Source organism: Apteryx mantelli, chromosome 1 (genome assembly GCF_036417845.1).
Source record: "Apteryx mantelli isolate bAptMan1 chromosome 1, bAptMan1.hap1, whole genome shotgun sequence".
NCBI lineage: Eukaryota > Metazoa > Chordata > Aves > Apterygiformes > Apterygidae > Apteryx > Apteryx mantelli.
Genome location: NC_089978.1, coordinates 31,925,165 through 31,997,253, shown reverse-complemented (window position 1 = coordinate 31,997,253; position 72,089 = coordinate 31,925,165).

Sequence of the window (72,089 nt, the reverse complement as noted above, 5' to 3'; positions counted from 1 at the left end):
GAATTATTAACTGGGAGACGCATACTACCTTCTGCTGCTCAAAAGCAACTAGAACATGTTGTTTGTGAAATGTGAAAGAAAAATGAAAACAATTTCCTATTTGCTATCTTTGAAGTTAAGGGGGAAAAAACCCTCAGAGTATAGCTGAATTACCACATAAAGCAACTTATTTTTTTATTATTAAGTAAAGATCAAAGCAGAGGGAGAAAAGTATTCTGAGGAGTTTACTTTGATGAGTTTGGTTAAAAATCAAAACTTGGTTTGATGGGGGAGATACAGACACAAAGCACTATGTTCCACAGATTTGCTGAATATGTTAAAAAAGTGCTGAGCAGTATTAAATTAATGCAAAACTGAAGATTACACAAGGGTAAACACTGCAGCTAATGTTTGACTAGAACTGAACTGAGGACTGAGTGCCTCCACTTAATTTGCAGCCCATGCCCACGGCAATCCCCAGGAGGCTGGGAGTGGAGGAGACAGACATTTTATAGTGAGGAGCCACATTATTATTTTTAAATTTAGAAAAAAAAAGGATTTCTGGCTAAAGTTACTGTTTCTAAGCTTTGGGGAAAGAATTGAGAGAGAGCAACAAAGGAGGAATAGTGAGCGGCTGAAAGTGAAGCTGAAAGAGAGATCTGTTAAGCTAATATTCAGTAGGTGTGAATGTCACTAGTAAATACTAGATCATAAATAGAACTGAGAAATCAGCATCAGTCAAAAGTCATGCTGCAGAGAGCAATTCAGTTGGAAACGGACTTTCAGACACTGTTCAAGCATGTGTATGAAAAACAGGCTTTCCTTGAGTATTCATTTATACAACATCCAGCAATCAAACAGTTGTGGTGAGTGAACAGGATGGTGTAGGGAACATAGTGAAATACAAGGAGGCTTTCAAGTTCAAACAAATATTTGAAAATTATTTCTTCCACTCCACCCAGCTCAGATCACGACACGTTTTCCTTCCCTCGCAAGGTGGGCCATCCCCATAATGCTGCCTGGTGGCCTGATCCTGCCTTCTGGAACAATGAGCACAAGTGACTGTTCTTGCTTTGCAATTAAGAGTTTTATACAAGAGCTTCCATTTAAGAAGTGCAAGTTTGGCCCCTGACAGTCTGCTGAAATTTCTACTTGCGTTAGTGGTTTCAGAAGCAAGCACTGTAGAAAGGAAAGAGAGGAGGGCAGGACTGGCTGGTACTGCAACTGATATAAACTTATTCCTCAGATAACCTTTTTTTTTGGTCTTTGAAGCCCTAAGTGCCTTTTAAGCATGATATGCTATGTCTTCAGTAGCACAGCAGTGGATATCTTTAGATTGGGTTTTCATCATATACTTTAATTTTCTAGGCCGGGGGATGACCATAATTGCTGAACAATTCAATGTAATGGAATGGGCTAATTCAGCGCTTTTTACTGCATTTTTCCACATAATATCTAAAATCTTTTTTTCCACCATAACCCATGTTTACGAAAGCAAGTACTTAACCCGCACATTTCCTGGGCTTGAATCATTTCCTTAATAAGGCATAAAATTTTGCAAAATCACTCCCTTTACATTAACACATCATTATAAGGAGATATCAGTGTTTAGCACGTCAGAGGCATACATGAGTCTGTGCAATGTACAGCTACACCACTCAGCTTCAGAGTCCTGTATCATGGCTTTTGAACAATAATTATATAAATGCAAGAGCTTTCCTTTCCTTTTCTTTCTTTTTCTTTCTTTCTTTCTTTTTCTTTCTTTCTTTCTTTTTCTCTTTCTTTCTTTCTTTTCTTATGTTTTTAATTCAGTGTTTTCTTCTGAGCTAGTTATAGGCTGTTCTCTTGCACAGGATGAAGTATGTCAAACATGCTAGCTTTACTTTTAGTTATGGCTTGGAGTCTGATAAGTAGAAACAAAGCAGTGAGCAATGCTACAATCTGAAACTGCTATAACCGCAGTTCATAAAATAATATTAAAAGATGACAAAAGCCATAAAAATCTCTGCGTTCCCTTTCATTGCTGTGTTCTGTCAGACAGGAATCTCCTTGTCTAGGGAGACACTGGAAAGGTTGATATATTACCTCAAAAAAAAAAAAAAAAAAAAGAGTATACAAACCAGAATTTCCCTTGTCAAGGGGCTGTGAACCTATTGTACTCCCACCGAATGCTTGAACTTTCAGCACCCTGTGAGCTGGGTCTCTGTTCTGCACACAGGTAAAGCAGCTCCTGGGAGCAATTCCTCTGACATTGAAAAAAACGCTTGCATCAAGTTAAACATGCGCTCAGGACCTGGTCTTCACAGGGTTTTTTTGTTGCTATGTGAACTTTGGTTTGGGAAAAGACTTTTTACCAGAGCAGTAAGGCTGCAACAGCCTTTTGAGTAGATGGGGGTCACTGAGCTAAAAGTTGAGCTATATACAGTCTTGCAAGTTGAATGCCTGTTTGAGTCCACTGGAAGGGGATAGAGATTAAGGCTGTCCAGAGCAGGCTCCAGGGATGCGAGTTTGAGCCTTCCTCTGGCTTTGTGCTGGAGGCTGCCCTCAGACAACCTGCAGGTAAAAGGTGATCTGGTTATTCAGATGAGAAAGCCAAAGTCAACCAATTGCAATACATTCAGCTTTGCTCCCCTGTGTGATATTGGCTGCAGACACTGGTATGCCTGGTATAAGTGCCTTCTTAAGTGCCCTCCGTGCTGCTGGAATTGTACTCCTTTAAATACAAGCAAACAGCTGAAAAGACAAAGTTGATGCACTGACACAAGGCCTTAGTCTTTGCAAGCTCAAACATGTAGTATTTGTATGTGTCAAATAAGGGACAAACCTCCTTGTTTTCTAAAAAGTACCTCAGATTGTTCACTTGGTCTTTCCCTGTTGCGACTATTCCCCAGCAGCCCCAGAACAGACTTCTGAGGAATAAAAGCAGCTCTGTTGACTGATATCACTAACCCACATCAGGAAACATAGGCTGTTTGCTAGGAGAAGGTCTCACAACTCTTGAAAAAATACTAGTTTGTCAAATCTTGCTTCATATTTGATTTGTGATAGAGGTCAGGTCACTTCAGACGCTCAGATCTTCCATCTGAGTAGGCAATCCTTTCTCACATGAAGATGAGCACACCAAGAGCTAAAAAAAACCAGATTTAATGAAGAATGTGATGTTTTGCACCCTGAATGGTAGAGGGTTAATGAAAAGTAAACGCACGAGGGCTAGCCACAACCAGAATTAGCACTGGTAGCCTGCTGGTTCAGGTCTTTATAGCGTGTTCAGGATTAGTATGAGTGGCTAGCAGCACATTACTACAGTGAGGCTATTTGTGTGGGACTGGGCTTATTTCTCTTGGAAATGCGAAATCATAATTATTGAGTTTCTTTCAGTTTGAAGCAATCCAGAAATGATACATCTTCTAAGTGTGTGGGAGGAGAATTTCCTTTCTTCCTTTTTTTCTTTCTCTCTCTCCTTTTTTACTTTTTGATCCTAATGTGTCACAGGAAATAGTACTGAGAGAATTATTCATACTGAATGATTTAGTTGATATATTTCACCCTGGAACCTCTGCAAGCACGTTGTGATTTCTCTCCAATGCATTTGAAAAATTCCATTAAATTTAAGCCACATGGTGCTGTTTCCCTTCCCCAGTTGGATGATAGACTCTATGACGAGGACTCTGATGTGAATGCTCAGATAGGTCAGGAATATGCAGCACATCCAAGTCCCATGAATTTTTGCATGGGTTGCAGGATTTCCACCAGGTCAGAGCCCATCTCTTTGATTAAAAAAAAAAAAAGCTATAAAAAAAAGCTCATTCTCACAGAGTTGGCTAATTTCATCCAAATTTGACAATAGCTGTGTCAAGGACACTTAGCTCCTACAAATAAGCAGTGAGGTGAAGGAGAGAAGCCCTATCAACATATTTGGGGAGAGTAGCCTGAGTAGAAATCCAGCTCCCTTTTAGACACCAGAGAAGCCACAGGGAGAGGAGGTATCATAAATGCTTCAACCAGGTGAAAATCTCCAAAGCTCAAGCTTTATTCCAGGCCAGAAAATTCAACTGGGACAGTCACTGGAGAACAAGGAACTGCACATGTTGTAGAAGAAAAATATTTTAAATTGTGATCACTAACAGGCATCAAATAATTAAGTATATGCAAGTGTGTGGGGGTGAATGTCCAAAAAGGAACTTTTGAACTTTCAAGCAGAAGCCTGTTACTTGCTAGCAGCAACTGGTACAGGCTGGTTGAAAATTTTGATAACACCTGGACTAAATGAGAGTAGCAAGTCCCAAATCCTCCAACCGATAAAAAGACATGGTGCAGAGCCACCAATTAGGAGGCTGATTGCATGCTGTGCTTCTGCACACAGGCTATTTAGGTTGGGGAAACTGGGGGCTTGGGGTCCCAAAAAGAAGAGGAGACCAAAAAGAGGGGTTACCATAAAGAAGAAGTGGTTTTGGAAAGAAGGAGGGGACTCAAAAGGAGGTGAAGTTCCTGATTGCAATAAGGACACTGGAAGTGCGAGGAGAACCTGGAGATCAGGGAGATGTGGTGGCATTGCCATCAGTCCAACTCAGTTACAGGACCGTGGCTAGCCTCAGCATGAGTGGCGTGAGGACTGCGGGTTGGGCACCATACTTACAGTCCCACGACATGTGCTGTTTCCGTGTGCTTTCCTTTGCTGGCCGGGGGTTTGCAGAGCTCAGGAGGTGTGTGCCGTGTGGGTGTGTGGTGGGAAGAAGGAGCAGGGCAATGGGTGCACAATGGGCTGAAGCATCATTTAGGGATTTGGGTATAGGGACAAATGTTTATGTTTGGGAGAGCAACAACCCAGCGGGGACAGCTAGGCTTGTGGCTCGTGAGAGCGGTGCCACCTCTTGTCCCCTCCCTGGGCCAGCCGTAAGAGCTGAAGAGAAGTCATTAATCACACAAGGGGGGATGCTGCTTGGCCCCAATCAGGGGCAGGGGGCATGCTTCGGTGGCTACATCCGCAGCATGAGTGTGTGCCTGTACTTCCACCAGGGACACACCACGTGACACATGATGATGACAGACCTGTGCTACATCATGCATGCTAGATGCGTCAGGCACACTTGGCCTGCAGGAAACAAGCACATGCCGCGTCTGATGAGTCCGGGGCATTAAACCCACCGTGGGACTTGGCCACTTCCCTGGTGGGGCTGCCACTGCCCAGACAACCCGCAAAGGGTGCTGAAGAGGAGCCTATGGTCCCTTGAGCTTTCTCCTTTGCCCCATCCACCTCCTTCTACTCCTGCGGTCACTCTAACAAGGACAATTTGTGCTTGCAGATCACTATTGGTAGTGCAGCAATGCCAGTCCTTAATCTAGGCTGGCACCTTCTAGGCAACAGATGATAAACACATAGCGTGCATGTTCCTGCTTTGAGGACTCTTCTTAAGCAAAGCAGAAAAATGACAGAAAGGCTCAAAAGGGAGAAGTGATTGTCTCCAAGTTCATCAAAAGTCAGCAGCACAACCAGGAGGAAGACTTAATTCCTCCTGACACTGACCTCTTGGCTCCCCAAATTTTTGTCCCAGTCAACAACTATCCATCCTCAAAATGTCTGGTGGCCCTCACATTCCTTTAGCATCAGTTGTCTGACTGAAAGCACTGCTGGTTTGATATGGACCTTACCCAGGGCTCTGTTTCTGGATATTTTTTCTATCATGTTCAACCATGCATGGTTACGCTTGGGTGGAAAAATGCTCTAAAAAGGCCATTTGTAATTTGGAGGGAAACATTTTCAATGAAAAGAATTGATGGAGGTACTGAGTGATCTGGAGAATGAAAAAAAATCCCAGTTAAGGCCTGGAAAAGTGGGGAAAATGCTGGTCATCATGGTGAAATTGTCCCCTGTAAGGGGACAAAAAAGTGACAGTATATAAGGTCATGATGACAGATTGTCTCTCTATTTCTTTCTTTCTTCTCTCTTTCTTTCTTTTCCTCTCTCTCTCTTTGTCTTTCTCTCTTTTCTCCTAGTAGAAACAAGGAAGGTGATAGAAAGGTTGGTTATAGCTCTGATGGTGGGAGGTAAAGAGCGTCTTGGAGCCAGGAGTGATCCCAGCTGACATTAAGGTTTGCACTTACTGCCTTCTATTTTTCAGTCTGAGAACTAGGTCCTGCCTGTTGCTCATGCTGGTGATGGCAGATCGAGGTGGTTTGCCTAGTTACTAATTCTCTTTCCAACCTGCAGGGACATAGTTAAATTGAGGCTGGTTGCTGGAACCCTAATTCACAATTTAGGACGAGGCTGCTGTCTAGGCTGTTTCCGTGGATGGGGAGCTGGGACTTTGGTGCTCTCAGCAAACCGCAGAAGGCTCCTGACAGTGAGGCGTTCAGAGGCAGTGTGACCTTATCCTACTCCCAGTGTGAGTGTCCTCTCTGACAGAGACGTGAAAGCCAAGGGAGAGAGAGAAAGAGAGAGGGTATGGGAGAGGGCAAGAGGGAGAGGGGGAATTAAAAAAAAAAAGTTTAAAATGAAGATTTACAAAGAGTCTTTTACTGAGGAGTCTTGAACTTGGCATAACACTGAAGGTTACCAGTAAGGCACCAGCAGAAGCATACAGGCAGGTTAATGTCCCTAAAATAAAGTGAGAGCCAGTAATAACAGGGTCTTACAAATAGTAAGCTACAGCTGGTCAGAAAGTCTGCACAGTAACACACCATTAGATTTAGCAATCACTATACATTCAGAAACACTTCCCAACAGGCACCGGGAATGTGTAGAAAAGGCTTTCCCGCCAAATGATAAACCAGTTTAAGTCTCTCAGGAGTTTGGAAAACCTAAATATTTAAAGTCATTCTTTGTGTCCTTAGCTGCTGGGATCAGATTCAACACAAGGCAGTGAAGGCCAGCCGCAGAGGCAGGGCTTGAAGCCTGGGAAGCCAAGGGTGGTCTTCTTTATGGGTACAGATACCTATGCATGGTAGCGCACTGGAGGCTTGTATGAGGAAGGGAGAGAAACTCAAAAGCTTGACCATTAAGGTAACATAATAAAGTTTTGTCAACATGACAAGGCAATGGCTGGGACTAAGATTATCCTTTCTTGCCAGATTTTCATAACTTTGCAGGCATAAATGAATTTTTCCTGGTTTTTTTTTGTGACAGTGAAATTCCTCTTTATGGCAAAACTAGAGATATTGCATGAAGAGAAAAGAGACACAGTCTCTTATGCCTTTAAAATGCAAAGGAAGCTAGAACTTACTCTTTAAAGTAGTTACATTGTATTTTTGTTAATAAAGTCTTTCTTTATGGATTTTGAACACCTGTTCTTCTCCCTGATATGTTCATTTGTCTCCTAATACAATGTACATATACACAAATATTTCTTCAAGAAATGTAATCTGAAAATCATCTACATTTTTAGGGGCAATGGCAGCTACTTCCCTGCTCCTTCTGCCATTTTATTACAGTGAAAGCACAAAAAAAAGCCACCTGGACATGAAATACTGTGCTTGAAAAATTTCATACAGATGAAAAAGTTTAAAAAGCACAGGAATGAAACAGTAATCTCTTCACATGTATACTAGCATCCATCCAGCAGGACTATGGAGTCCCTGAGAACTTGAGACCTGACCTCTGGGCTCTATGCCTTGCTCCACGTTTTCCACCGAGTCGCACAAAGGCACTGCCTGTGTCAGGGGGAGCAAAAACCTGGTGCAGGAATTAATAGTAACTCAAGTAATTCCACTTGAGAATTGGTGAAAAGTGAAGGAAGGTGGCAACGCTGGGCTGGTCAGGCAGTGGCAAGCTACACCTGGGTGGGAGCAAATCCTTACATTGTCTGCCCATTGGTAGTTCCTTGCAGGATAAAGGCCATAATTTTTCTGAGAAGCCTAATGACTCAGCAAAATAAAATTAGTCTCTTTTTCTTGGCATGGATACTCTTTGCAGGACCTTCCTGGACCCAAGATTGAAGTGCCTTGAAAGGTCATAAACAAACAAACAAGCAATCTATCAGGCAGCGAGAATGGAGAAGCCATCTGTCCATGCACAACCATGTCACTGATATTTTGGGGAATAAAGGAAGTTTCAGCAGTAGAATGAATTAACAATCTACACAGTTAAAATGAAAGGGGCCAAAAAAAAGAATACAAGGAAGGCATTTATGTTCTGTAACCCAAGGCCCTTTTTTTTAAAGGATGTGATAAATTTGTAAGAATAGGAAGTGAGAGGGTTAATGTTGGAGATAGGGATATATGTTTGCTGTGGATTAGATACATTTATTAAAAAAAGAAGGAACGGCTACAATCTCATCTTGGAAGGATCTGCATCCCAAGACAGTATAACGCATGCTTGCTTTATATACAGCTCTGGACAAAATGTGCCCATTGAGTAGAAATAGTGCTGCCTGAAGAAAGGAGATTTGGCTTAATTTGCCCAGAAAAGGACCTTCTTTCCTCTTGGTACTTTCTGGCTGTTCCTCTGTTTTTCTAAATGCAGAAAGCACCGAGTCAAGTAGCTGGGTCTAGGATGTGTGTCTATTTGTACTGCATCTATTTTTAAAGCTTGACTGCTATAGACCAAGTGATCACTGCTCCAAGCCCTGAATTGCCTAGTAATCTACTGCCTCTCTTGGGCCAGTTCCCACCGCTGCTGGTTTTAAACCCTTGTAATGCCATTGATTTCAGTGGAGCTAATCTGAAAGGTACACATGTGGGAGATAAGAATCACTTCACTCCCATGCTGAATGACATGGCCTGCACTTTATAGTTGGCAAATGTGTATGTTTAGTGGCACCACCACACACTTGGGATAGTAGATGTTGAAATTACATTAATCTGAATCGAATATTCCAAGCAAAACTGCTGCCAAAACACACACCCGTTTTGGTAGCAGGGATGGACGGAAGCCAGCGCTCCTCCTTCAGCCCCCTACAAAGAGTTCATGCAGAGTCTTTAAAAAGTTACTGAATGCATAAAGCGGGGGAATGTCATCGTCACCTGACAGTAATGATCACATTTCATGGTAAATAATTACCAGCTCCCAATTACAAATGTGAACTTCTTAAACTGCCATAATTCACGGCAACATGCGCGCTGCCTCCAGCCATAAATCACAATTTTTGCTAGGGTGTGGGTGAAAGAGCCATCTGTGCTGATTTGCAGCAAAGCTTCCAAAAAGCCAGATTTATCAATATTGCATTCGTCTTTCTGCCCATTCCTGCTGGCCTGAGCTCTTCTGAATGATTCTCCTAATACTCCCTCCCAGCGAAAGTCACCAGGATGGGTCTCCCAACATGTACATCTGCCCCTGAAACAGCAGTTTCACAGACCTGGAGACCCGCTCAGCAGTTCCCTTTGTCCGCCTACAGCACTGGAAGGTCTTTTTAACCAATGTACACGGGTAAACACCCATTTTAACAAGGCGCTGATGTGCCTTGCTTGGTTTTCTGTAGTACGGCATCTCTTGTGAGGCTGGGAGACATTATTCATTTTTTGCCAGGCGGCACACCTAACAGCAAAGTGCCTCGGTAAGCAGGCAGTACAGCAAAACTCCTACCTTCGTGTTCACATCTCTGTCATGGTCCAAATGACTCACAGCTGTTTCAGCATTCTCGCTTTTTTTAAGCCAGCTCTATTGGTGACTAAAGCTTATGTAAGTAATCTAAAACCTCAGCGTTTACAGCATGAAAGCACCGCAAGGGACCCCTCTCAGACTTAAAGCTTCTGTAGGATTTTATTTGGGGGCATTTTACTTAAAAATGCAATATCCTTTTTTTTTTTTTAACTTTTCTTTCTTTTCTTTGAGGAATTAAAAAAGTAGAACTTGGATGGCAGTATACTATTTATAAAAATGAGCTTACCTCATTTGTGTAAGAAAGGGAAGTCTGTCAACCTTGATTAGAAAGCAGTAATTCTTAAAAGGAGTCACGTAAGGTTTGATATTATTATATTCTCCAGACCTGAAATGATAGAAGTTTTCAGGACTTTTAAACAAAAAGCGAAAGATGAATTTGCAGCTCAGGAAATCAGTGCATCTGAGAACCACTGCCAGTGTTGTTTAAAAAAATGTCCAAAATAGCTCATCCTGTTTTAGGGTTGGAAATTTTACAAAAGGTGTTGAGGGAGTGCTATTGAAGTACGCTCCTTTCTGTGTTTTACTACAGTGGGCACGATTCCAGCCTGACAACAGAGTCACGCTGAAGTACTGTGGGGATGAATCAGGTCCTAAGTGTCATTTCTTTATCTGGTTGTCTCATTCATCTTTTTAATTCATTCTCCTTGGCACAATGGTGGGATACAGTCCACACAAAACTGGTTTAAAAACGACTTGGTTAAACTGGTGCAAGACGTGGTGACTGATGTAAGTCTGCTCTGTATCAATTTAGTTTAAGTCATTTCCTGATCAGATTAAGCTAAATCAATATAAACTAACTTTAAATAGATTCCAGTGTTTCCACTGGCTTAACTAATTCAATTTTAAAACACACCTTTAATTAAACCAGTGCAATTCTGAGTGTGGAAAAGGCTTTGCAAGGAAGAACTGCTTGACTGTGATGATCAACTAAAATTTTACTACACTGTTGTGTTAATGGTGACCTGTAAAACACAGTGAAAAAAACAATGCTGTGTCTAAGAAGCCTGACGGTAGGTGAGACTAAAAAAAAGCCTATGCTTCCCCCATAGCCTGGAGCAGTCCAGATGTGGGAAGACAGCTGTGGCCTGTCAAAAGACAGTTAACATATTTACAAGGAAGATGTGTTTCATTTCCGAAACTAGCCACTCTTCAAAGAATAGATAGCACTGGGAGAAAGTATTTGTACCTGCTGCTTGGGGTGTGGGGGATGTTTTGGTGCTGTTTTTATTTTGTTTCAGGCTTTTTGACTTGGTTGTTCTGAATATTTCTATTTTATTAGAAGTGCAAAGGGGAAATTTTTACTGAAAATACTGGCCATTTTTTTGCATCATGGAGAAACATCTCTTCATGAAAATACTGCAGCTTTACCTAAAAAGAATACGAAACTTGTAGTTTATTCCAGGGTTAGAATTATGACCACTGTTTTATGAGTTTCTTTTGCTGTCCTCACAAGCCTATTTGTGCCCACTCGGCTAGTCACATAAATTCTGAGCTTGACTCAGATTCAGAAATTTGCACAGTATTTTTGGTTAGCAGCACCCAAATATTAGAAACGTGTATATTCTCCCGCAAAGAATTGATGCTCCAGATAGTAAACTAACCTGGAAGTCTATATTTTATTACTGCCATTTTGCTAACAGCAAAATGAAACGCAGGGAAACTCAAAGCTGAGACCTGGTCCACCTTTCCTAGGTGTCTCCTGCGTCACCAAAAGTGGGGTCACACCACCAAAGCAAGTTGCCGGCAGGCTGTGGGGAGAGGCGGGTGGGAACGAATTGCGGCAGGGAGGGGGCCGCTCGGGGTCACTCCGATTCCTCCCTCGCTCTGCCAGTTCTGCGGGAACCTGAAGTCCTCCAGGGCTGAGCATGTCTGCTTGAGTAAGGTGTCTACTTCTTCCTTAAGGAGCCAGAGAACCAACAGGAAACATTATGTGTCTCCAGATACTTAGGATTCAGGTTGCCCAGCCCTTTTCTGAGGGCAAGGCAAAAGTATGTATTAAGTATGTATTAACAGTATGTTTTAAGTGCCTTGTACCCGGTTTTGTTGTCTTTTATATCATGTTTGATACGATGAACGTTATGAAGCTAACTGTGTGGTAGAAAAAATCCATCTCCATAGCATGAAATTTTTATAAGGTTTTTTCATCAAGTCTTAGATGTCTGTAAAAAAAGCAGAGTCTGGGCAGGCAGGCAGCAGTGTGCAGATTTAGTGATTTTGCAGAGTGTCGATCAAGAGAAGGGGGGAGGAAATGACCTGCTCCCTGTGTTACGCTGTCAGGTCCCAGCCTGTATAAAGTTTGATGGAGGATGAGATCGCTCTGTTTTGGGGAAGGAGAGGAGGGTGGTCAGAACTGCTGTCCTTGTGCTCTCCCTGCCCTCTCAGGAAAGCTGGAGCAGAAAAGATACTGCGTTAAATACTTCCTGGGGGGTAAAGTGGAAAGGCTAAGCAGAAGCCTTGCAAATGAGGTGTGAGGTGTGGAAGCAGCTGTGGAAGACCTTGACTGACAAGGGTCATCTTAAATGGCGTATACGTATCTTGTGTGGTCTTCTACGCACATCTAACCCTGAAGGGCCAGGGCAGGAACGGTAGATGCAATCTTCCATCTCAGAAAAGCAAGCCATGAATCAGCTGCTGAGGCTAGTACAGGGCAACTAGTCCTGACTAAACTTGGCTCTGCTTGAGCTAGTTCACTGGTAGCTAACGCAGGTATTGCTGCATGTGGCAGATAGACACCTCACCCTCTGCCTGAGGAAAATGAATAGCGCTGCCTCATTCTACGTGCACCTTGGCTTTACTGTGGAAGATGCACCTAGAATAGTCTTCATTTACACACCACGGATGCAAAGGAAACTTTTTTTTAGCTTTGGTGCAACGCTTTGTTGTCTACAGGCCAATGTCACCCAGGAAATGCTACGTGGCAGCCTGCAGCTGTTCTCCTTTTTAATTACAGAGATGAGTTCATGGAGCCCCAAACCCCATAATGCAATGCCCTATTGTGACTAAGGGGTGTTTTCTCTCATCAAGATGAAACAGAACATATTGGAACCTGCAGCCTGGAGGCCTCCCAGATGGATATTGTAACTGCTCTATTTAATTAATTCAAACTGGTTGTGACCCTGACAAGCTGCCAGTGTGCCTAACAGGCAACGGTTGAACATGTCCTTGCTTAGAATACTTTTGTAGAGCATAAAAGAAGTTAAAAATGTGCAACCTGACACATTTTAACGACTTGCATCCCACCTTGTAATTTCTGTTTTTAAAACCTGGATGAGTCAGAAGAAGCATACAGAGAATTCAGCCGCTAGCACAAAGGAAGCACACCACCCAGGACCCCTTCTTTTATTGCAGGACTAAAAGTTGCTATTAAAACCCAAAGGCCCAATATTCCCCATATTGGGTTGTTATTGTCATTCACAGTGCCAAGAGTCCCAACGGATGGTTGGGGCTGATTACTGTAAGGACCTTAGGAAAGCTGTGAGATCCAACCCCTGCTTCCTAAAACAGAAGAGCTGAACTGGGAAGGTGAACAAAGGATGGGGTGAGAAACTGAGGCGTGGAGAGATGGAGTAACTTATGCAAGATCATGCAGTAAGCCAGTGGCAGAGACAAAATTAGACATCAGAGCTGAAAGTTAGATCTGATGTAAGAGATTATCCATTCACCATTTGAGAAACAGATGTGAAACTCCCTTTGATGGGGATCAGACTTGCTCATGTACACATTTACGGAAGGCAGACTAGAATTTTATCCTTCAGCCAAACACGCCTCAGCAAACCACCCATCCTGAGGCTCCTGCTCTTCCTGTCACAGGGCTTACCATATTATTGATGTTCACAACTGCACAGATGACTGAAAGTTGGACCAAAGTTTGTCTTTGTTAGTGACACACAAAAAGTCTGGGCAGAGGAGATGTGAAAGAAGAATTGTGAGAAGCAATTTGAGGTAGGGTAAATATTGTTGAATGTAAAGGCAAGTGCACACACTCTTACTTTGCTAATTGTAGGTGACCTCCTAGGGAAGAATCATCATTCCTCAACAGGCTTGATCCAAGCCACAAGTGGAGTCAGTGCAGTGGAGTTATTTGTAGATTATGAAGGACTGGGAGAGTGATGCACTACTTGAGCAGGAGGGGGCTGTGTGATGGTGAGAGCCAAAGAAGGGTGAAGTCCTAAAGCAGCCCTGTGAACAGCTGAATGGGTGACAGTATGAACTGCAGATATTGCTGAAGACTTAGGAAGCTCATCCACAGGGGATGTGAGGGACGGAAAAAAACAAGAGTTTTGCAGAGTCATATTCACCTATAGAAAAGAATAACAAACAGGACCTTCTTCCTCTGTTTGGTGATATTTTGATGGATAAAAAATCTGTGCCCAGTGCACACAGAAAGCTGCAAAGATGATACTGGAGCTCACTACAGAGCAGTGAGTTCACGCACACAGAGACACTCAGCTCCTCACCAACAACACCCACATCGTTCTTGCAAGCTTCTGAATGGAAGCTTTCCAAAAACAATACCACAAAATACCACTCTGCCCTTCTTTTTGTGATAGGCAGTGGTGTAGTTAAGGGTAGACTTGGTTAGACAGAGTATAATCACTTTTTATTTTTGGAGGCAAAAGTTTGCCCACTTTTTGGCAGCTATAAGTGCGGGTACACCAGGAAAAAAACCACAACAGCCTTGTTTACCTTGCATAGCTACCAAGCCTTTCACTTACTGAAACTGCCCCCAAGATGATATCCTTTATGTACACCATGGTATACGCAATGGTGTTGTGATAGAATCCTTGATAATATCTCAACTGCTCAATGAATTAGACATTGTCTTCTGCATAATTTTCTGGGATGCTAATTAAACAAAACAAACGAAAGCTAAAACTTCAACTACAGACTCCTTTTTTCCCCTTGCAGGACCTGTTCTTGTCAGTCATGAGGACTGTGGGCTCTCTAAGCTGGCTCCTGTCTGACTTGTCCCCCAATGCAAAGCATGAAACATCATCACTCTTCACATAAGTCCTTCTTCATGGCTCGGTTTTCAAAAATTTTCAGCCACATTGACGTAGATGTATAAGTGACAAAAGCACTGTGGTAAGTCTTATCTGGCAGCTAGCTTGCTGAAAAGGACCAAAATGGAACAGGCAATTTGCTGTATCTACACTGGATCTCTGTCTGATACTCAGATTTTCAAAAACAGCTGCCCAAAGTAAGAGATTTTCAGCATATGCAGAGGTACCAAAAAAGTGGTCTGATTTTTACTGTGGTGAGCATCCTCTGCCTTTTGTTCCCCTCTAACTATGCAAGTAGAGATAGGAGAGTAGCGAACAACGGTAATTTATATACTAATGTCCTAAAATTTGTAAATGTTAATTCATGAGTGTTACATACCCAATTTATGGAGCTAGGCAAGAAAATAATTTATTTACATTTCACAGGGGGGTGCATTAAAATTGTAAGGCCTGATTTTATGTCCAATACACTGAATGGACAACTTTCCACTGTCTTTAATAAGCTTTGGATCCAGCCATTGACTATCATTTGGGCAGGTTTATTCAAAAGCCAGAAAATGTCAAAGTCAATACGACTTTGTTTTGCTGTGTTTTATTTTACGTAGCCAGCATGGTGCAAACATATGGTTAAAAAATATTTTTCCAGTAAACAGACCTTTTCAGAGATATTTTTATAAAATATGTCTCTAGGATCACTTGCTTTTACTATAACTTGAATCATCTTTATAAGACCATTTGCCACTAGTGAGAAGTGCCTAATTTTTACATTCCCTGACTTTGCATGTTTTAGTTAACTTTAATGTTTCAGGAACATGTATTCTTTTCCCCCAAAGTTTTCACTGTTTATTAAGCAAAAGAAGGGCATGGGAAATAGCTAGATCTATTGCTCGGAAGTTTAGTTTTGCAAAGTTGGACAGTTTTTGCAATGTTTGACAGGAGGGTTTCAAAGTTCATTAAGGAGTCTTCTGCAACCATATCAAGAATTTGAGGACCCATTACCTTGGGACCCACCCCGCTGGGTGAAGAAAACTGGAGGACACATAGGTCCAACGCCCTATTTGGATCATGTCCGTAGTTTCTTAAAGTTCAGGAATGTTCTGATCCAAGACTGAGTTTATTTCCTAATAGATAAAGGAGGCCAGATTCAAAACTTGCTTGTGGATCCAAGTCCAAGCTTCTCCATGGTTTATTTTGGGGCTGAATAGTTCTTCTCCTAAATATCCAGGAAGAGGCTCAGTGGAGAATTCAAACTACAGGAGTTATACGATGGCGTAATGTGTTTATCTTTTGCTATTGCTCCATGTTTATTTAAAAAGCACCCATCAGGATGACTCCACGCACTTGGGTAATTATTTAAAATATACACAGCTATGGATAAAAATCCAAGATATCTTAATTTGCTATACTTCAACAGTTCCTGTGCCAAAGCAATAGCCTCCCTCAACTTGCCATTTTGATTTGCTCAACCTGCCATCTCCAATAAAAACTAGGAAAATAGATGCGTCTTGCCAGGATGCCCCCAAGTCAGTAAATCTGAGCTTTTTCATACAAAGAGGATGGAAGTTATTCCAGAATGGAGGACCCTGCAGGGGAAAATACCTGATATCAGTGCCTCCTACCTAAACAAAGGATCTCTTTGCCCAGGATTACACTTGTGGCAATATCATGTGTGGGAGGAAGATCTCTTGAACAGCCACAGCGGAGTATAGGACCTAAAACCATGTATTCCACTTTGACACTTTATATTCTGACTTACTTACCTTCCAGTGGTTGTAAAACACTAGCCTTTTGGAGCTTTTCCACACTGGAAAATTGCATCATGATAAAACACAACCCCGAGGAATCTTGGTAACTAAGACAATGCTAAACATGCTGCTAAACACTGAACGCAGACAGGGACTGTTGTGTTTAACATCACATCAGATGGTTGTGGTTAAGACCAAGGGCTGACCAGCTGCCACAATGTTAAACATGATGGTGTCTGCCTGTGTTGAATATATAACAGTGTGTTAGTGGCCATAACTCTCGAGGGTCTTTTTCTAGCATGATCTAGTTTTCCAGCACAGGCAAACATTATGCTGATATATGTGACTGTTGCGAGGTACCAGAATAACAAGATTAGGACAGTTTTGTCAAGGACTTCGCTCTCCCAGATGAGGTCCTAACTAGAGCAATCACAAACACCACATTAGTTCATGCCTTCCCTTTATGCTTGCACTAAGCGTATCTGACCCCAAAATAGCTGGAGAGTTGTTGCAGTGAACCGATGGTGAAAACAGCAGAAAAATGGCACCCTGACAAGCCTTGGTTTTTACAGAGGTCTTATCCTAGCACAGGAGAAAGGGGAGACAGATGTTTGAACAGTATATGTGTACCAGCAAGATGGTGAGGAAAGAAATGACAAGCATCTGCTTTCCTTCATGTGATTGGGCATGATGTATTGAAAGTACTCTCAGCTCTGTAATGTAAAAGGATAACACAAAGTTAACTCTACTGATGGATCAGTTCCAGAACTATCTCAGCCCCAAGAAATATATGACATTTGGATGTCTCTTTTTATTTATTACCAGATATCAGACTCCTCCAGAAATAATAGATCAGTATATGAATGGTCTAAAAATTAAGGCCAAGTTTGTGAGTTTGTGCAGCTTAATGCATGACAAACTCCCCAGAAGACTATTGAGATGACCAGATATTTGGCTTTTGAAAGGGGAAATAAAAGCATATAACAAGTAAAATCAGTGCTTTCTCTGAAAATGAGAAAAAAAAATTAACTACACATATGGCTAAAGGTAGGAAATGGAAACCTACATAAGTATTATTAAAACAATGTATAATCTGAGATCTTAGACAACCAAGTATGGAAAGAATAATTGGGCACATTTTTTGGTAATAAGAGGTGGAATTTAGCTCTAGATTCAGACAACTAGATATAGGTGACTACAAGTGAGCAAGGTGTCCAAACTCTCATTGTAGACACTGGAAATCTAGTCAATATGATGGTCATCAGTATCTGGGGAGCAGTTCAGTTGGTTGAATGTACGTGTCTATGTTAGAATGAGCACAAATGCTCTCCAGGCTACAAAGACCAAAGATTTCGTACTGACTAGATCAATACCTACTACATGGGAGCTTAGACCCAAATGTACATATAGGCAGACACCTACTTTTCTATATGAGAAATCCTTCTGCTTTCAGGAAGACTACTGGTCAGGTGAAGGGCTGTCATCTAAGTTGCTCTACTCCCTGCTGTGTCCCTTTGCTTTTGACCTTGTGAGGTGCAGACTGTTGCAAGACGCAAACTGGCTGCTTTGGACCTGACAGCTGGCCAAAACACAAGTGCTCCTTGGAAGGCAGTGGACTAACCTGGAAAAGCAACTGGTCAGCTCTCATTGCAACTTTTCCAAGGGTAGAGGACTATTTTGGATCTTTCTCCTCACCTTATTCACTGATTTTCAAATCACTGAAATTATGGCTTCAACTGCATTACTTACAATTTCAAAGCTGTTGGAACCGAGTAATTTTGAGGCTTCTTTTCCCCTGTCGACTGAATTGAATCAAATCAAATTTGACCGAAATGAATCAGTGGCTTCTGCTATGAGGGAGGAATAAACTAGTGAGCAGACAGACATTGAGATCATGTAAACTTTTTTGTCTCTAAGAAACTGGGTGAAAATTAATGTGCAATGTATTAGTTAACGACAGATTTTTCTTTTGTTTATAATTTTTGATAATCTTTTATAATTTTTCTACCACTTTATATAAAGTTTGGATTAGCGTAAGAAGACAAAAGCAGGCAGTAAAAGACCAGGTATTGGTAGTGAAGCACCAGACTACAAGAGAGAGAGATTTATAAGATACAAATGGTCCGGCTTGCAGAAACATAGAAACATAAAAGGAGAGTAGAGTTGGAGGACAAGATGGTCTGAGAAGTGGGGCAGGAGTAAAGAAAGGGCTATGAAGACAGCACTCAAAAGAGAGAACAGGGGCATTGAGCTTTTCATGTGAGCCTGGGGGCTCATCAAAGATGGGGTGGGAGTGACTATGTGAAGGCTATGGAGGAAAAGGGTGAGTTCTGCTACTAAATGAGTTGTAGAGGGAAGAGATGGGAGGACAGAGGAGTGTAATAAAGCTGAACCCTATCTGACATCCTTCTCCTATCTCCATTTGTACTTTTTATGAAGTCCTAAACCTGGGCCCAGAACCTTCTAAGTAAAATAACATCCATTCTGGTGATCTGATTTCATACGTGATCATCAGAGTCTACACAGCAGCTTATACCAAGTGAGCTTTCCTCCAACTTCATGGTGTTCCCAATATGTAACTGGGCTCAAGAGCTCTTTTTCTTCCTCCAGGTGCTGCTACTTGGCATTTCCCCAAAACTTTCACCATCACTGCAGACCCTAAGAGGATGTAGACACCTTCCCCACTGGGCTGGCAGCTGACCTTTTATCCAGCCTTTCACTGGTCAACAGACCCTCAAAAACTCCACTTGGAAGATGACCAATATATAGATGGAGATGGAATCCAAACCACTTAAAAGTCTGAGCAATATGTAACGACACAGTTATAGTTTCAGGCAAAATAGGGATGTAACTGTGGATAGGGCTATTGGCTGTGGAGAGGATGAAGAAAGTCCTGACCACAGAAATTTTGCACAGAGGAAAGTGACAGGATTGGAGGAGAGGAGAGGAGAGCAAAGGACAGTACCAAGACAGCCCAGGATGATGAGCATATGTTTCAGAAATGGGAGTTTAGAAAGCATGGGAGAATGAAGAGGGCACAGAGAGGAAAACAGTTGTTTTTGCCAGCTAGCATGAGGGAGCTGCAAGATATTAATGAGGCATTATCAAAAAGATGTGAACCTTAGCCAAGGGGGATTGACTTGAGGTGGAGAAGATTTAGGAGTCATCAGCATAAAGATGATAAAAGAGGTGACAGGAGATGATGTGGTCTCCCACAAGGAAAGAGCATTAGAGAAGGAGGGAAAGGAAAATGGAGGCTGGCAGAAAAGCTACTGGGCATACCAGCTGAGATAGGAAGGGGATAGAAGAAGGAGGTTGATAGAGACCTCTGAGAAGCTGAAACAGCTAGAGAAAAAAGGAAGAAAAGAAAGAAGATAAGAAGGGAAAAAGGGAAGAAAGAAAGAGGAGAAGAAAGGAAAGTCATATTCATAAAAAGAATAGCTGAAGTGTACAAATCCATGGATGGTCTTCAATAAAATTTGACATCCAGCTGAGAGTTTCCAGTACCTGGGGGTCAGCCACAGAAGTAACAGGCATAAAGCTCAGGTCAGGCTGCACGCTACAGAAAAGGATCTGAATATTATGACTTTGGGATGATTCAGAGATTAACGAACATGCAGAGTACTGGTAAACTCTGAAGATGAGATATGAGTACAAGGAAGATGCAGTGCATGCCAACAGCCTTCACTATGCCAAAGAAAGTCTGGTGGCACTAGTGAGACTACAGAAACCTTCTCCTCAACAGACTGAGCAATACTTTCAAAGCTACTGCCCTGCTCCAAGGATGCTCCTCATCAAAAGGGTAGCAAGACTGCTGATGGATATGTGTTGTCAATACCAATTTACCTCAGTATGGTGAGGGTTTCACTTCTAAACTTCATGGCTAAAAAAATCCTAATTTGACCTAAATTCCATTGCAGCCCTTAGGCTGAGGGTTTCCTTGCTCTGCCTAGCCTTTAAAGTGCCCTAGTCAAAAGGTGCATGGGCACTAAGGGGAGTTTAGGTGAGATTAATCAGGGCCAAAGGGACCACTGTGTGATGCCGTCTGGGTCTGAATTCCCCCTTAACACAGTCCACGGACAGATCTGGTTCTGCATCCATGGCCTCTCAGTGCTTTGAAGGAGGCAGGTATTCCCCAACAAGGAGTGGTGACAGCAACCAGTCTGCTCCCAGGATGCCTAGGGTCCTTGTTTCCTGACCCCAGCGTATGAGGCAGAGCAAGATGGTTATTTATTATTATTATTGCCATAGTACTTAGGACTCTTCACCCTCACCGTGGTATTCTGATGTCTTAAAGGAAAAACTGCAGTGTGTAAGGAGGCCGTGTCTCAGGGTCACTGTGCTCTGGAAGAAGTACACCCCAGCAACTGGGGATTTTGTGTTTGCAAAGGCATAGGGTTGTGAAAACCCTTCTTGTCTAGCCCCCAATTATCCTGTCTAATGGGATAGCAGAGTAAGCAAGCAAAACTGTTGAAGGATTTACTTGCTGAGCCAAAAAAGCCTGTAAGTAATTAACCAGTGTTTAGCCTTGCTGAACTTTCACAGCACTGCCAGTGATAACCAAATGGCAGCTGCACTGCATGGGCTTATGGAAAAAAAGATCTGGACTCGTCCTTTCTCAATTATAAGAAGTCTCTTAAGCCCCAGGTAGTGAAAGATGTCAAAGTTAAGGTGCTAGTAAAAAGAGATGGCTGAAGGCAAAGCCATTGCCCATTTTCTTTGACAGAATTACAATAAAACTATAAATAGAGTGGTCTGGTAGCATGCGCAGTAGGAGCTATATTGTGTTCCCCTGAAATGTCAATCTGGGGGACAAAACTGCAGGAGATACAGGGAGGGTTACTGCCATGGGCAAAGTGTTTGTGCTCAGAAGTTTGGGAGAGGTTGTTGAACACATTGCGAAGAAGAGGCCACAAACAGGTTAAGCCATGTGTGTTTACACTTTTATTTGCAAGACTGAAAACAAGGGAGTTTTTATATGCAGGTTCATTTTTAATTTGATTCCTAGAATTCAAGGACCCATAAGGTTTGGCACTTTTTTGTTGGATGAAAACTGGGACTGGCATGGGTTTTACATGAGATTTTTATTTAGTGATTCTGCTGTAAAACTAAAGCAAGACATCACTCAAAACCATGCTAAAGTTTTGTAAGTACTTTTCCCACCATGGGATGGATTCAGGTAAATATATAACTGATTAGCGGACCAATATTCAAACATTTAGGCAGTTATCTTCCAGGTTTATGAAGCCCAGTGAGAGATGTTCATTTTTAAAATATTCCATGACCATTCCAAATTGATGACTAGTGGGAACCTAATTCAATTATTCCCTCTCTTCAGGAGTCTCTGAACATCCTCAGACATCAAGATGTATATGATCTGACTCACCAGAGCAAGATGGCCAAATTTCTGAGCTGCATACTAAAATACACAAATAGCCAAGAGCTATTGCACATCTGATTTGTCAGAGGGCTGAGGGAAAGGAAGACCCAGGAGCAACTCCTAGGCATGAGCTTTGCAGAGATCCCACCGCCACGGGCTGCCATGGGCTGCCCACTGGCCTTGGACTGATCACACAGTTGGAGCCCAGGGCAGCCAGTAGTGCTGGCCTGAGCTGCCCTCCTGGCTCACTTTTCTCCCAGTTGGGCAAGCAGATTCCCAACTGGTCCTAGTGTTCCAGCCCCAGCCACTGGTCGCTTGACATAAGCTCAGGGAAGAGCTGCACTTGAACTCTTTGTAGAGCCGTATAGCTTAAAAGCGACGGGATGCCCCTGCACCCCCTAGTGCGAATTATCATTAAAAGCTCAGAGTATTTTGTATGACTGGGTATGGCACATGGGAGCTTTATATAGCCAATCTACACTGGATTACCTAGTCTGAGAGGAAAGGTAAAAATGCAGAATATATGTAAATATGGCTCTAAGAAAATAAATAGAGAGTGTAACAGAGGGGGAAAAAGCAGCTTAGTGTCAATGCTGACTGCAGAGTATCCTGGAGCCAGCACTGGTCTGATCTGATAGAGGCAGATAGTGCAATACAGTGCTGACCTGGCTGAACTGCTTCAGGACCCAGAGTGGCTGCTGTGGGGCCATACCGGGCACCTCTGCACCTGGCATGCTCTTCACGCAGTCTGCATAACCACCTCACCGCAACCAAGTACAAATCGCTCGGGGTGCATTGTCATTGCTATTGAAGTCATCATTAGCAATTAAAAAGGACAGTTTTCTGTTTTGCATGTAACTGTACTATGCAGTCAGGCAATCTGAGAGGCTGTGCTCATTCTGCATAGAAGTATAAACACAGCCCTCCCTCGACAAAGTGCAGGTTGTAGTGCTAGTGATGGAGGCCACAAGCAGCATAAACCTGCAGTCCTGCATTTAAATGCTTTGTTTCCAGACATGCATGCAAAGCAAGTTCCAACTGTTTGTCATGTTAAGTGGTTTCTGCCTGAAATGCTATATTTGTGCACAGATCTGTGATGATGTGTGTTTGTTGTGGCCTTTCTAACCGCTGCCAGATCTGCTGAAGAACAGTGAAAAGATCACATTTTCCTCTGAATTCAGTAGAGGTCTCTGAACAGTACTTGTGTAAGTGTAAGAAGAATCAAGCCCAGGAAGCCTGTAATTATCAGCTAAATAAATAATTTAATTAATACAAACTCTGGGCTAGATCCCAGTCTGACTTGGCAGTTTTATTCTGTTTTGGGGAGGTATAAAACAGTGCCAAAGCCCCCAGATCTAGCCTTTAGGGATTCTTCTTCTGTAAGAAAGTCCAAGTGTCACGTAGAGGGGAGGATCTAGACCTGTAGGTTAGCAAAATACATCAGAAATAAATAAGAACTGACCCAATTGAGTAGTTTCTTTTTCTCCTAGCTTCTCAAAAGCTCAGCTCAGTTCCTTACCCCAATCTCCCATCATTTTTTTTCATCTTTGCATACCTCTAAATTTCCTGCCTTTTGGCTGGGACCAGACATATAAGAGCCAAATACTGTTATAGCTGTTTTTGTGTTGGTTTCAGCCCAATTGGAAGCAGGAAATGCTAAAAATCTCATGAGTAAGCCTCTTCTCAGGAGACTTCCACTCCAATTTTGCAGATTCATGAGTGTTTCATGCTTTGAGTAAAGCTCAGAGATGCAATCAAAGCCAAATGTTACAGATATATAGGCATGAAACAGGCAGGGAAGCCAGCTGAGTTTTGTATGTCTGAATCATCCCTTGATGGCTAGGTGCTCGCTTGAACCAGACTACTGCAGAGTCTGTTTTAAGCTGAGTCTAAAACTATATCATTTCTGCACACCTCCAGAACTTGCTGTGCACTGCTTTTTCTGAGGGTTGAGATCGAGGGTCAAGCCATTTCTGGACCTGAGAGCAGGGACAAGAAAAAAAGTAATCAGACTGCATTATGCTCCGTTCTATCCTCAACTCTGCTCTTTGAGCTTTTTCTGTTTTACAATACTGATGATTTCAGGCTGCAGTATAGCTCCCTCTCAGTAACACTGTTTTCACTCCAGATGTGACAGACTTGTCCAGGATGGTGTAAGTGGCTGGAGACATCATTTGTACTGTGTGCAGTGGCACTGGCAAGAATTCAGGATGGGGTGTTTGTACTAAGGGCCAGATGGGCTCCACTATCCTAAACTCAGCTTAGCTGCACCCTGTCCCTGCCCCAGACAGATGGCAATCCTGGGTTATACGCTTTGTGCTTCTCCAAGACTTTGGTCCTACAGCTTCATTTGTCCCACCAAGGCTGTGTCTGTTTTCTGTCTCATTTACACTTATGTGTACTCTTGCTGTATCATTGCATCATGCCACTGCTGACCCTCTCTTCTGCCTTTGCCTCTCTCTTCCCTATGCACAAGAAGAGATCCTACTTGCCTGAACTGAAAGTTAAGTTTCAGGCAGACCATGCCTCCATGTAGGAAGCAGGAGAGACTTCAGCATTTGGGTAAACAGTTCCCTGCCTTCCCACAGAACAGCCGCTGGCGCTGAAGACAAGCCCACTGGCTGCTCTTCATGTTGGTGATTATTTGCAGTACCTATCTTTAGGCACTGCAACTTGCTTAAAAGCCTAGCATCCTCATGGAGCCCATGGAGAAAGAGATCTTCTTCCCAAGAACGGTTCATAAGAAAGGTCTAGCTCTGTTGCTGTCCTGGCTATGTCTATACTGTGAAGGCTTTCAGCCCACAGCCACAAGGCCCTTAGGACACTGGTAGAGGCTGGCTTGTGCTGACACTGCCCACTGTGAGACCTTCTAGAATAAACCCATTCATAATGCATAGCACTCACACACCTGCGAAAAACTCTTGGCTTGAGTTTCCTCTGGGCCCCAAGTGATGCTCTGAGGCCCTAACACTTATGTATTATTATCTTGTTTTTTTCTTTTTTTCCATTCCAGTCCTTGGAATGATGTGAAGGCTGTCTCATAGCCCATCAGGAATAGCGTTTTAATGATGCAGTGCTGGGCAGTGCGTGTTACATGCCCTTGGGAATGACAGGAGGGCGCATGGAGGGGTGCCTAGGAGGTGACAGACACCTCCAACTGCCCTGATGCTGAGTGGCACTTGCACTAGCTGGGGCAGAGGTGGGACACTCAAGCATCGTCTGAGCCCCTCAGGACCTCTTCTGCCAGCTGCTCTCTCCTGGGGGCCTGACAGCAGTTTTAAACTGATTTCTTCTGAGAAGAGCACTTGGAGATGACAGCTCTGCAAATACAGGTTCCTCTGCACAGTGAACTGGAGCACAGATTTACCGATGGCAAGCATGTGTAGGGCAGTCCTTTTTGGCACTACCATGCAATGGAAATTTTGACTGGCAGTAAAAACAATAAAATCTTTTGGGGAAAGGAGAAAAAAAGTCTGAGAATAACTTGGAGAGCCCTTGGAGGAACAGAAAGGGAAGAGTGCTGAGTTCTCTTCATATCAATGTGATTTTTATCACTAGTGCACAAATAATCCCACATAATACCCCTGTCCTCACTGTGTGCTCAGCAAACAGCATGGGCATGCAAAGATTTATGGACCTCAGCCACTGTCAGCGAACCAGGGAGATTTGCTTCATGAGGCCTGTTTCTGGGGAAAAAAACTGAGAATGAGTTTCTTTGCCTGCTCTGGAGCTGATCAGAAGATACTTGTTTAATACGACTATTATTTCGCATTGTTTGTGCAACATTAGCACAACATTAGCATCTGTTGAAACTGGAGACCCATTTTAAGTGGCACTGTACCCAAACACAGTAAGAGACAGTAGTCTCTATGCTTATCAGCTGAACAGACAAGATCCTTTCCAAATGGGGAATTGATACACATAAACGATGAAGTAATCTACCCCACAGATATTCAACATACAAACACAAGCATGACAGCCAGCTGCAATACTGAACCATGGTAAGAGATTTAACAACGTGGAAAACAATAGGCATTGTATACTGTAGGCTTATAAAATAGGACTGGATAAAAAAAGGTTCTTTTCTACTTTTCTCCCTTGAGAATTGATAGATATTTGTCAGACACAGTTTGGCTGAAAACTGGAATATGTGCTGACTGGAATATCTTTTGTTTGGTGGCCTTCACTTATATTAAGGAAAAATACAATTTTTTTCTCCTGGAAGCAGACATCTCTCATGGAGAATTAGTTTTTGACCAAAAGAAGAAAAACAATTTTCGTTGAAAATCTGCTTTGATGGAAAATGCGCAGCCAGTCCTGATGCAAAGTACCTTGTTGTAGGTGTCTTCTTTCAGTTTGCTCTTGCATCCAGATCTGCCCTGAGGTCTTGGGAATCCTGCACCATGTTTTGGCCTTCATTTGAAAACCACCTTCTGCTCCTAATATGCTGTGGCCAACTCCAGCAGCTCTAGCAGAAATCTTCCCAAATTTGAGTGACGGGGTGTTGCTGGGAGGAGGTGGAGAAGGAGAGGGAAGAGAAACAGGAGGTGAAGGGTAATTCAGCTCCCAGCTTTTGAAGTCTTGTCTAGCTTTGGTTAAAAAAATTAAAAAGGAAACTAAGTTTTAGCTGTTGCGGTCATGGAGAAAAGCTAGAAAATGTGAAACTCGCAGGCTCAAAAACCACCCATCCGCGGATGAGAATTCCTGATTTTTTGCTTCGTTTGTAATGCTTGGGTTTGGGGACCCTGCCTGCGCCAGGTGCGCCACAAATCACCATGGTCATCCATGGCATTTCCCCCCAGACCAGCAGGCAGACCAGGGAGCAGGCAGCCGGCATTTGCCTGGCACCTGCCTCCAGGCCTGGCCTCGGGCTGCTGCTGCCCACCAGCTGCCCCCACTTGTGCACGGCCTCCGCAAGGCTCCTGGAGCTGGGCTCCAGCACACCAGCCCCATGCAGGAGGAGGAGGGAGCAGCCTTCATCCATCTGCTGACTCGAGGCCCTTGGGCTTCCTCTCTTCTGCTCTATTGGTGGCAGAGGTGGAAAGTCCATAAGAAGAGGCAAGGAGGACCTTGCAAGGACCATGTCTGGGCTTTTGTCTGGAGCACCTCTCCTACAGTGACACCAGTTGCAAGCCAAATACCCAGCAACTGCATGGCCACCTCTCTTTGACCCATTAGGGATACTTAACTTAGATATTCCACTCTGGTTTTGCTGAAATGCGTTCTTTCTTTTCCAGCATGAGCTAGCCTTGCGAATTTTCTCTCCGCCTCGATCTCCCTTCCATTTGAGGAGCAGTGTTCATTTCTTCCTGAGGAGCTTCTCCTACAGCAATAACACAAGAACAACCAGTTTTCCCGATCTTGGGTTACTCACTCCCCTACCTTGAGCTATGCCTGTATCCTATCTGCTGCTCTGGGATACTTTTGCTGCAGGACTGATCACTGCGAGTCTAGATGATATCTCAGATAAGCTCAGCAAAGGTTTATGCCTGCCCAGGACCATGGGTGATAGGGAGTGATTTTTGTGCTGCTTTCAGCTTCCAGGCACGCCTGCGAGGAGCACTGGCCTGGCCTGAGGTGCAGGGGGCACGGAGGTAGGCTTGGGCTTAAAAACTAGTGACTCTGGGGACAGCTGGCAGGGACAGGAGCTGAACAGAAGCATGAGGGCAGAGGGGGGTTATGAAGTTAGGTGGAACTGAACAAGCAGACATTATTTATTGCAGAAAAACATGAGCATGTTCAGAGGGTCCAAGCGAGGTGCTTCCTGGCAGAGCTGTGGGGAGAGGCTGAAAAACGCTGTGCTGGGAAGGTGCACCTCCAAGGACCATCCCCACACATCAGGAAGGCTGCGTGGACTTCTGGGAGTGCGCTGAAATATGCCTTCCCCTGAAGATGGTTGCAGAGGTAGCAGAGTGGAGTAGCTAGGCATATTTTTACCCTAGTATTGAATAATGATTCTGTGAACAGACTCACACGCCAATGTGCTTATAATGGTGGAAGACTGTCATGTTTTAAGCTCTTTCATATCAGCAGTTCAACTCTTACTCCTAGGTACATGCCACTAGACCCCTACCTACAATGCTGTTGTAAACATGAACAGAAAATATTTACAGATTTACAAAAGTGAGTGTTTCTCCTCTGTTGAAAAATGGTATCATTTAATTCTTAGAAACTACTGAGCACTTTATTGTGTGTATCAAGATATCTAGGCCAAATGCTCTTTATCAAAATAATTTTACAAATTCTAACAAATTAGAAGAATATTTCAATCAAAGCTAAGACCAGATGTTGTGTGACATCAACTACATAAAGAAATACACTCAGATATTTTTCTCTTTGTTGCCTGTTGCTTTGTGTGAGAAATATACCACGGAGTAATGAAAAGGTTGTGCCAAACGTTAAAGAGAAAATTCTCAGCTTCAAATACTATATAAAAACGGAAACATAAACACAGTTTTTAGAAGGACATGTCTCCAGGGGCAGACTGGGTGGCCCTATTGGTAAGAAAAGCCTCATTGCACGGGGCATCTTTCACATACAGTTACTTGGAGGACAACACACATTGTTTGTAAATTAGTTCCGTAGCAGAAGATGAGTTGAAGGGTGAAACCCACAAAAATGTAGGCAAAATGTTTTGCAAAGCTGCCCATATCTTTTGAAGTGAAATCAGTTGAATAGTTATGGTAGCATGAAGACTTGTTTGGGTGGAAAAGACCAGTGCAGTATATATTAACAGAAATTCCTAGCATCTCTGTCTTAGCATTGCTTGGGGGTTTTGTGTTGTTTTTCTCTTTTCCAGTTTACAGCTTTGAAATCCTTGCACAAAGACCCCTTTACTGAAATGCTGGGTGAGTGAAGGATACGCCTTTGCTTTCTGAACGTGTGAGATTAGCGTGTAGTCAGCACACAGTGAACGCTGTATATATTCCCTGCATGAATGCTTCTAACTAGCCATTGAAAATTAACTACAGTGACTCTCAGAAAGGAGGAAAATTATTTGTGTAAAGTTTGATGTCAGACCTCACTGGTCAGTTATTAAGGAATTTGCTTTGGGACAGTCATCTTAGGTCATAAACTGTTCTCAGTGTGAATTAATATACACCTGCAAAGGTTGTAAGAAGTCTCTCTGACTGACTTGCAAAACCTTCTACATTCAGGATTGCCATTTAAGTTAGCAAGTACTCAATGCTAAAAGGGACTATATATGGAATTGAAACGCATGTGAGCAGCCAATACAGATATACTTAACACTGAATCCCTGTCTGAAATGGCCACTAAGCCAAGACCATCTGTGTATCACTTTTTAGGCTGTGGGAGAGCTTGAAACATTTTTATTAAGTGTTTATCAAAGCATGATATACACCATCTGCCTCATGTTATCACCTCTTCTCCATTTGTGACCAAAAAGGTGTACCTAATACCAAATGCCTCTTTTTTCTTGTAATAGCTTTAGGAGGGCTAAAATTCATATTTCCTCCAATTGCAGAGAGCTGTTTTTTGTATACGTTTTCCAACTGCTCATATCTTTCTTAAGTTCATATTCATCAGCAGGTGATAAAAACAGTCTGCACTTTCTTAGCTTATTTTGCTTGCAGAGATACTTCTAAGCCTCCTCATGGAAGCTTTACTTTTGTCCTTGTTATTTTGTCCTACAAAAATTACTATACAAACACTGTCTTAGATTCAGGAGAATGTACATATGTATACACACACACACACACACGCATGCACATATATATAACTGTGTACAAACTGTGCTGATTACAACTGACTCGCAATAGCTCTTCCAACAGGGAATCCCCCAACCCCACCGCATTACTGAGTACTGCTAAAGTAGCAGATGAGTCAGGTTTCCCAGTAAACAGCACCAGAAAGCAATGGCAGCGAGGAAAAGCAAGTCTTGTCACAAGAAGATTGTCATGCTTGCCTTTTTTGTCTGTTAAGCACATACTAATAAAGGGAACATCAGTTACTAAGTTTTTACTTAAGGGACCAGAGGTAAATCAGGGAGATTACAATTGCCTTCCACACAAACAGGGGACCTGGAGCATTTTCTGAGCCATTTATTCACTAAAATTCTCTAGCAGGGAGTTAAAGTTTCACATCTTGTATCATCAGAAAAAAGCTGCCATTGGCTAGTGAATTCCCCAGGGATCCACCGCGGTAACAGCAGCTTCTGGGAGCTCACTAACCCCTTCGTGTCTGTTAAATGCATCACATGTTTGGGAAAATAACGGAAGGGCAGATAGTGTTCAGTAACTGCACCTTCCATATAGATAAAAAGATACCGACTAGGGCTGCGTGAAGAACTGTTTATTGGTTTAGTTGCCAAGAAGTAATTTTCTCCCCAGAAAAAATAAAAACAGGCAGCAAAGTTGGTTTAGTTTCACCTGGCATTTTCTTCCAGTTTTCCTAACTTAAGTAAAACCTGCATCTGTTTTGGACCAAGTGGAATATTTCACACGAGGTGAGAGGGCATTGTCCCCTTTCAGATCCTAATGAGCAAATCGAAGGAGAGGAAGGGCTAGATGAGAAAAACAGCTTGGGGAGCAGAGGGAAACAGGCCACTTTTATCAGAGGGTCCAACGTCCAGGGCGTGCAGCCACCTCCAGTCCTGTTCTATGGGGGGCTGGAGGGAGTGGAGGGCACCAGTCTGGTGGACCAAGACAGCAGGGGAAGAGGAAATGTGCGGGGGAGCCGAGCCCGGGAAATCACTGCCAGCTTTCTCAAGTGCCAACTTTTCTCAGTTTGAAGTTGAGGAGAATTAGCAAATTGTTTTAGGGCAGCTGATTTGTTTTTAACCAAACAAGCTGTCTCTCAGAAAAACAACTGCATAGGTCCAAGATACATAGTATTAAAGATCATGACTCACTGAATAGCTATCAGCTCCTAAATAGTTTCTGCTTAAATTGTACAGCTCCTGCTGCAGTATTATACCAAACCTTTCAAGTACATAGATGTAGCAAGACTTGGAAGCTAATCCCGAAGGTGCTTCAGATTTTAATCCTAAAAGGTCCCAAGAGCTCAGACAACAGATATTTTAGTAGACTAGCAGAAAGGGGAGGACGCAGGAACTCTATGTATGGTAGCTGGCGGAAGACAGAGCGGCAGGGCTGAAGATGCCTCGAGAGTGACACCTGAGACAACAGCTGTATATAGCAGGTTTGAAATTTAGACGGGAAGAAAAGAAACCAGAGAGAAAGGAATGGGGAGCTAGGGGCTTGCAGAAACACTCTGGTGTTTCAAGTGAGACTTTGAAGGTAGGAGGGGATATCTATTCCTCAGTATTCCCGAATTATGGCTCCACCATACATGTGCATTAGATCTGCCTTAGATCTGCATTAGCTCTGTTCCTTGTTGCCTGAAGTTCTGACCTGTGGTTAATAATCATTATGTACTTTTTTAAAAAGTAGGAGTAAAGAGGTTGTAATAAAATTAAAGTGAAAAGCTACCTGAATTCCTACTTCCCTTGCAGCATAAGTGCAGAGAATTGTACTCTTTGTAAAAATGCAGTGGGAGACTGCCGCCCCTCCAGGATGCAAGGTATGGTTTACACGCAGAAACAGTTCATGTTTCATTTAAGCTGCCTTTTAAATTAGTCTAGTTAGAATTGGTTGCTTCTGTCCATTCTGGTCAAGCAGCTCATTTGGTTTAGCTTAAGTCCTTGAAGAATCAGCTGCAGTGGAATGAGCATTAAACCACTCACAAACCAGTGTGAGAGTGTCTGTACTTAGAGCTGTCCCAGGTTAGCAAAATTGTTTTAAAAAAACACCCTTGGTTAAGTGGTGCATGTCAGTGTAGATAACGCTCGAGTGTCGGCTGCCCGTACGTTGTGTTTCCCTGCCTGCAGCTGATGGCACAGCTCTGACCTGAAGCTGTATTCCTCACGTTGATTAAGGTGGTAATGATTGTAGCAGGGAGCAACACGCAAGCCCTCGGAGTGCCTAAACTCAGCATTTGGCAGATAAGTGAAGGAGGCACTCACTTTGAATAAATTTGCTTTAAATTGCATTTATTTGTGATTCTTACTTGCTCTTAATAGCTTGCAGTTCCGTTCTGGATTTGAGATTCCTGCAAAGTGGTGTTGTGGGGGAGTTTCTTCATTTATAAATCTGTTTTACAATCTTTTGCTTTGCTTCTAAAGCAGACAGATTGATGGAATAACTACTGTACGACGGTGCCACGGTTGTAGAAATGCACGTTCTGTTACATTTTGGTGTGGTTTTGTTTTCACACACTGGCTATTTTTTTGTTGAAGTAACTTTTTTTTTCCTAATACCTCCAGCCACAAAGTAGTTTCATCTCAGCAGATGTCTTAAGCGTAGTTCAGCTGCATCAGCAGATATTCCAGCGATGGTATTGCTCCCCTGTGACTCTCAACAGGGATTTTATTTATTTTTTATTTAAGTGCTGGCAACATGGTTTATTTATAACAAGGAACATATTTCAAGAGCATTTTCTATATCCATATCTATTTTTTCAATCTTTATCTCAGTAAATAGAACTTTGTGTTCACATTTAGATTTCCACCCCCCCCCCCCCCGACATTTTGCTCTTCAAACAGCAGCATGGTTAAGAAACGTTTGGTGAAAGTGCTGTTTGACCGGTATTATAGTCTAGAGCAGACTCAGCAGCACTATGCAAACATTTTCTTTACAGCATTAATTCTTTCACCTACCAGATATATCAAGCTAAAAGTTCGTAACACTGCTTTTTTCCCTCATGTGTGTTTCAATCTTTCTGACATCTGGAAAAAGTGGTTTCTGACTTGGTCCTTCCTGCATAACTTCTGTTTAAACTCGATTCACAAAAAGATATAGTGTTTTCCTAGGGTTTGGGTGATTAAGACCATTTCTCCTTTTGCCTGGCAGCGCTACAACTCTTTGGTAGAAGGAGCCCCAAAAGAACTACTCTGGGAATTGTCACGTTTTATGATGCATGAGCTTCTTTTTCTTTTTAATTTTACCACAAGAAAAGAAGGAGCAGGCTTCCATCTGCACAGATCTCCTCAGCCCCTCCAAAGGTCGAGGCTCGAAGCTGGTTAACTGTTAAAATGAAAGGCCCAAATCCTGCAGATTCCTCCCAGCCAAAATTCCCGTTGACTTCAATAGGTGCTTGGCTTGTTTAAATATGGAGGGTCAAATCCTGATCACATGAATAAACTGGCCTTGTTGGAGGATTTCACCCTCTCTGTGGACCGGGGCTGGGATGGGGTATTTTCCCTGAGAGGAGGACAGGAGCACTGCTAATGCAACCCCTGGGTTACAGCAGCAGTCAACACCCTTCTGTCTCCTTTGGGGGATTTTTTTTTTTAAATCAATGAATTCTCACAACTGCAGACCCCCTGGCTGATCTCCATTCCCATTTTCTCCATGCACCATTCCTGAGCAGAAATGGGCAAGGAGCCAGTCACCTTTGTGCCCCCAGGCCTGCCAAGTCCTCACCATAAATTCGGAGCCAGAAGAGTTGGCTACATCATTGGTCTAGAAACTAGGGCAACACCTTATGCTGGAAGTTTCCACTGGCATAAAACAACCAGGGTGCAAGAGCTTCAGCTTATGCTCCTTAACTGCAAGTGAAAGGAAAGCTGATTGATTGAGATAAATGAAATTTGTCTCTAGGGTAAGCTGATCTAGAAGTAGCTTCTGGTGTGAGCTTACCTATTGACAGCAGCTGAATGGGAGCAATTTCCACACGTGGGCGAGCTCCATACCTATTGTGCTTCCGAATAGAGGAAATATTCCTGGGCACTGGAACACAATTATCCACAGTGCAAATTTGTCAGCAGAGCCCTTAGCGTGAGTTTCACTTGAGTCAATGATTGTGCTCTCAAGCTGGTCCTGGCTGATGGGTCTGGAGTTAGCACGAGCGAGGAACAACTCCAAGGGAGCGGTTTGGAGTGGCCACCCCATTTTGGGAAGTAAGGGAAATTTGTAATACAGACGTGGGCTGCTCCAGGCCTGCTGGCCTCAGGTGCAGAGACTGGTCCTGGGCCCATTTAATATACTAGTATATTTACTAGTAAACTGTATAGACTTGAGTGCCCTTAATATTTCTGTTATGGACATAGGAAAATATGAAAGAAGAAGCTACAAGTTCCCAGTAAACCTGCTTGAAAGTCTTCCTGCTTATCCATTGCTTAAAGGCAGACTCATTTACTGTGTTCATCTGGCAATGGGACTGTTTTAAAATGCTGGTCAAAAGAATAATGTTTTTCTCTTCCCGCTCTCAGCACTAGATCCTGTCATGATTAATAAAGCCATTTAAAGAACATTTTCCATTTCTCTTTTCCAGCTGCCCTACCTTGCCCTGACCTCGAATTAGTTAAATGAAATGGTGACCTTCCTGAATGTGCCTTCTCTTTCCTTGTTGTAATCCCAAACTCTGTTTTGTCCCTCTTAAAAAATAATTATAAGGATTAATTATCCACCCCAAGTGCTGCTTTCACACCATCTCTTCATCACACTTTTGAGACCAGTTGTTGTTTTCATTCCCAGTAGTGTTACCTTAGAATAAAACTGATGCAAAGGAGGAGATAATCAAGTCTCTGTCCTTCATACACATCTCTAAAATGACTGTGACAGTTCTGTTTATAATTAATATTGATAATGTGCATTATTCTATGCACCCATAATAATCTCCTTTTGGTGACAGGGAAGGTTTCTTAGGGGGGAAGGTGTGGTTAAATGATCTGTTAATTAATGATTTTGGTTATAGAGCTAGCAAGGTAGGCACTAGTTATTTGTATCTTCTTAGCAAGGGACTGTCAAGGGACCGTCAAGGGTTAAGGGACTGTTATGTAGTGATGGCCAGGGCTATCTGAGGAGGGCTCTGAGTGCCAGTCACCTCCCAGAGCCAGCACTAGTTCTGCTGTGGGCCTCGGGGTGCCTGTGTGCAGCTGTGTTCCCACTGCTTCGCAAACACCTCTTGCCCTTGCAGCATCGGGACTCTTCAGGGAGGATCCCATGTGCCTTCAAGCCTTCGCAGTCTGATGCGATAGCCACAAGGGCAAATGGGGGAGCCAGAAACCGTGGACCTGTGTCTGCACTGGAGGTAGATTTGCCCTTGGGTGGCACTGTAAAACCTGGTAAGAGGTTAAGTTTCTCCCAAGGAGTAACATCAGGATTTCTGTGGCCTGGCTGTGTAGGTGTTCCTCCAGATGGGTGATGAGGACTGCCACCTCCTCAGCTTCAGACCTACCCTTTGGGCCACCCTCTGCAGCAGTGCAGATGGAGCCACTTGGGATGTCAACAACACGGTTTTTGCTAACTGGATTGAAGCCATTAGACTCTTAGCAATGGTGACAACTGAGCTGGAGATGGCAGCAGACCCTTATCATGAAAAAGGAGGCTTGTGATTTCAGTTCGCCTTTTTAAATTGTGTGTTTCCAGAATGTCCAAGGTGCCTTTTCTGAACTCACATACTGAATTGATTCCCCTGCAGTTAATCCTACTTTATCGTGGCATAAATGCTGTGATTAGGTACTGAATCACCTAGAAAATAGCCTGCCGGCAGCACTGGAAAAGAAGTCCCTTTCATCCACAGACATACTGACCTCATTTTTTTAGGCAGCTGGAATCTACATCGTTGCTGTCAAGGTGCAAATCCTGCCCATAGTACTTATTTGATCAGCTCTAATAGCTCAGTGAAATAGTTCCTTCTGTGAAGTTAAGTGAAGTGAAATATTAGGAGTCTCATGATAGAGCCTTTGAACATCAACAGTAGGAATAGTGGATGCACTGTTGTTTCAGATTCCCTTTCTGTCATCTCAACTATATAGGCCCAACTCCTAAATCCACATTCATGCCAACCTACCTACAGAAAGCCTCCTCTGAAAGTCCCTGTGGAGTCTCAGCACAGGGCTAACTTGTCGATTGCGTTCAGATTGATGCGTGGGCTGTTTCACCCATCTGGGAAGACAAATGAAGTTCCTTGCATCACTTCGTTCTTCAGGGCTTCTTTACTGCCCTCAAAATCCTTAAAAAACGAAGAGGAGAGCCCATGGTGGCACCTGCAGGAACTGTTGCTGTCCCTCGCCAGTAGAGAAGCAAGCCCTCCTTCCCCTGGCTCAGCCTCCTCTCCCTCTGATGCTCTGTGCATGGTGGTATCTGCAACCTGTTGAACTTTTGGAGGGTTCAGCATCTTCACCTTGTCACTGGAATCTATCACAGAAATAATCCACTTTTCCTTCTCTTAGTACAGAGGGGCAAACATGCATTGTTACTAGTCCACCAGGTACTGGGGGACTTGCCACAGAGCTGCACCCCTCAGAGATATGGTTCATGCCTACACTGAGATGGTTATATTTTTTTACTTACTGAAAGTGGCAATCCTGTTTCCACATCCCTAAATCCAGTGAGCAACATGCAGTTAAATACATATTTTTCTCTGCCTTTTGGTCATTTTTTCCCTTGATCTTGTTTCTGTTCTGCGTTGGACAAATTCAGCTCTGACAGATGAAAATTTAACTCCATTGAATTAAAAAGAGCCACATCTATTTTCATTTCTCCTTTGTAGGAGAAATTTCTGCTTTGTAGGAGAAATTTTGTAGAATTCATTTCTCCTGTCTTTTGCTTAGAAATTGACCAGATAATGTTCTCTTTAACACGATATAAATGCAGGGTAATTCCAAAAATAGGAGTTTCTCTGCATTTGTAAAACAATTTGGCCTCCTAAAGTGTCTGAGTGTTTACGCAGTGGGAGAGGGGAAATTTACGGAAGTGGCATGTTACATCATAGCAACAAAGAATTTCAGCAGGTTGTATAATATTCTATTTCCACTCCTTCCTTTAGCATCCTTGCAAAGATGTGGCATTTGTGCTTTAAAAAATATATTTAGCAACAAAATCCAGACCAATTAAACAAGGCTTAGCAGTGTCTGTCTAGGATCATTACTGAAAGTTGCTTTTCACTTGATTTAACTGAGAAGGCTTTAAAGTACAATAAGAGTGGCAAAGAAAAATTACCAACCTGATCATTAAAAAAAAAATTGCTAAATAATGTCATTGAACTTTTTGCTGACAAAACAAGGTTCTGAAAGTAATGCGGAAAAAGTGATTGCATTTGAACACCTTTTAGCCAAAAAAACATATGCCGCTTTCAGTGCAGCCTAATAGCTGAGCTTCTTAGGGCACTAACTAGCCTAGAGAGTCTTCACACCTTGATGTCTGTGGTTTGACTGCTTCCCACAAGTTAAAACTACAGCTGTGGTGAAGGGTAAGCGCTGGAGCCCTGCCAGGAGCTGTCTGGGTGAGGTTTGTTGGTAGAGAGCTGGTACTCTGGAAGAGGGCAACATTTTAAATGAATGCAAGAAAGTCACTTCGTGCAAGATCTAAAATAAGCTTGTTGGCACCTTGGTAGGTTTTAGGCAAATAAATCCAAATCTGTGATCCCTGTACTCTTTCTCTCAGCAGTTTCCTCATCTGGCCATTTCCCTTTAGTCCTGGAAAGCCTCTAGATGCCAGCAGATCCAGGTAGCCCCTTTGGGCCTTTGCCTGAGCTGCACCATGTTCCCGATCATCAGAGAAGTATTTCTCAGAGTCACCTCAGGGGTATGATTGTAGAGCCATGCTCCATTCACAGCAAATGTGAAACGAGGGGGTGCTCACAGCATGCAGTCCTTCTCTCATTAAAAAAAAAAAAAAAGTACCTTTACGTATTAGGCTGGGAGTTAGATGCAATGACTAAGGGGCAGTAAAGCTGGGTTCGCCCCTTTCATCAGCCTGAGGGCATTCAAACCCACATTTACTGCTGAACTGGGGAGTACTCTGAATCATGCCTTTGAAAGTGAGTTTGTGTGGGAGGGCTCGTCCAATCCTTCCTGCTGAAGCAGAGCTATGGTGTAGCAAATAACACAGGATTCATGCAACAGGAATGAAAACCAAAAAGCAAGAAGACTCAGGCTGCTAGTGGTGAGGGTGCTCAGCTGGTAGAGCGCACCTGGGGCTGATCTGTGCTCCCAGGGCTTCTCATAAATTTCTGTTTAAACAGACCCTGGATTAAAAAAGAAATAGCCATGGGATCCTGTCTGCTAGGTTACAAGGTCATATATCCTCATGTTCCCTTCTTCTGGATGAAGCTTTTGCAATTTTTGTTGTGTATGTGCAGGATGAGGGAGGATGCCTCCTGGAGACTAGTTTGGTGGTAGGAAGAGAGGGGATATGTGGATGGAAGCCCTTCAGACTGAGGTCTTCTGCTTCCCAAGCAAGAGGCTATTCATAGGGAAAAAAAAAAAAAAGCAGGCATTTCCACTGTACATCTCCAAGGTTATTAAAAGAGCGAGACTAGGTCTGCTTTTCCAGAGAGCATTGGCAGATCCCATGGAGCACTCTGCAAGCACTGAGTAGATGGAGGCACCCTCTGCATTTGGTGTGCAAGCTCCAAAGTGGGTCAGCAGTTCAGACCCACCAATGTGACTCAAGGCTCCTATTGGTCCCTGTGGAGTGTGGGTTCTGGGTTTTGGGGGCAGGGGCTTAGATTATTTTTCTGCGGCCACAACCCTTCCCTAGCTGAGGGAGCCAGTCTGGGTTTTGGATTCTGTCCCGGAGACCAAGACCCCTGCAGAAGTGACAGCATCCATCTTTGTCTCAGCCTGGCCTTTGGTGAGTACCTTCAAGCCACAGTGTGAACCCCACCGCTAAACACAACATGCCATGCCATCTACTTCTCTCAACCCGCCAAGTGTCCAGCATTGTCACTGCTTGGTAACTAATGTATATAATTTTGACTTTACACAATGCAGTGCAATATATTTGGCTCAACAATTTGAAAAGGGTCTGCCCTTTGTCTCTCTTTATCAGTATTATCTGACACTGAGTTATGAGCTGCTAATGACCCAAAGATAATGAAAATCATGTCTCAGAGAACTCACAGTCTGAAACACTGATGCAAGAAGACAGGAGAACCACTCAAGAAATCCAGTGGGAAGAATAATCTGTGTTTGAGCATAATATATATTTTGATTACTGTTTGGCTCTCTGATAGGGAACATGGAAGAAAAAAGGCTTTTAGGAGTTTTCAGTGGACTGAGGGTGGTGGTTTGATCTTCTTAGCTGAATTCCCTCCCCTTAGCTTTTCCTTCTCAGAGTATTGGCACTTTGATAAGTGTTGATGGAAAACACTGTCTTTTATGCCAAGTGTGGGTGCAGGCGTTGGGGAGAGTATATCGAAGGCACTGCATCCAAGTGCCAGGAATGCCTGTGGTTCCCACACTCGAAGGACCAGAAAAAGACTCCCTCCAGAGGCCCAGCAGTGTCAGAAGGTGCAAAGCAAAAGAGAAGGTGGGCCATGGCTTGAGCTCCCCTCTGTCCTGTCTCTCCCCAGGTTTTGACTAATTTGGAGAATCTAGCAGGGACACCTAAGCTAGGAGTTCGGTAGCCTGGGATTGCCTTCTGAAGATGTTTCTCTCAGGTATCTTCATGATGAAATCCTGCAGACTTTGCTTAGGCCAGTTTCCTGTTGAAGCCTGTTGGCCACTTACTCAGTTAAAACAAGATAATGATTCTTGACTAAATTATTCAAGATTTATGCTGGTATGATCTGGAGCAGAATCTGGCGCAAGTATCTTGCAGATACGCCAAGAAAGGAGGCAGTTCTATGTGAACACATTCATTATACATATTACCCCAGAGAAGCAAGCCACTGTCTCCGCTTGCCACTTCAAAGGAGCAGAGTGGGTCTGTTAAGAGAAAGGCAAAATCCTCAAGATGCCTCCAGGGAGAATAATTGAGATTTCGTTGATTTGCACAGACAGTGTTGGAGACAGAAATCTCATGCTTGATTTTAAGTTTATATAGCACCCTTTTTTCAAGCATGCTGTTGTATGCAAGTCTGAAATCTTCAGCTAAACCACTGTAGCCCAGCAATGGGGCTGGCTCCATGATCTTCACAATATGCCTTTGTTTTTGTTTTTATAAGTCAAGAATATGCAGCTGATGAAAGACTGTCACAGATTCCCTGCAGAGCACTCGCAGTCTGAATCTCTCTCTCATGCCACCAGAATGACTCAGTCTGTAGACAGCAGTTTTTAGCAAAGATGCTTTATTACCAGGACTGTAGCACCCACTAGAATGAGGAAACTCATTACTTTTAGAAAATTATTCTTATGTTTGAAGTTCTTTCACAACCCCAAGCTGAAGAAATTGCAAAGCTCCACATTTCTTTTTTTAATGAGAATGAATGCACTGGATGTCTTTAATTGGACAGAGGTGAAAATGTATTAATTACCAGAGGAAGAGTTTCCATCTTCAAGTAGTGGTACAGAGACACTGGCCTGAGCTCCCCATGGTAATAAAGCATCCTGGCATGTTGACTAACAGCCTGTGTGCCTGCTGGATTGAAAAGAATTGGTGGATATTTTCAAATCCTCACTATCATGAAGTACCATGAACAGAAACAAGTGTTACATACCTTTGGAATGCTATTTGCTAATATTACATAGCACTTTGATCCAGCTTCACCGATTTACACACGAAATATAATTGATTGTTGTATTTTCCTCTGTGTTTCCACACCATCCTTATTTTAGCACCAGCTGTCTTGAGGACAGAGGCAATAGGCTGTTTAAAATCTTGTTACTTCCATTTTCAAGTAGAAAACACTATTTGCTGAGTCTAGGAGTCTGTGAGAAGCTTGGTTGCTAAAAATCTTGCTGAAACTGTAGGAGGGGAAGGAGAGGAAGGTGATAATCAGAACAGCCTGATTTTTAAGTGGGACTGTCATTTAACTTATTCAGTCTGAGTTTCTTTCTGCTGTTGTCTTTATCAGCTGATGTTATTCTCTCATCTGTTACAAATGCCCAAATAAATTAAACGCAGAAAAACATTGGATGTCAAAAAATATTGACTGAAATTCAAAGTGGTTGGGAACAGTTGCAGCTCCTATGGCTTGAATAGGGAACTAGTAATTGTTCATGACAGCAGCAAAAGCTCAAGTGCAGAAAGCCCTTGGTGGAGTTGAAAGGTAATTATTGACATCAGGGTTTGCAAAAATATTGGAACTTTATTGTTAACAGAAAATTTTGTGTTTCTGTGCTGAATGTACCCTTTTGTGCCTCTAAACACTGCCGGAGGCTTCAAGGACACCCTAGGTACTTGCTGGTTCTGATCAATTTTATTTTTAGATATGACAAAGAGCAGCTAGAGAAAGTCTGGTTCTGTTGGCCAAGGTGATTTAGTCAGTGGAGAGTGGTAATATCAGCTCAGCTGTCTCTGCCACTCCCAGATTTCCTTTATAAGCTTGAATGGTGCATTAGCTTATTGTTTTGAACTCTTGCATGAAAATTACAGAACAAACAGTGTTTGAAACTGTTCAAGTAATTAGTCTATAATCTTTCTGCTGTAACTGTGTCTTTTTGTGTGCTTGTGTGATATTAACAGTAGGTCTTAAAGTAAGGAAATGATGTTGTACATTCACATCATGGGTGCATATATCAGTCCTTTTCCCCACTTCCAGCTCCTCAGTCCGTTAGCTGATTTCAACAAACTTTAACAGAGGAGTGTAAGGCTCAAAGATAAGAAGTTTCTGCAAAAGGTCTGTGAGATGTATGCCCAAAGAGCATATGAAACCCCATGTATTTGACCTCCCCTATGGCCTGTCTTCTCCTTCCAAAATGGATGTGGGGCAGAACGATTCATGGGGCAGCTGCAACGCAGTGGTGGGCCAGGCTGTGGAAAAGCATTTCCCTCCTGACCAGCTAGCTGAGCAATCAGTGTGGGTCTGTACTGGGCAGCCAAACCATGCTCATGTAGTCCTGGCCCCTACAAAGGTCCTGATGTCTCTTGGCCCCCCAGCAGGCTAGATGAAGCTGTTAAAAGATATGGGCGGGGGTAGAGAGAGTGGAAGGGATGGGACTTAGGAGACCTGCAGTGTGCAGAGATGAGGGGACTGAGGTTATTGTGGTGGGGCTGCAGGTGATACGAGGATGAGTTCATTGTTGTGATTCTTTTGAAGATTCAGTCAACCATGAAGCATAAATCCAGAGAAAATCAGAATTAATTAGTGATGAAGTTTGTCGAACTGCTTGTTGACAGTATATAGCATTCCTCTGCTTAGTTTCCTTTGCTACATCAGATTCTTCTTTTCAGACCTAGTTATATGAAAGGTCATCTTTTTAAACCCCAAAGTAGTTACGTAATGGCTTTAAATGATGCATGGCTCTGTATCTTGACTTAATGACAGTGGCACTTGAAAAATGTGGTGGTGATGTATGGATGAGAAAAATATGGCTTAGATTCTGGTCTCGTGCCAGAGTTGTGCTAGTCAGGCTCCGGTGTATTTTGTTTTGTTGCGTTCAAGTACCCATATAGAACCCATCAACACTGTATGCACTGCACCTGATTTCAGCAATCAATTTAGGTACTTTATTGGCCTAATTCTGATCTAATGGTAAGATAAATCAGGAGTGATCTGATTTAAATCGACAGAGATAGAGTGACATATTTAAGGTGGTGACATTGGAATCCGGCTCCTAAGATCTAATCTGACTTCACTGTGCTCATGCAATAACTGGAAGAAGTGCTGGCTATTAAACGATAGACTCTTTGCTTTTTTTGACTTTATACACTTTTTATGGCTGTCTCTAAAGAGTTGGAGGCCTTTTGGGAAGAACTGCAGGTTTCAGGCCCCTATTTATCCCCAAGCCAGGAACAATGCTGGTAGCTGAAATGTGAGCTTCTCTAGAGCTCTGTAAATGACCTCCACTTGGTCCCAGAGGGCCATCCTCTCATGGGCTAAGAGGCAGCTTGGATATAGTTTAGTTTTCTGAGTTGGCTTTAAAGTTTATGATTAGTGGGCCTCACGTTGAAAGAGTGGATGTGCCTTTCTCTGCCTTGCCTCCCCTCCTTTAATTCTTTCTGAGATACAAGTCAAGTATGGTAACATGTTCTGACTGCACCTCAGTCATCCTAACAGTCCCCTTCTGGCTTTGTTAAAGTCAGTGATGTGGAACCGTTGCAAAATTGAGCAGCTATGGGCTTTCTTACTTGTGATGGTTATCCTCCATTTTGCTTTGCTGCTTACCTTGGTTTCTGGTGGTTTCTACTTATTTATATTCAGTGTCATTCATCTTTGCAGAGAGTGTTCTTGTAACTGTGATCTAATCATTTAACAATTTTCAGCTTTTGGGAAGGATGCTACTGGCTGGAGACACCTATCTTCTACAGAGAGAGAGAGCAATGGCTCATACCTTTTGCTAGATCTAACAAAGTGTGTGTTAGACATGAGTCAGAGGTAATTTCTCTGCTTCTTGATGAAGAGCCTTAGCATCTGAGTTTAGCGCGACTCAGCAAAGAGCCCTGTAGAGCTCCTCAGTGCTGTCATCCTGTTGTGCTGGCAGGCCGATTCATACGGCTTCAGTGGAGATCAAGGATTTCCGATAGCATTTCATTTGAGTACAGGACCAAGAGCCCTTATTAGGACTCCTCAAAGCAGAGCCCACTCAATGGGAGGGAATAAAATCATTATGTTACAACCAGTGATTTTACTTTTAGCTAGTGAAAGTTATGAATACTGTTTCAAAACAAGTTTGACTATAACCTGGTACCTCAATTGTTTTAAGGCAATTTTGAGTTTAAAGAGAAGGGAAGAAAGCAAGAAACTATCTAAAAGGAAAGATGGAAAGGTGAACAGGAAAAACACTAATTGAAGAGCATCATGATACTATTTCTACATAGGCATTCTTTCCATTGAGTTGAGGGATGGTTTTGGCAGCAGAAGATGGCACCATGTTTTCTTCCTGAGAGACCGTTTCAGGATATAACCATATTTACTGCCAGTAAACAGGTAATGCTCACTTTCTCTTGTGATGTGGTACTATCCAGCAGCCTTTAGAAAGGATTGCTTTGCATTACCAGTTGCCTGAGAGCTGCTCTCCTGCCCTGGTGTCTGAGTCATGCTCTGTTTTATAAAAGAAATGTTCTACTCCTGTTTCATTTATAAGATGTGAAATGGCTTACCATGAGAGTTTGATTAAAGTAGCTAAAAAGACCAAGTATTGCTTGTGTGGAATTAGTTTTGCTTTGATATCAAAGACTTTTGACTTTGGCTTTTTTGTCAGAAGGGAGAACAACTGTGCTGATAAAATACTTCAGTCTCTGTCTGCCTCAAATAGCACGTGGGATGTGAGAAGTGCTCTGAGGATTTTGGTCTGGAGACTGCTTTTTCTGTGCCAGGTTAATGTCAGAACACTATAAAAAGTTTTACGTAGCTTTTGGGCTGGTACAGAGTCAGGTGGGTCTGAAGGTCTAAGTGCTTTCAGCCCTCCCAAATACACACTTGAAGGTCACTAAAATGCATCCTGTCTTGCCATATAGCTATTAGATACTGCTCTGTACTGAGAATTTGCATGAAGCGATGCCAGTGCTGTTGGTAGGCATCTTATAAGTACTGGTACTGCCTATAACATGTGTTTGTTGCATTTTCCTATGAGGTGCCACATGCCATGTGTTTTCCACACTGAGTTTCTGTTAGCTCAGAAAGTAATAACCATGTTGGTATTTGGGGCTAGATGAAAAGTGTTCTGCCCAGGGTATTGCCATGAACTGCTGGCAGTTGATATTGGGCACTGCCTGGCCAGCTTGATATAGTATGTACTACCAAAAGGATTAGAGAAAGTAGCAGAAGAATTTAAGATTTTCTAACAAGTTTACTAAGATTCCTTGGACAAAACCCATTTAAACTCATGTTTTTCAAAATGCCAGTCACTTTTTCAAATATAGCTTATAGTCTGAGACCTATCTCAAAGTAGCTATAATTAAACATGTATAACTGTAGCCTTTTCTTAAGAAGAGTAGAGGTAAATTAAGCCCTTCTCTATATAGGGGTTATACCTAAATGTTCAGTTTCAGGTATGTGACCAAGAACAAAATCTGTCTTTTAGTTTTCTTTTAGGATGGTGAAAAGTCAGATGGTAATTCATTTTGCTTTCACACCATACTCATCTCTGTAGTGCTTGAGTGTTTTTTACTACTCCTATTAAAGTAACTTCTGCTGCATGCTTGTTCTTCCAGTTTCTTAGGGAGACAAACGTGCATAATGAATAGTTTTGAGTTTCAACTGTATGAAATGTGTATGCGTTTTTGGGTTCATGTGCACACACCCGATCTGATATATTTATATCTAAGTTACTTAATGATCACACGTGTCATTGGAATTTGATTTGTGTGGTTCAGTCCAATCAACTGATACTTTGAAAATTTGTTTCAGGTTCTCTTATACTTCAAACTTAATCATCTTGCATGGGACGGTAGCCAAGAGGTTTCATTGCTACATGATGTACTATGAAATCAACACGCAGTACAGACTAAACTAAAACTGGTGTTAGATAAACAGACCCAAGCATGGAATAAGTCTGGATGACCTGAATGGATGTGTCATATACTGCCATGAGTTATTGATGACCTTTCATAATTCACAAGTGGCTCAGGTTCCCTCCACCACTTCTGAGCTATGAGATCATTAATAATGTGTGGAAATAAATAACACATCTTGAGTCAGCTCATTGTATTTCCTATTGCTCTCTCTTTGCCTATATGTATGGTATGTATGCATATAATATTTATTTCAGAAACAGCAAAATTCCCACCAGCAGCTGTTGAGAAGAAACTTATATCTCATAGTTATATCATTGGAGAGCTATATTTCATAGCTGTGAGGCTATAGTCATAAAATATAGCCTTTTAATGTGTTAAGAAAACTCAGAAAAACTTCTACAGTTGTTTAAACCAATAGGGCTATTGTATTCAAATGAACTAAACTTTACAGTACGGTCTACATTTACTGGGTCAAATTCTGCCCTGACTTACACACTGAACACATTGGGAATTGCAAAAGGCATCAGTCAGTACAAAATTGACTTTGCAAACCCTCTGGATATCGTGGAATCACACCAGGGATGAATTGGTCCAGCAGTTAAGGTCTTTTGACCCTAAATGTGCTGTATCTTCAGTTATCCTTTGCCAAGTCTTCTCTCTTTTAACTTGGAGTAATGTGACTCTCTCAGCCAAAAGCTAAACTGATCCCAGGCCCATTGAAGTTAAATCTTTCCATTGAATTCAGTAGGCTTTGGATCAGCTCCTAAGAGCAGCTGCCATCTTGGAAAAGAATCTATGTGAAAATTGTCCTTGATTTCACTATTACTGACCTTTGTGCTTCAGTTACTTCACTCCCATATTTTTCCAATACTGTATGTAAATGCTGTTTTCCATTCTTCATTGTTCATGCAGCTTTCACAGTCTGTTCTCATCAGTGGGTTTCTTAGTGTGCTAATAAGAAAAATATTGCTGTTTGTAATCTCTTCTTTCATCTTTGTGTTTATTATCTTTTGTGAATGTATGCAGTTCCATGGGTCAGTAATACCAGTGAAGGAAGTCCTGTAGTATCATCTCTCAAACTTCCTGCTCAGTTTCTGGCGGGCTCTTCCTGGAAAATGCTGTAATAATTGAACCAATGAGACATATTTGGGGTGGGATGGGAAGTAAGCTAATGAGTATTGTTAGCTTATGTGGTAAAAAAATGAATCTCCGCAAGTGGGGGGACCCTAACTACTCATCCAGAGGAACGGACACCCTGTCCGGCTCCTCCCAGGAGACCATCAGCCCTGTGGCCCAGGTGTGAAATCCAACGCAATGAGCCAACGGGGGCGGCTCTCTGGAGCACTGCCCAGACTGAGGGGGGGTTACTGCTGAGGGGTGTGGGACACTGTGGGATGCAGGGGAAGAACATTTTGGGACTGTGCAAGATTTATTATGAGATGTTCAGGGGAGCAACCAAAGGTGCAGAAAGGGAGGTATTTAGGTAATTTGGGGAGGAACAAACATGGGAAAATAGAGGAATACAGGGATAAAAAGGGGCCAGTTATGTGTAAATGGTGCTGGTCAGTATGCTTGTCTAGCCTTGCCCTGTGCCTGATCAGTACAGTCTATCCTATCTAATTCATTTCCTTTCTATTTTCCTGGGTGAGGGACTCTATTCTGAGTGCATGTGTGTCTGTGGAGGGCTGAGTGCTGGTAACTGGAGTGGGGCCACAGGTCGTAGGTGCCCTGTGTCTGGGGTGCCAGCAACTGGAGCGAGTGAGGGAATGCAAGTGAGTGTGCTGAGAGTGACTGTCCATGTTGATCTTCATGGCTGGACATGTATATATCTGTGTATATATATATAAGTTGTATATGTGTGTTGGTGTGGGTGCCTCCTGGGAATGCATGCTCAGCCTCACTACTGGTTTTACTTAGGAACATGGTGCTGCGGCAGCCCTGCTCCATTGGGCGACCGGGTTCGGCCTCCTGTGACAGGTGTAATGTCCGTATTGCTGCATATATAGCAGTGCCCTACTAGTTAATTGATTATTTATGGCTGTTTCCTCACATGGGCAGTAATCCAGTGTGCCAAACCTGCTTTAACAGAAGCCAGGTACAGCAGTGTTCGTTAAACATGATATCAGATTGGTACCAAATTAGGAAACCTCTGTATTAACCTCGTGCCTGTATCAACAGAAGTTAGGTTTTCAGATAGCAGAACCCTTAAATAATATACACACATGAATCTTATTCAGACTTCAAAACTATTTCTTCTCTTTGATATAAATTGGACTGTGATTCTGCAATTATTTAATTAAAAGAAAGGGAGGGGCTAAAAAACCGTGTACATAAGTGGGGCTTCGTTCTGGCACCTTTAGTCGCAGTGGGTGGTCCTTCATTCCAGGGCAGAATGGGAACCTTTTGGTCCCTCCACTGATCATCTTGGGTAGGCTTCTACACTGAAAAGTGGTTTTAGCACGTCCAAGCATCCAGGGTGAGGAAGCCCCAGAGTAAGGAGCTGCAACTGGTTTCCATATGGCCCACTGTTTATTGTGACTCAGCAGTGCTTTGTGGCAATGTCTGAGTGGCTGGACAGCGAGGCAACCTGAGCAGTCTCCTTAGTTTATCTAAAGATAGGTGTCTGATGGAAACTCTGGGAGGAAGAGTTTAGCTGCGCGAGAGAAAAGTGGTTGAACTCAAGATGTGTTGCTCTGAAAGGCAGAATGCAAGGTCTGGATGAGGGTCCTTTCCCTGCAATGAAGTGATGCTGGTGTTCACTGTGGCTATTTGAGATTACGACTGAGCTATTTGAGATTATATCAGTGCGTTCACTGAAGATCCACTTTTCACATCTCCCAAAGTGATCAGGAAAACTGCTGCTTCCCAAACTGCTGCTGAAGCCACTGCTGCTGTTGGATCACACTGGCTACATCCTTCAAATAGAAGCGTCCTTCACTTCAAATATGATTTTTGGGGGGCTGCCCAAAATGTGAGTCATTTCTTCACAGACAGTTTCTCAAAAATCTCTGCCTCTGTGTTAGCAGATACTCATCTTTCTGCTACATAAGCCAAGGATTCTTCTAGCTGGACTAGCTGCGCAGAGTAAATCACCCTTCGACCCCTGCATGTAGTAACCTTTCCACTGTAGCCATGAACTAATTGATGGAGTAGCATAGGAAAGCTTGCGTTCTTACTGTCTGGCAAAATAATAAATAAAAATGTATCATTTCTTAATGAATTTGGAGAGGTGAGTAACTTAAACCTGGTAAATATATACGAGCTGCAGCCCTTTTTTGCTTGGACAGTAAAGGAAAACAGTGCTTTCAAAATTTATCTAAATATCCTTTAGCATGTAATGAAAAATTGGTTCTAATCTATCTAAGAAGAGGTAACTAATATTTTTTTATTCTGGCTAACCAGTTGTAATGCTACCCAGAGGGGTCCTGGTCCGTCTTATATGGATGGAAGTCAGTGTGGAGTCTTTCCATCTACTCTGATAGGGTTTGTTGTATCGCTTAGTGCGGATCTGAGAATAACAATGAAGCCAGCAACCAAAAGCTGTTGTGATTCATCAAAATAAGGAGCAGATTTACTCATTGTAAGAGTACGTAGATAACTGTTTTCTGAAAAGTTTGATTAAGAAACTCAAAACTTGCCCATAGCCTCTTTGATGTGAATGGCAAAAATCCTACTGGCATTAGCAGAAGCAGGATTGAAACTTTAAAACCATTAATGGAAGAGAATTAATTAAGGTAGAGCAGATTATAGCTTTCCTCAAAATGAATACAATGAAGAGCAAACATAGCCTCAGTGTAGATTATTCCATGGACTGGGACTTCGGACCACAGTGAAACACCAAGGACAATAAAATAGTACTGGCAGCAGGAGGGGCAAGGAAACCTAGCCAAGAATATTCAGAATCTGTTATACTCAATAACTGTTATGTTATTGGTGTGGGATATCAGTAAACTGAAGAGGGCAATGGATGAACTTGTTGTTGTGCAGTGCGAGTTAGTCATAGAGATTAAAGAAAATTAAAGAAAAAAAGAAAAAAAACTTTTTTTTGAAAGAGAAATGGCTGTCTTCTACATGAATGAAGTAAATAAAATCCTTATCCTTGATTTTTAATGGATGCAAGATAAAACCCCTCAGGAAAAAAGAAACCATTATTAAGTGAGAACACACATGTAATTAGTGACAATTCAGACTGAGATAATGCACACCTTTATAAAACGTTTCTCTAAAAAATAAAAATATGATATTAATTTAGATGGTAAGTTACCATACGATGCAAATCTAAGGGTAAAGGCACAACACCTAGAAAATATGAACTATGTCTTAACAATCTGACAAATTTACCAAACTGTGCACAGTTACCTCTTAGAAGGGCACTGGGAAATTGCTACGATGGGAACAGAAATGTTCCAGTGACCCTCAGAAAAGGAATGATTTTAGTAATTACCATTTTATTTAGGTATTTTTAACCCAGAAGTCTAAATTTAAAAAGAAAATAATCTTTAAACAACTAGAAGACAACAAAATTCTGATCAATAACCAGCACTGATTTGTCAAGACTAAATGTTGACAGACAAACCATTTTCATAGCCTAGAGTAATTAGTGGATGAAGAAAATGAGGTAAATGTTATATTGAAGGTCAGATTCTCAGCCAGAGGAAGTGAATGTAGGCATATTGACTTCACTGTACTTATTAAAACAAGCTGAAGATCACCCTTTATACTTTAAAACAGCATTTCTTAGAATCTAATGAAGTCTTATCTGAAAAATTAAATTGAATTGGTTCTTAACATTTCTCATAACCTGGAAAATGTTAGAATGAGTACAAAATTGAGTAGTTTGGAATGCTTTTAGACATTGCCAAGATTATTTCTAAAATCCATCTTATTTCCTGACTTTGTTAATAATCCAGGAAGGGTCTAAATTTTGTTAATGCTACCTGGTATGTGTGATGAACATTAGAGAAAATAATCCAAAAAATACATAGAGTTAGGGGAAAAAGGTGGGAAATAGTAAAGATGTGATACTTTTAGGGAAAAATTTTCAAAATACTCATATTCAGAATGCAGAAGAAACCTGACAGCAGTAGTGCAGTTTTGCTTGCACACACAAGGATGTAACCCCAATTTTATTATATCTGCATTTTGATATATAATCTATATCTTCTAAGTAAAATCACTATTTTATATGCTTCCATTTGAAATAAATGAAATCAATGCCAGGATTTCCTTTCCTTTCCTTAAATTATCTCCTGAAAAAATTAATTGGCAATGATGTTATGTGGTTAGTAACATGTATGTTAATAAACATAACCAAAAAAATATGTTGAATAAAAAAGAGCAGTTCTTTAGAAACTATGAAATAAGATATGGATGGAAACAATCAAGGACAACACCAAAGGGCAATGACACAATACTGGCCAGCTCAATAAGCAATCATTTCACTGTAAATGATGTGAAACAGTCATCATGCACTCTGTCTTGAATATATGCCTCTGTCCTCAGATCCATATGGGTCAGAGTCAACTCTTAAGATGATTCTCCTACTATTTACTGTATGAGCACTCAGTCATATCTTGCACATTACTTAAGTCTGATGTCTGGCGCTCTGTAAAAGAAAAACCTAACTACTGTTATCATATCATAGAATAATTGAGCTTGCAAGGGTCTTCTTGAGGTCATCTGGTCCAATCCACCCTCAAAGCACAACCATGTACAATAACATTAGGTTGCTCCAGGTGTTAGCAATGCCTTTCTGCAGGTCCAAGAAGTATTGCAGGTGGAAAGAGTGCAGACTGTAGTGCTGCTGATATTCCAGAGCTCACTCTTCATTTCTCAGGTAGACATGGGTTTAGATTCCCAGGTGCTCCCATAAAACCAATACTTTTTGATGCGAGGTGGTTGCTTTTTGGTTGCACTGATAGGCGCACCGCAAGAGGGAAGTGTTGTTAGCATGCTGCAGGGCTAGCTGAGCACAAGCGGAGAAGGAAGGGCCAGCTTCATCCAACTGGAACTCTGTAGCTTGTTTGTGAGAAAATAGCTGGAAATATTCGCTAGTGGAAACTCCTATGTCCAGACTTGCACATAGATTATATGCAGTATTACTGTTCCCATGTTCCAGTTTGTAGTGAGAATGTGGGGCAATTACAAAAGTGAAATTTGCTTTTTCTGCAGTATGTACAACATTTATTTAAAGTGAATTGTTCCAGGGAACATCTTTGCCAAGAAACTCTTTCAGGAGATAATTTAAGGAAAATGAGCACCAAAGAATGGAAATTATGGGATTGAATTCACTTAATTCAAATGGAAAATGTCTTCATGGTTTCTACCCAGCAGGTAATGCATATGTTTATTGCATTATAGAAATTACAGAGCTAGTTAAATTATTTCACTATTTTTGACATTCTGAAGATCTTTCCATTCCTTGTGATCTGAAATTGATCCTTTTCCTGCTTATTTTACAATATATTTCCATAGATTTTTGCCAGCATTTTTATGAAAATCACTTTAGAAAATCATGTTTACTAATAAACTTTCTTCTTCGTGAAAGTAGGAATAATAATGAAAACAATATTAAAATATATTTCAAAAATACTGACATATGCAGTTACCAAAATTTTAATGAGAAGTACTGATATTGCTTGAAACATTCCCTTTATGAAAGTGCAGGCTATTTTCAACAACAAAATGGCAGGAGATTTGCTAAGAGCTATCATAAGTCACGGATTTGCAGAAAAATTCAGGCTGGAAGGGACCTCGGGAGGTCCTCTAGTCCAACCTTCAGCTCAAAACAGGGCTAGCTTTGAAGTCAGATCAGGTTGCTCAGTGTCTTGTCTAGTTGTGTTTTGAATCTCTCCAAGGGAGGAGATGCCACAGACTCTCTGGGCAACCTCTGCCAGTGCTTGACCACCATCATTGTAAAAGTTTTTCCTTAAGTCCAATGAGAATTTTCCATGTTGCAACTTGTGACTGTTGCCTCTTGTCCTTTTGCAGTGTACCCTGAGAAAAGGGTGAGCCTGTGAGCCTTTTCTTCTCAAGGCTGAACGAACCTAGCTCCATGAACCTCTCCTTCCACATCCGGACCCTTACCCATCTTCTTGGCTCCATCTACTTTGGACTCTCTCCATTTTGTCAATATCTCTCTTGCACTGGGGGCCCTGAAGCAGGGCACGCTATTCCAGACATGGCCTCACAGGTCCTGAATAGAGGGAAATAATCATGCTCTTGCTAGTACAACTCAGTATGTGCTTAGCCTTCGTTCCCACAAAGGCACGCTGTTGACTCATGTTGAATTTGTCCACCAGGACTGCCAGGTCCTTTTCTGCAGAGCTGCTCCCCAGCTGATTGGCCCCCAGCCTGTACCAATGCAGGGGGTTATTCCTCCCCAGGTGCAGGGTTATGCATTTGCTTTTACTGTACTTCACAAGGTTCCTGGTGGCACATTTCTCCCACCTGTCTGAGTTCCCCTGAATGGCACCCAGTGCCTCCCAGTTCAGCGTCATCAGCCGACTTGCTGAGGGTTGGTTACATCTCACGGTCGAGGTTATTGATGAAGACGCTCAGCAGTATTGGCCCCAGAATTGACCCCTGAGGAGCACCACCGGTAACTAGCTGCTTGTTAAGCTGAACCATTGACCCTGAACCTGACAGTCCAGCTGTTTTTCCATCCACCTTGGAGTCTGCCTATCCAGTCCATATCTCCCCTCTTTGCTACTACGGCAGACTGCGTCAAAAGCTATGCTAAAGTCAAGGGAAAGAACATCCCCTGCTCCCCACTTCTACATGGAGCCAGTCATCTCATCACAGAAGGTAACTGTGTCACCGAAATCAGTAACAATTGCATTGATCAAGCTTGATTTGCTGTTGATTAATCCATGCTGGCTGTTCCCAGTCACTGACTTTCTCTTTGTGTGCCTTGAAATGACTTCCATGAAGTCTTGCTCCATAATTTCCCCCCAGATGGAGGGAAGGCTGGCTGACCTGTGGTTCTCTGGATCCTCTTCCTCAATTTTTTTGAAGAGTCTTTTTTTTCTCTTACTGCTGACCCAAGGATGTTGTCCTTTCTGAGGACATCTCTTCTTTGTGGAGCCATTTGCCCAGAGCATCCACATGTTAATACATGGGTCTGTCCTCTCCTAATAAAAAATATTCTGTACCCTTGGGAAAAAGGGGCCTTTATGGGACACAGCTCTTCAGTGTCCCCAGGGATATCAATGTTGTCTATTAATCATGAGTTTTTTTCAAATCCCACATCCAGGCTTATCTGCTGTCCACATTCTTTACATGCAAGCATATGCTCAAGCATAGACATGGGCTGAGTTTTGGAGCTGTTTATGAGAGCTGAGACGTGCCTGGCACTTTAGTACGGGGCAAAGATCTTGTTCGCTTGAGTAGGCTGGATAGAGGCAGGACCACACACTCTGCTGCTGAGGCTGATGACCCATGCCCCAGGCTTGGCTGTTCTTCAACACATAGTGAAGGAGTCAAGCGTAGGCTACATTTGAAGAAATACCCAGTGATAAAGACAGAAGTGACATTAGGTGATGGGCGCAGCACACTTGTGCTCTGACCCACTGTGAAAGGAGGAGATGTGCAGTTTCTTGTTCTCCTCTACTCTGGGGGAACGTGATGAGCCTGCGGTGTTGCATGTTTTTTGTAACTGGAGGTTGAAGCGAAGGTTGTGGGAGTAGACAGGCTTTGCTTCTATCTCATGCACTCATTTTAAAAGAAATGCTAAAATAACAACTATGGGGTCTAGTAAAAGAGGGCACATTTTGTTTGTTCGTCTGTTTGCTAAGAGATTCCAGATTACTTTAACAAAGTCAGTGGAGAGGGGTTGACAACCAGGCTATAAAAGGGAAGTGTTTCAGCTTTAGCTTTATTCCACTCTGCACTGTGACTGAGCACTCTCTAGGATGCAATTTCAGCCAATTTTACATGAGAATACAACAGAAATAAAGGACTCGATCAGCAGACTATTCAGGTAACAAGCCTTTTATCTTTCCGAATCAAAGAGTCTCAAGCAGCTCCCGTTTTCTTAAGTGATAGTCCATCAATGAAGGTGACTTTCACTTCAGAGGGATGTTTGTCTGGAGTGACATCATCTTATTTGGGCTTTGAAAACTCCTGCTGCCCCTGTGAAAATGCAGGCGGATCAGCACTCGCTTCTAATGTAGTGCTGATGGCTGAGCTCAGCCTGACAGTTCCCAAACAAGCCTGTGCACAAACCGGCATTACCTCATATGTCACTGTGATATTTTAAAATGGTTACATAATTATTCTGACTGTTGCACTCAGACTAGATGACAGGCCTATGACAACTGGAATTCATTCCAGAAACTGATTGGATTTTGTCTCTTTTTCCTTACTTGCTTTTCCCCATTGTAGCCTAGGTGTACACAGAAACCCTAGGTGTTAAGTGGGGAGGGAAAGTTACAGAGGAGGAGAAGGAATAGTGACTACCAGGCCCACATATACTTTCCCTTGTTCCTCAAAACTTGCATGAACTTGCATCTCTGGTGGATATTTTGGTGCAAGGTGACCATCTCCCAACCATGATGCTATCTTAGGAGAAAAGATAGAGCCGTACGCAGAGACTTCATCCTACGGGATGCACCACGTCCAGAGATAGCAGCGAGAACTTCAGTTTTAAGTGTGCCTCTGCCCTTTTTGAGGTGATGTCTGCTGATCTCTCCCCAAAAAGGCACTTTTGGGGTTGCAACAATGCCCGTCCTGCCCTTTAGGAGCGTGGTCTGTGACTGGAGGGACTGCAGGGCCCATGGTCCTGCCTGACTTCTGATGAGCTTGGTACCTGCTAGGGGCAGGAGGGCTGGCATCTCAGAGCTGCGTGGCCCCTCTTGCTGAACGATGGCCCCAAAATCAGGATGTAATGAAGTTACCCCATGGAAAGTAAACTCAGTTCAGTGTAAAGTAAATACCCTTGGCTTTGAAAGGAATAGGAGGAAAAAGAAGTCTTTGTTACCTTTATAATAGATATTTACATTCAGCCTTTAGGCCATGACCCACGCTATCTGATTCAGACTAAACTGCCATCAATTTTGGGACCTCACAGGACCATACTTATGATGAGCACACTTTGAAGCATGTGAGGATCTACTGAGTAGCCTGAGTAAGCTGGGTTTCTTGCATAGATTTTGTAGGGCAGGGATGAAAAATGAGTATCAAGAAACGCACTTCTCACAGACACATAGAAAGCCCTTTAAGTATGGACTGTGCTCCACACAGTAAAGAGACCACATTAAAAAGACATTCAAACCCCTGAAAGTCTTTTTGACTTTTGACTTCAAAAGAATTTCCTAATAGAAGTGTACCCACACTGACTGCCCCCTGATCATATGGTCAGGCATGAGGGAAATTCAGCTGATCTCTCTCTCTCAGCTATACAACGAAGCATGTTACAAAATGTAAAATTTGAAAATTATGCTGGGTTCTTAATCTTTTTATGTCAAACAAATGGCTTCTTTCTTTTCCACTCTATCTACTGGAAATGCAGACAGTGATGTACAAAATGAATTTAGAAGCTAGAGGTTAGTGAGGTTAAGTTTTAAATTTTTTCCAGGGACTGGGGGACCAATTAGGCCTTCTTGTTGTCTTGTCCAAACTGAAAAGATGACTGATCCTCTCAGGCACTCTGATTACTGCAGTTCAGTGATGTGGTCCTTGACAAGTACCCTGCTGGGTAGAAGATGCCAGAGAGAAACACAGGATAATTTGAAAACAACTGACCTGCCTCACCAAGACAACATCTACCTAAAACAGAAATAGGAGAAATGGGGGCAGGATTGTATAGATAACTAATATGTTTGCTGGATGATCTGAAAAAATAATTGAACTGTGCATCATAATCGGCTTCCCCCACAGTAGATTTTTTTCCTTGCCAAAGTGGAAAGGGGTTAAAAAAATAAAACTTTGGGTAAAATGTAGCAGAAAGATTTCCTCTTGAAGATTTGTAGTAAAAGCCAAGAAAATGAAAGGCTAGACTCATAAAACTAGCAACTGTATTTCCCTTTGTTACCGGAGGAACCCCCTGGTCCTGCATCGCCCAGGCTGTGAGGGGACATGGGCTGTGCTGACACAGCCAGCTTTGCCGGTGTTATGCTTAACTTGAGCTCCCTCCTTTGCCTGGTTCATCTTCACCTCCCTGCAGTGTCCCACTCCTTGTGCCTCAGAGTGCTGGTTGGAGCATCCTCAGCCTCCTCACTTGGCACGGGCTGGCTGGGTACTGCGAAAAACAAAGGGACTGACAACCGGTCATGCAATTACTGTCCTCCAAAGGTGACTTTAGTTCAAGTCAGTGCTCTTAATCAGAAAGGACATGGTTGATGAACAAATGTTAGCTAGTCTACGGAAACTGCAGCACCATCCACAAGGACCGGTGAGAGCAGAGACCCATCAGCACTGACTGATGGCCAGTGCAGTGCCCTGGGATGGGGGTTCAGCTCCTCAGGGCAGAGTGAGAAATCAAACCTGAATCTTTCATTTTTCAGCTGAGGGCATTACTGCTGAGCTATATATCTATTATAGAAGGTAAACAGCCACCAATATACTTTCGTTTACATGATTTTTATTTTAAGTACCCAAAAAGCTAAATATTTCAAAAATGTGTGTTCAGAAAGTGTTTAAACAGACTGCTTCCGACACCTAAGAAAACCCAGTCTGTATTTGCTTTGGCCAAAACTATTTATTGAGTTTGGCCAAAATTTAGAAATTCACCAGCCAACCTGAAATGGCATTTTTTTGGTGACTAATGGTTTACCAAAAGAAATATGCTTCTCTTCTTCTCATTTGGGAGCTCATGGTGGATTTTCCTTTCTTCTCTTTTCTTCCTTTACAGGGGGATCCGCATCTCCCCAGGAGGTGGTTTGCTGCACAGGTGGTTTCACCTGTGATTTGAGCTTCCAAGGTGGGAGAAGTTGAAGCCACATGGATTGCAAAATCAGTGTCCAGAAGGTGTCTTGCCTGACCTGCTATGTGGCTGCGGGTGGGCCACTTCTGTACAACGCAGGGTCTTTCTGATGCCAAGCCTTTTGGCCAGAACAGGCCAATTTATCCTCCAGTGAACAAATTCAAAGGCTATTTCTCATAACCATGCTTTGTGCAGAGGGGGACATTATGTGTGTCACCCACATGAGGTGCATGGCATATCCCCGAGTGCAGCACTGCACTTGAAGATGTGCCCTTCACTTCACACGGGCAGAGATCTCACCTGTCACATGCCAAGTGCTATACAAGGGCTCTGTTAAATTAGCTCTGAGTCATTAAGCTGTTGATTACACGGGAAGCACAAAAGCCTCTTGGAAAGCAGGTGGTTATCTTTTAAAATGATCTTTGTCCGGCAAAGCAAGGCTTCGGTTCAATTTTGCCAGTGTGGAATACTCCCATAACTTTAAATCATATCAGGGTGTGACTGTGAGTTTAAATATAAGTAGTGAACATTTAAATCCTATGCAAACAAAGACCAGACAGGGGCCAAGAGGAGCTGATGTGTAAGCAGCCATGTTGTTCCTTCTCTAGTCCAAGAACTGGATTCCTTCACAAAACCCTCTGTGTAGCAGTGATAAAAAGATGAATATTTGACATAGTTGTAAGATAACACTCTGACATCCTAGTAAATATAAGTGAATTAGTGGTTATGAAAGAGAGTCTATGATGCGGTTGCTTGCAAGAGCAGCAAGTTGGATGCAGTGCCCCAGAAGGCCCCTTCCAGCCTGGTCTTATCATTTGTTAGCACAGATTCATTCGGAGACTTTCAATGGGATTTGGGTTGCTGTGTTGTTTAGATGCTTTTGAAAATATCGCTTTACACCTTTAACTTTGCTACAGACTGTACTCAGTGTGCTGGAGCTACACTTGAAAAAACAGGATTGGATTGTAATATCTCTCCCTCCCTCCTTCCCTTCCTCCCTCTCTCTTTCTCTCACTCATTGGGCCAAATTGTCATACCTCTATTTACACTGGATTATAATTTATGCTGCAAATAATCCCCCAAAGGTCAGTGCAGCTACTTGTGAAATAAGCAATGCTCAAAGCTCTCCCCCCTCTGCTCTGTTGAGTGTCCAGGACACACTGATGTAACTTGGTGGGGTCCTAGCCACAGCAAATAGTGCATTAGTCCGCTGAATTCAGGGGCCTGCTGGAGAAGTCTCATACCCATATTCCTGGGAAACAGGAATGCCAGAGACTAGCTACAGAGTAAGGAAAACTGGAGAGACTTTGGATCTATGCAGGCTGTAGCTTGTAAGATATTAGTAAAACACTCAGAGGGGAGAGTTTACCAGAATGAGTCCAACTTAAAAATTGAAATGATGTGATTTTAGAATCCTTTGCAAATTGGCATATCAGACTTACAACAGCTTTCAGAGTCCTTGTCCCTCCTGAAGCATAGCTGATTCTTATTCCTTCAACTTGATTTGTTAACATGTATGCTGTCAAAAGGTCTGTTTCTTATTTTTGTTGAGTTATACCTTAAACATGTCTTTTTTTGGCTACTTACGTTCTAGTTTCTGTACAGTGGCAGCCAAGCAGGGGCCCAAGTGCTCATTCCTGGCCCTCAGATTTATTCCCACCGCTTTGATGGGTTGAGTCTGGTGTTGCCTGTATCACAGAGCACCTGGATGGGCCAAGTGCAGACATTCATTGGCACTGCAGTCTCAGCTGTGGAAACAATTTTGCTGGCAGTGGAAGTCTTGTTTTGCTCAGGTGGGGCCCATATTTCTTCTTTGAAGTGTGTGAAGCCTCATAAGAGCTCTGTTATCAGGCCCATTGGAATTTTTTCCCCTTGTTCTCTTCTTGGTCCACCATCTCTCACCCCCCTAAATCTTACTTTACTTATGCTTCTTCTCAAAGTCCCTGATGTATCTTTTCTGGCTTCTTTTGCTGTAATCTCTCCCTTCATTTTTTCTTTGCCCTTTAGCTCTTCCTTCACTCTGCTTCTCCACTACCCCCTCCATTTTCTGTGTCCCTCCTCTTCATTTCTCAGGAGCCTCTGTTTTTTCTTCCTATTTTCCCACTTTCATTCCCTCCCCAGGAGCTCTGTAAATGGCAATTGTATTAATGGAACATATGGCTTGGAAAGACAGTGCTCTGTTCTCAGAGATGCTGTGAACTGGAGGTTCAGGTGCCATTGTTATTGTTAATATTTTATTAACAAGTGGCATGGGGGCCCCACAGTGCCAAGCATTGCAGAGTTGAACAGCTCTTGCCTCTAAGGCCTCACACTTCATAGGCAAAAAGGGATTTCAACTCCCTTGTTAAACATGGAGAACTGAGGCTTGCAGAAAATAGAGACAAATTTACTACGCTATTTAGGCACATAAAGATGCAGATACTTATCTTTCCCCCAACACAACGTCCCCATACATGTTAACTGTCTAACTCCATTTAACCTATTGATTTTACTGGAATACAGGGATGACATCCATGTAGAAACCTTGGAAAACCTTGCTCAGGGTGACTGGGTCAGGGCCACACAGGCCGTCTGTATCACAGTGCCTAGAGTTCAAGAGCATCCATTTCTCTCTACAGTTTCATGGGGAACATGAAAGCTAAGCATAATTTAAGAAAAAGAGAGAAAATGGGGGAAGAAAAAACAATAAAAAAAACATGGATTATGCTCATCATGCTCATTATGCTCATCATCTGAGGCTGGCTCAAGGGCCTGGCCTGGGAAGCCTGTTTTCCTGAAGCAAGACTAGCCTTGCTTTAGACTAAAATATACAGCATGGTCCTTATATTCTGGGATATTCTAGTACAGCACTCATGAAATACTGTGTCAGCTTCATTACTATATTAAGGTGAAAGACTATAATGAACTAAGCATGAATAACATTATCCACATTCTCTTGTTTTGAATTATTTTGATGTTTAGACCATCACAGATTTTACACCATCTCCAAACAAGCAGGTTTTGATGTGCCACAGGTGTTACCCATTACGTGGAGGACACTTGGTGCTTTGCCAGTGGGGCAGTGAATAAGTGGACCTGCTAAACTTCAGAGGAGTGAAATGGTTAATGTGATAATATTTAACTTGTCAGAATCTTACTTTACAGAGGTAACAGGCTTGCGAGCTGAATATGGCAATGTGATCTCCCTTAGCTATCATTTCAGGATGCCTGCAGAATCAGGAAGACTATGTGTCTGTTTGCACTCAGCTTGGTAATCTTGCATAGGGCCTGTTTGTGTCTCCTGTGCTGAAGGCTGAATGTAAAAATGAACATTGTTAGCCAAGAAAGTGAATAAAGGGAACTATTTCCCAAGGCATTTTACTCTGTTTATTTAACGCCTCTGAACAAACCCCTTTCCACATCCTCTGAACCTACTGGCCACTTCAGATAGCTCCATTTCCTGCTGGGTGAGTTTTTTCTAAAATGTTTATTCAGCTCCAGGAAATGATGATTTCCTGAATATTCTGAAACTTCATATTTTTGTTGTATCCCTGTTTATTTAATAGTCTTACTTATTGTGCAAGTGTGCAAAGCACAGCAACACCCCTTGCTGTGTAACTGCAAAGAAGTAGTGGAACTAGATGTAGTACATCAAAAAACAGTTTAAGTGAAACTAAATCTGTATTTTCTAATTTATACACTGATGTATTCCCATTAGCTTGAGTAGTTGCTTCTTATTTATACTGGCCTTAATGAGTTCAGAAGGAGGCTTTCAACTTTCTCCTACTCTTTAAGAAAAAGTGCCTAAAATTTTGAGCTAGTGAAGGAAAATTAATTAACTTAAAGATCAAGATTTTATAATTCACAGTTTTCATTAATGTCTTTGTTTTTTTTAAGCAGCAAAGCAACACAAGCGATAATCTGTTTTCCTCACCCTACGCTGGGGATAAAATAAGAATTGCTTATTTTGTGAGGTCAAAGCTAACCTATAGGCAACACTCCAGCCCAACATGGATTTCACTAAACAGAGTAAAAATTGTACCCCATCTTGATAAAAAGGCCATGATACTTTATGCGCAAGGGTGTGACTCAGAAGTAACTATGCCAAAATGAGAAGTGTTACTCTAAGGTAAATCAAACAGGATTGGGCCAGAGGAACTTCAGGAATTACATAGCTTTGTCATTAACCCTGGGCTGAGCCATGTGTGTCCCCCAGGCTTTGGTCTTCTCCTTTCAGGTCTACTTACTGTCTACCTGCATCTGCTGGTGTTATTGGCTGTCACTCCTTTTGGCTTGTTACAGACAGAAGAGAGAGTTCACATCACTGCTGAGTCTAAAGTCAAAGGCCACGTGGGCATGCTGGACTGCCATGCCCCTAAATGAGGAACTCATATAGTATCCAAGTAAAATTGCCTCATCCTTATCTGGAACTTCTACCCTCACGGAAACCACATCCTTTGATTACCACCCATGTCTCCTTTTAGAAAGCATTTTGATGGAGGAATAGCCTGAAGATTAGACTTCCTTTTTCTGAGGGTTCCTTTTATCTATTCTGCTCCAGAAACTAGTCTCCTCCCCTCCTAGGAGTCATTTGTTGCTGCTCCTATATTGTCTATGGTTGGGAAGCTGTCTGCTTTTTCCCACTTTTAAATGTTCTTTTAAGGGTTTCTCTCCTTCTTTCCTTCCCACAAACTATATCTATTTCATAGTTTCATGTAAGAGTTTGTGTGTTGTTATGCATCCCAAATTCATCCACTATTTTTTTCTGATTCAAGTGGAGACATGCTGCTGGTGGACTATTGCCCCAATATCTGTATCAGTGACGGTGGCTGACCCTTTTGTAGGCATTAGCAGGGGTCTGCTTTCAGACCACCCCCTTGCGAAGCAATACAGTACCACTGTGACTCTGTCTGAGCTGAAAACTCTTGGTTTTGGCACTGTGAATATTTGATTTTCACATTGCTGAGCTGAGTATACTCTGAGGATGGCATTTCTCCTCCCTGAGTTTGTGCCGCACTACTTTACCAACAAATAGGTGAACTCTTCTATCTCCTTCACTGCCTCCTGTGCTTTGTTGCTGCTGGCATCCAGGTTATAAGGAAGTTAATTTTACTGTAATTGATTTTGAGCCCTGCTTGGAATGCTATCTTGGCCAGACTGTCTGCTCTCATTTATAATATTTTGGGAAAACCCTTCAGTAGAGCAGAATTTAGGCCCTGGAGATTTTTCAGCACCTCTCTCCACCCAAACTCTGGTAAAGCAGGAAAATCGAGTGAAGCCCTGTTGTCATGTCTGTGCCCACAATGAACACAGCTCTGTGGGTTTTGTCCCGTTTGGGGAAGTCTCAAAATAGGAATAAAGAGAAAGGGAAGAAATGCTCCGGGCAAGAGAGAAGAGGGACAAAACGTTTCCAAGAAGACCTCAACAGGACCAAAGCCAGTCAAACCAGTTTTCAGTGTATTGTAATTTGGAACACCTTACATTTACCCCTCTCTGGTGGAAACATCAAATGTATGAGGAAGCTGAAGAGCAAAACAGGGGAACTCAATCAAGCACATAAAACACTTGGCACCACAACTCTCATGAAACTCCATGAACTTCAAGGTGCTTACAGCATTTCAGACTGTGACTCTGCTTCTCTCTAACTTGAGCTTTCCTCCTCTTACCAATCATTATTTGTTTTTTCTTTTTTTCTCTACTACTTCAGTTGTCTCTGATTAAGTCTCCTTACTTCCTTGAGTGACCTGTTTTCTGCCTTTGCAGGGGGATACATCCATCTCTCCATCTTGTCTAATGTGGTCAAGCAGAGATGTAACCCTTTTATTTTTTTTCTTTTCAGAAGCCTTTTTCCTCCTACCTTTTATGTTCCACTACAGCTATGACACCAGACTGTAAGCTCCAAGATCCCCTTCCCCAACTTTAACAGAAGATTGCATCATCCTGAGAAATTTGTTATGGGTTCTTCATGCTTGGTGAAGTTGTCAGAGGATGTAGGGGAGTCATGGAAAATGTTTTTTTACCTCCTATAGAAGTTCTGTCTACTTGGCCTCTATTATCACTTCAGCTGAGGCTGCTGGGAGGCACTTGCAGCACCATGTTTAAATCTGAAATTTCATGAGAAAAATCTACCCCAGGCTGCTATTGCATTTGTGAAGTAAGTTTCTAGGTGCTAGGCAAGTAAGAGAATCACACAAATAAATAGGTTTAAATTAACTTCAGGTCCTATACTAATGCATGATGACATTTACAGCTGCCTTGGCTTACCCTGCCATCTTCTGGTGATACCTGCTGCAAGATCAAAAGTTAGAGGTGAAATGAGATGAAATATTTTATTACTAAGAACACAAGGGTTGGCTCCAGTCCAACAGAACAGTTTCCTTCCATTTTTAATATACAGCACCATATAAGATTCCTGCAATAAATGTTAGAATTCTAGATTTTGATTTAGCTTCTTTCAATAATGTATTTATTTTACTGAATGATACTTCACTAGGCTAAAGAAATGTTTCTGGCCTGACATTGCCTGCCCTGGCAAAAGCAGATGAAAAAATGTACCGCTCATTTCTCTGTCATAAAGCAACCAAGGATATTGAGCCAGCCAGAGTGGCTGACTGGCCAAGTATTCAAGACTGTGACTTCTTGGTCTCCAAGTCTTTAGATGTTCAGTTGCAAACTGTTTCTCTACCATCCAAAACTTGACTATTTGACACTTTCCACAACAAAACCACTGATCAGCACTCCAATTCTCTCACTGTGACTCCCTGCCTAATAACTTCAATAATTTTCTTTTTGCTGTTTTTTCTGCTTCTTTCCATTTCTGTTTGCAGCCTGTCCAAACTTATGCTGTTTGTCTGCTTGGTTTCGCTCATTGACCTGCCCCCAGTATTCTTCCTTTAAAAAGGCTTCAGTACTGGCCATTCCTTAAGGCAGGAATTGAGTTTGAATTTTTCCTTTTGACATTTAAAGTGCTGCTGGTTTGGAAAGTCCCCCCACTTACCCAAGGAAAATTTTAACTTTTTATTGGAAAACCAAAAAATATTCAGTGTTTGGCAACAAAGGGATTAGTCATGTCTCAAACCTACAGGCCATTCTTTAATACTCACTAAAAACGTTCATTTTTTTTGTCAGAAAATGTTCAGTTGCCATAAACAGAGGGTTGGGATTTTTTGGTATTTCCACAAAATGTTGGAAATTTTCATGGAAAGCAGCTGTTGTGGGCAAAAGAAAAAAAAAAGTATTAGACAGAATAATCATATAAAAGCCCTCTTTTACAGTTATATAGAGAAGTTTTGATGGAAATTTTTGACCAGCCCTGCTTTAAGACCTTTTATGGTGCTGTATTATGAAAGGATTAGATTTAGACACTCTATCTGGCTTCTCCACTTATTTCTGTTTATACTTCATTATGTTAGTCTCTTTGCTATCCTCAGGTCTGTATTCCCATTTCTTTTGATATTTACAGTATTTATTCATTTTATTTGTTTAAAATATTTTTCTTGCTTCTAGTTTCATTTAATCATCTGGGTATCTTAGTTACGGTATTTTATCAATTTACTTGATTTTGTGGTGGCTACACATCTCTGCTTTACAAGATTGCTCTCCAGGGCTGCTCTAGTGGCATGGTACTAGGTCTTTATGGCACTTTCATGTTGCAGACCTTCATGGCTCCTTCAAAGTGTGCCAGTAGCACAAAGCTCCCTAGCATCCTTGCAATATCTTCACCCTGGGACTGAGTAGCAAACTCAGATTTTTGTCCTCCTCGCTGTTTCACCCCTGAGGAACTCCCAGTTTATAGCTGAAACTGTTGTTATTAGTCACTAATTGCAGGATTTCCTATGTGGTATTATTGCATTTTATCTTCTCTATCACACCTCTCCTCACGGTGTGCAAGTTTTTCCTTTTTTTTCTGTCTGTAAGCCTGCTTCTGCCCCAGCTCGTGGTGGCTGTTCTGCAAGGGGCTGAACCTGCGTTCCCCTGTGGCTCCCACTCCCTCACCAGCCCTAATTATAGCCTTAATTGTGGCAAACTGCACAGCCTAATTCCAGATGTTGAAGGCTGCTGGTGTCCCACAGGGAAAAGCACCTAAGGGATGCAGAAGCACAACTCTTATGGGCACTAGGGCTTCTGAAAGACAGAGATGCTTTTAAATTGGAGGCACTTCTGAATTCTACCTCAAATGGCCTGAAACAGTGGTGTTTAGAAAGCACGTGCAGAGCTGTGTCCATGTCAGAATTACACGGTAATGCTTTTTTTTCTTTAATGAATCAAAGGTCTCTAGGGAAATCGCAAGTTAATTTGGCTGATTGTTTTGTTTTTTTCCCCCCAAACTGGGTTTACCAGAATCAGGATTAATTAGCTCTCCAGACAGTATGTAAATGCAAACATATCAATCTTTTATTTTCCTTCCTCTAACTCCCACCTGATCTCATCTGGTTGCACCTTCAAGCATTGAACACATTAAGAGGTTTGCTGTCAGTGTCTAGAGCCCAAAAGCAAATGATGCGAGGGAAGCGGGGTTTACAGCGATTCACAAGGTCATCGTGGGCAAAGCTGATGCCCACAGTGCTGGCAGGCAGGCAGTCCTGAATCTCCACCACCTGTCATCTCAGGCACTTTCAGTTCTAGCTCAGAAAACAAGTGTAAAACCAAATCAAATCAGGCTACCTATCTCAAATACCCTATTTATGCTTTTAATGCACTGAGGAAAGTATCATTTTTTTGCTTCAGGCAATCAAAGCCCTGCGTCTATTGTTGCAGGCAGGGCAATAAAGCTGCATGAAGCATTGGTTCAGGTAAAACGGGGAGTTTCCTGCGTGAAACTAGACACATACAGACTAGGTGGGTTCTGGCTTTCTCTCGAACCTTGCCAGGATCCTTAGGTGCAGTCTCAGGTAGTGCCCAGGCTGAGCAGCGACCCAAAATATTCTCCAGGCAGTGACATTTTGCTCATCACTGAGTCTGGTCCCATGGTGCCTCCTGGAGTACCCATTGCTACAGGACACTGAATTTTTGCAGAGGTGATGGAAATATTTGAAATGAGAATGACCAGATGGTAAGAGGTTTCTAACAACCAAGGACATGCTCTTAGTCTGTGGCTGTACTGTAGAAAAGATATTTTTGGCATCTTTTGCTAAACATTCATCTTAAAACAAGCAGAGAGGTAGAGTCTGATCTGAGTGGCACTAGTGTAAGTCCAGCTACCTGCAGTGAGTGACTGAATTACGCTAGATTCACAGCAGGGTAATGAGATCAGACCCTGATCTGCAGTGACCGGTCTGCTCCGCAAAAGGCGTCCAAAATTCCTGTTCGAAATTGGTAGGAACTGCAAATGTAAAGGCTGATCATGATAATTAGTGAGTTTTACAGGAAATGCAACTGTCAGCTGAATCCCTGTGATTAAAGAAATGTAAAAACACCTGAACTCTGCCAGTGCTTATTTTCATCGTTTCAGCGACTGATGGTGCGTTGCAGGTGGTGAATTGCAGGCGGTTTGCTAGGGCAGCCACAGCCGTAGCCTGCTGGAGCTTCTGGCTCTCCTGTGCACAGCGTGAGAAGCCGGCAGCTTTCCAGAAGCATGGCAAAGACTGACACAGTTTCATGCTGCAACGCTACAAAGCAAAGCCTGATTAAGAAAAGTTGAATTCCTTATCTTTCTATCTTATGGGAAGAAGGCACAGCCATCTCAAAAACAAATATTCTCATCAGACTGCCTTTCTGAGACATCATAAACTTATTTAGTCATCTTTGAAGCATGTGATAGGTGCTTTTTAAATCCCTGCAAGAGAAACCAAACAGCTATTCTATGAAAAAATGCAAGGGATCAGAGCTGTTGAACCCTTGTAAGTGTTACAGCTGTTAATTTAAAGGTCGTAACTGTGAAGACTGTGGTAAAACGCCAAGAGACGATATAGTCTTATGGCACTTAGAGGACTATTCTTTGAAGTAACCATAAGCAGCCCTCAAAAAGGCAAATTGAACATGGCAGCATTTCACCTGCAATAGTAGGTGAAGTGATATACCCACAACACTGGGATATTTTGATTTGAGGAAAGCAGGAGCAGGTAGCAGTGAGGATGGTGGAGGCTGAATAGACATTGCTGAACATGGATCCAAAGTAACTTTATCTTAACTTTGGTAGCAGAGTTTTAAAATCAGATTTTCTGATGCTGCCTTTTTCAGTGTTTCCTTGGCTGTGCTTCCTAACTGGAGAACTCTTATTCTGGTGCACTTAAAAATAAATAAACCTGTAAGGAGATTAACTGAGAAAAAGGAGGCATTTGTGAGAAATTTGTATTTTTAATTGCAGCTTGTGTTCTGCAACAGTCCTTCAACAATTCTGCCCTCCTGCTGTGGATTTCCCCATCCTATCTATAACAGGATTTCCTAATAAATCCCAGGTTTCAAGGTGAAAAGCCTTTTTCTATTTTAGGTGGGCTTATTTTAAGGAAATGATGCAAGCAGATCCACCAGATCACCAAGTCTGAGTCCTGCCACACCATGCTATCCTACTTGAAAAAATAATTAGCTGCAAAATACGTGAGTATACTAGAGACAGTGAGAGCTTAACATTTAAGTTTGGAGTTAACATCTTGTTGGGGCTAACGAGAGAGGGTACTGAGAGCACTCAGTTGTGGTTTGGGGCTGTGGCAGGCACACACCATACTTCTTATGCCTGTCTGATGGTCGGAAAATTATTATACCTAGCAGGTCAAAAGCTCGGCTTTACAAAATAAACAAAGAAGTGGAAAATGGGGATTCTGTAGAATCCAGACATGCCAGGTGGACAAAATGATGTTTTCATGAGGGCCAGATACAGCCTGCATGTTAAAGCTGTCTGTGAAGTCTGGCTGAAGCTGTGGACCCTGGCAAAAGCTTGTCACTGCATGAGGCAATGCAGGCGCGGGTGCCACCCGACACTGGCCTCTGGGGTGGAAGCAGTTGCCGCTTCGCTGGGTCAACACAAGCAGCAGATAGGGAGGGAGGTGAATTTAGCATGGCCTGTGCCAACCCTGAGCCAGAGGTCTCGGCTCAGAGCAGTGATGTCACGACCAGAACCCGAGAATCTGGGATCAGGAAATTAAGAGCCATGTTTAGGGGGCAAATGCTTTCATGACGTGCAGGGTTGCACCTGAGGAAAGTCTTATTATTAGAACTTGATATCAAAATATGAAACTGTCAAACAAACCCTGAAAACCTAGGTAATAATTCTAACTTTTCAGTTCTTTTTCCCCTTCTGAAATAAATTATTATGGAATTTACATTCACTAGATCAGTAACTGAGAGAACTTTTTCAAAATGGGATTTAAGTGCCCAGACAAATCTGGTAGGACATTACCCTCCCGAAGTATGTACGATATTCCTTGGCATGCTGCTTGTTACTTAACACAGCCATTAAATGTGGTTTATCTGTGGAAGCGGAGGGAGAGATTAACCAGACTGGCAGAAATGATGAATTAACTGACCATGATGAGGTGTGCTTGCAGAGTGAGCTACCGTGGTGAACAGTTTTGTAAAAAACAAGAAATATTAAAGCTGTATCCTCTGGAGAGGATGACAGTGTTACGACCATAGACAGGGTTTCTGCTGTAGGGGTTACAACAGGCTCTTTCCATGGGAATGGGAAATGGGATTTTTATATGACTCATGGGAGTCCTTTAGGACTCATGGCTTCTGGGACCTATGGGCCTATCCTGTGATCCTACAGTCGCGTGTGGTACAGGCCTAATGTATGACATCCCTCTAATGCTGGGCATGCAATTTTGGCAAGCTATTTTAGCATGCCTGTTTCAAATGTAGACTCAACTCGTTCCAAAGTTTCTTGGGACTCCTGAGTGAGTTACAGTTTGAGAGAGTGTCCGAGCCTTGGGATGCACCTGAAAAAGCCTGAATACAAGAACCTAACATTGGCCTGACTAAACTTAATTTAGTTAAATAAGTTTAATTTGAATGAAGTAGGCTTTAGAAGATAATTTAGTGAAACTTGTGCATCAACCTGAAGATGCACAGGGGACACCTGGGTCTTCCAGAGACCTGATGCTCAGAGGCAGTATGACAGTGCCATCAAGCACTCAGGAACATGGGGCCAGAGGAGCCTCAGGGGGTTGGACAGGGTTTTCTGCCTCCACTAAGCCCCTGTTTCCTACTTGGTGTGATCCCACGGGGGAGCTGGGACCTGTTCCTTAAGCTATCATGTAAGCTGCAGCACAAGGTAGAGGTAGGAGCCTATGCACCTTACCCACTCTCCTACAGCGCCTTAGGCCAAGGCATGATCTCTTCACCCACCCCCTCCTGGGGCCCCCTGAGCCATAGGTATGGCTGATCAATGCCTTTTAGAAGAGGAAGAGCTTTGCAAGCTCAGTGGGAGTCTGACCTCCTTCCCTTCCCTTTACTTACACTGGAAGAGATGGAAAGAGAGTAGCAGTAGGACACAAGACTAAAATTTCCTTTAAGTCCTCAGGAGTGCTGGCATCTAGCAATAAACCATGTGATGGCGTCACTGGATGTTGCATACATTCAGAACTGTGACACTACCATACACCCCACTATTTCTGCAACTGCTAAGTGCTTAAGTGACACAGGCTTGAATATGAGTCAGGTTAAGACCATATCTACCCCCAACACCAATTATTTGATTGAGGGGCATGATTATTTGTGTTATAATGGCACCATGTTGCAGGCTGTTTGCAAGAGGTAGGGTGAGATCCACTAGTGAGGAAAGCTGGATGAATACTTTTGTTTGGGTTTTTTTTGGAATTAATAACATGCCAAAGAATGGCATTTTGGAGAAACTGAAACTGTCTGCTGATCAAATATGAATTCATCAAGAGGCTTTGACTATAAAAGTAAGGAAGAAATTTTTCTGAAACCCACATGTCACAGGAACACTTTCAAAACAACACTTTGCTGAATTGGGACACAGAAAAAAAGCCTTTTGTTTCCAAAATTAAAATAAAATTTTCATACCAGGTCAAATGTAATGGTTTGGGCTGACCCGACATGAAATATGCCAGTTCAGCTTATGCCAATGTTTTTTCCCCAGTTAAACCATGATTGCCCAGTTCTGCCTGCGGCTGACCTGTAGCTCCTGGTGGTGGCTGAGAGACTAAGGCTCAAGGGTCACTCAGTTCTTCTGAAGGCAGCAAGGACTTGTCTGCCTGAGCCAGTTATGAAACGTCAGATGATATCTTCAGAGCTGGCCCAAGGCACAGGCAGGGTATCCCTATAGCCTCTTGCCTTCAATTACCAAGGTAAAAATTGCAGAGTGTCTGGAGAGCGGTTACAGCTGTGTTGTCAGCCTGTCCTCAGAGGCACTGAAGCAGAAGGGCTACTTCTCCAGGGCTGTCCTCTGGCCACCCACACTGGCAGCATCTTTCTCCCTCTCCCCTGGCGAGGGGTCCTGGCCACATTCATCCCCTGATGTGGACAGTTGTTTCTGGGGAAGGAGGGTCAGTTTTTTTCTGGTAGCTTGGAACAGGAATAGGAAGCAGGGTTTGTATGTCCCTGCACCTTTGTGAATGGGAGTGGGGAGAAAGGCAAGGGGTCCCATGAGGGAACAGAAGAGCTTTGAAGGGAAGAAAATGTCCATTCTTCCTGGAATAGAGCTGATTCTTCCTTTTTTCTCCTTCCCTTCAGCCATCTATTCCCTGGTTGTCACTACAAAACTGTCTTGCCTCTGTAGCTGCCAAGCCTTGAGTTAGCTCTGGGCACACTAGGCCAGTGTTAGGACATGGTAGAGGGTCTTCAAGGTGTTGTCCTTCAGAGAGTAAGCAGGGGAGCTAAAGGGAGCACAAAAACTTTGTTTGATCTCTGACAAGGTGGCCCGTGTGGTAAAATCTTGTGTCATACCCTGGAGAAGAGAGGAAGGACTTTGTTTCATGCCTCAGTGCAAATATGTCATACCAAGGCAATAAACTTGAAGCCCTGGGGAAAAAAAAGGGCGTGATTCTGTGGGAGGAGTGTCTGATAGCAAATATAGGAAGCATCATGCTGGGTCAGACTAAAGGCCTGTCTACCTTGGTAACGTGTTTTTGGCAGTGGCTAAAAGTGGATGGATGCTTAGGGAACAGGGTCCAAATGTATTCATTAATTCCCCTGAATACTCTCCCAGCATCTAATAATTTGCAGGTCAGGGACCTCCTGAGGCAGAAGTGGCTTTAATACATCTATCTACTATCAGTGAATTTTTCTTCCTTAAACTTATCCAGTCTTCCCTTGAACCCATGTACCTTCTTAGCATCCACAGCATCACACAGTTTGCATTCACACTCTGTGCAAAAACACCTGCTTTTGCTTGTTTTGATCCAGCCACCACCTGTTAGCTTCATTGTGTGCCTCTGAATTCTTGCGCTAGAAGAGGCAGTGAACAGTCATTTCCTATTCACCCTCTTCATACTACTCATGATTATATGATTTTTGACTCTATTAGACCCTTTACTCCACTTCCAGGTCTTTTATTTTCCATGCTGAAGTGTTCTAGGGTAATCAGCTGTTCCTGTGTGGAAACCGCTCTGAACCTTTGACCCTCCTTGTTGTTTTTCTCTGAACCTCCTCCAATTTCCACTCTATCTTTTTTAAGATGTGGGGGTGGAAGAACAACCAGGACTGTACAAAGTGTTCATGATGCAAGTCCATCATGGCTTTGTATGGTGGAAAATGCTGCTGAGCTAGTTTTTGGCTCATCCATAGCACTCTGAATGCTACTGCAGTTAAAGAAGGGAAAAGGAGTTGTGGTGAGGGCAGACTTTCCGGAAAAGGGCAAAGTGCTTCCAGCTAGTTCGGGAGCCCTGTGCCTAGGAGACCCCACTGACCTGTCAGGACAGAGCTACCACAGACTAATCCTGGAGGAGAAAGAGAGAGGAGAGTCAGGAGACCTCTGATCCTTCTCCTCTGCAAAAGGCTCAAGCCTGTAGTGCTGTGACATGCAGCGCCCGGTCCATGGTAGGGGGCTGCGCAGGAGCAAGAGAGACAGGACAGAGAATGGGCTGTTTTCCAAAGGATATGGGCCTGGAACAAAGCTGGATTGATAAAAGCACTAGACTTAGGAAGGGAAAAGACCTCAGAGATGTCTGGAAGCAATAGAGGGTAACTGCTTGTAAAGTAGGTGATCTGTTAGGATCTGGTGCTGGATCCTGAGAAAGGGACATTTATACAGGCCACCCAGGACACAAGCCTTCTGC